The sequence below is a fragment of the Salvelinus alpinus genome, chromosome 8 (genome assembly GCF_045679555.1).
Source record: "Salvelinus alpinus chromosome 8, SLU_Salpinus.1, whole genome shotgun sequence".
Classification (NCBI taxonomy): Eukaryota; Metazoa; Chordata; class Actinopteri; order Salmoniformes; family Salmonidae; genus Salvelinus; species Salvelinus alpinus.
Window position 1 is genome coordinate 61,932,672 of NC_092093.1, and position 60,948 is coordinate 61,993,619.

The 60,948-nt window shown below is 42.9% G+C and overlaps 1 protein-coding gene across 2 annotated transcripts; it reads right to left on the minus strand.

The window, feature by feature from the left end:
- Positions 1-15,901: 15,901 nt before the first annotated feature.
- On the minus strand, positions 15,902-57,416 carry LOC139583393 (receptor activity-modifying protein 3-like). 2 transcript variants are annotated; one of them, XM_071414429.1, is made up of 5 exons: positions 57,094-57,416; positions 36,232-36,274; positions 36,049-36,078; positions 35,525-35,687; positions 15,902-17,298 (listed from the first exon to the last, which is right to left on the minus strand). In XM_071414429.1, the coding sequence occupies exons 3-5, from the start codon at positions 36,065-36,067 to the stop codon at positions 17,043-17,045; spliced, it is 438 nt and encodes a 145-aa protein (XP_071270530.1). In that variant the 5' UTR covers positions 36,068-36,078; positions 36,232-36,274; positions 57,094-57,416; the 3' UTR covers positions 15,902-17,042. The 2 variants fall into 2 exon arrangements, with proteins under 2 accessions (XP_071270530.1, XP_071270529.1); XM_071414428.1 differs by lacking the exon at positions 36,232-36,274 and having other exon boundaries at positions 57,094-57,414.
- Between the last annotated feature and the right edge of the window lie 3,532 nt (positions 57,417-60,948).

The following is a 60,948-nucleotide window of genomic DNA, read 5'->3' on the forward strand; positions in this document are numbered from 1 at the left end:
TCCAACCAAAGAGAGGAGTCACAAAAAGCAGAAATATTGATAAAATAAATCACTAACCTTTGATATTCTTCATCAGATGACACTCCCGGGACAACATGTTACACAATACATGTATGTTTTGTTCGATCAAGTTCATATTTATATCCCAAAACCTCAGTTTACATTTGGCTTTGCCTCCAAAACATCCCGTGAATTTGCACAGAGCCACATCAAATCACAGAAATACTCATAATAAACATTGATAAAAGATACAAGTGTTATTCACAGATTTAAAGATATACTTCTCTTTAATGCAACCGCTGTGTCAGATTTCAAAAAAGCTTTACGGAAAAAGCAAACCATGCAATAATCTGAGTACGGCGCTCAGAGCCCAATCAAGACAAAAAGATATCCGCCATATTGTGCAGTCAACAGAAGTCAGAAATAACATTATAAACATTCCCTTACCTTTGATGATCTTCATCAGAATGCACTCCCAGGAATCCCAGTTCCACAATAAATGTTTGTTTTGTTCGATAAAGTCCATAATTTATGTCCAAATAACTCTGTTTTGTTTGCGCGTTTAGTACACAATCTAAACTCACGACGCGTGGGCAGGTCCAGGCAAAGGTTCAGACGAAAAGTCATATTACAGTCCGTAGAAACATGTCAAGCAAAGTATAGAATCAATCTTTAGGATGTTTTTAACATAAACCATCAATAATGTTCCAACCGGAGTATTCCTTTGTCTTCAGAAAAGCAAAAGGAACAGAGCTCGCTCTCACGTGAACGAGCGTCACAAGCTCAAAGCATTCTGCCAAACCTCTGACTCATTCCCCTCTCATTCGGCCCCACTTCACAGTAGAAGCATCAGACAAGGTTCTAAAGACTGTTGACATCTAGTGGAAGCCTTAGGAAGTGCAACATTACCCATATCCCACTGTATCTTCAATAAGGAATCAGTTGAAAAACCATCAACCTCAGATTTCCCACTTCCTGGTTGGATTTTTTCTCAAGATTTTGCCTGCCATATGAGTTCTGTTATACTCACAGACATCATTCAAACAGTTTTAGAAACTTCAGAGTGTTTTCTATCCAAAATCGTCTAATAATATGCATATATTAGCAACTGGGACTGAGTAGCAGGACGTTTACTCTGGGCACGCTATTCATCCAAACGTGAAAATGCTGCCCCCTATCCATAAGAAGTTAATAATAAGAGCTTTGCAATAGCCTTTTTTGACTTTCAATGATGCGCTATCTCTAATGAACCATTGAAAAGTACCAACAGAAAAGTACAAAGATCTTTTATAGCCAGGATACACCCCTCTCAACCTACATGACAAACCCCAGATCTTAGGAACAGTTCACAAAGGTTAAGATTTGTATGAAAGATATCTATAAAACATAGCAGACAGTTACTGCTGTGTCAACAGTTTTCATTGTAAAGACCCGTGTCTGGCCCTCTTACTCCAAAAGGGAACCGTCTCTCCCTGGTACTGCATAGAACAGAACCATTAGCTCATGTTCTCTGGAATGCTCTTTAGGTTTCATCACCCAAAGACATCGTAAATCTCCTCTGTCAGTGTTATCTCATAGAGGCCCATCCTCAGTAGAACACACACACACAATAGTTAACAGAATATTCTATTCTGTCGAATAAAACAACCATTATAATGCAATACAAGCATTATAATATAATCTTGCAATTTTCCACGACAGCTTCCTCAGTGATATTCCCCACGCACCTCTACTGCTTCTGTCTTTGGGGCTCCCGAGTGTCACAGTGGTCTAAGGCACTGCATCTCAGTGCAAGGGGCATCACTACAGTCCCTGGTGCAGTTCCAGGCTAGATCACATCTGGTCGTGATTGGGAGTCCCATAGAGCGGCGCACAATTGGCCCCGCGTTGTCCGGGTTTGGCTGGGGTAGGCCGTCATTGTAAATAAGAATTTGTTCTTAAACTTCTTGCCACTAGGGGGGTGCCATTTCGACATAGTCCAAATTCGTCTCCAAATTAAACTGCCTCGTACTCAATTCTTGCTCGTACAATATGCATATTATTATTACTATTGGATAGAAAACACTCTCTAGTTTCTAAAACCGTTTGAATTATGTCTGTGGGTGAAACAGAACTCGACTTAGAGCAATTTTCCTATGTGTATGTCAGAATTCAGAATTGTACTGGCTGTTCTGAGACCTGTGTATTAATTTGCCTGTCCTCTATTGGTTGAGATGCACTGCATACGCCTTCCCCTGGGTGTCAGCGAATAGGGAGACTTGAAATTGACTTTCTGCGTAGTTCCCAAAGGTTATAAATTGATTGGAATCACGATGGCCATTCTTTTGGATCTTCGCTCGGGCGCAAAGAGGAGCTTTGCGTATCGTTGTGGAAGCTCTGGTTTTAGCTCCTTAGATAATTCCGGTCATGTTTTTATTCGATATAAGCTTTAAAGACATCATAATCTTGTTATTTTGAACCGAATTATTTCAGTTTATATCAGTTTATTGCGATTTTCTGGCATTTCTTTGTGACGCACTTTCAAGAGTTGGACACTTTTCCTGTACATGCCGAACGTTAGTGGCCATTTCGACAGGACAAGAGGACATCTTTCGACCAAAAGACGATTAGACCGGAGAAAGGACACATTGCCCAAGATTCTGATGGAAGCTCAGCTAATAGTAAGAACTATTTATGCTGATAAATCGTTGTTCTGTTGAAAAATGTTAAACGCATAAGCTGCCATTTTTTGGGGGTAGCTTCGCTTTGGCGCAACTTGTATTGCGCAGTAAGGTTAATTTTAAAAATGTAATTCAGCGATTGCATTAAGAACTAATTTGTCTTTTAAATGCTGTCCACGCTGTATTTTTTAGTCAAGTTTATGATTATTTAATGATTAGACTAAGTCACTCTCCAAGATGGCGCCCGACATTTTCTGCCCAGTTTAGCTACTTTTCTCATTGTATAACCACGATTTTTGTGGCTAAATATGCACATTTTCGAACAAACTCTATATGCATTGTGTAATATGATGTTACAGGACTGTCATCTGAAGAATTCTGAGAAGGTTAGTGAAAAAATTAATATATTTTGGTGGCGATAACGTTATCGCCCCTTTTGCATTGATTCAATGCTGGGGTGATGTTAGCTCATGTGGTATGCTAATATAACGATATATTGTGTTTTCGCTGTAAAACACTTAGAAAATCTGAAATATTGTCTGGATTCACAAGATCTGTGTTTTTCAATTGCTGTACGCTGTGTATTTTTCAGAAATGTTTTAAGATGAGTAATTAGGTAATACACGTTGCTCTCTGTAGTTATTCTAGTCGCTTTGGTGAGAGTTGTGATGGTGGCTGCAATGTAGAACTGTGATTTATACCTGAAAAATGCACATTTTTCTAAAAAAACATATGCTATACCATAAATATGTTATCAGACTGTCATCTTATGAAGTTGTTTCTTGGTTAGTGGCTATATATATCTTTATTTAGTCGAATTAGTGATAGCTACTGATGGAGTAAAAAAATGGTGGAGTAAAAAAAGTGGTGTCTTTTGCTAACGTGGTTAGCTAATAGATTTACATATTGTGTCTTCCCTGTAAAACATTTTAAAAATCAGAAATTATGGCTGGATTCACAAGATGTTGGGCTTTCATTTGCTGTATGCTCTGTATTTTTCAGAAATGTTTTAGGATGAGTATTTTGGTAATTGACGTCGGTCTCTGTAATTATTCCGGCTGCTTCCAACGCTATTTCTGATTGCAGCTGCAATGTAGGACTGTGATTTATACCTGAAATATGCAAATTTTTCTAAAAAAACATATGCTATACCATAAATATGTTATCAGACTGTCATCTTATGAAGTTGTTTCTTGGTTAGTGGCTATATATATCTTTATTTAGTCGAATTAGTGATAGCTACTGATGGAGTAAAAAAATGGTGGACAAAAAAAAGTTGTGTCTTTTGCTATGGTGGTTAGCTAATAGAAATACATATGTTGTCTTCCCTGTAAAACATTAAAAAAATCGGAAATGATGGCTGGATTCACAAGATCTGTATCTTTCATTTGGTGTCTTGGACTTGTGATTTCATGAACATTTGATTATATGATATCCCTGTCGCTTTAGGCTAGGCTATGCTAGTCAGCTTTTTTTGATGGGGGGGATCCCGGATCCGGGTTTGTGACTCGTGAAAGGTTTAACTGACTTGCCTAGTTAAAAAAATAAAAAATAGCCCTACACAAGAGAAAAACTATCACGTCACAGCTGCACACATTTTGCAATAACACCTGACTACATTCATCTTTCACAGATCACAGTGCATACAAGCTACTGAACCTTCTACCACAACACCAAATATCAAATCTGCAGTGTGATCTGTTAAGGAAAGCTGTTTTCTCTGTGTCCATGCTAGTAAAAATGAACGTGGGCTTAGCTTCAGTGTGAACTCACATGCAGAAATGTGGGACAGGCTGGGTAAACAGGATGGTAACATTAGTGCTCGAAGACATTCTGCTTTTAGAAAACGCTAATTTGAATCTCGCCCCTTTTGTGGGCTACTTGGATTGAAACACCGAAAATGCAAATCTACACCACAGTTGGTCACAAGTTGGCCACATATTCCATGCAGCTACATGAAATAACTAAACTATACTAGTAACTCATGACATTAGGTCAGTTTTTCTCTCACTACCCAGTTTAATCATCACGTTATCTACAGTTGTCATAATTTTATATGCAGTTGAGTAATTTGTTTCTGAGATCTATGTAGGTATATTAAATTAAAGTAATTGCATGGCATGAGGGCAAATTTCATGTAAAGCTTGATAGTGATGAAAGCAATCCAGAGACTACAATCCAGTACTGTTGAAATGAATTGCATAAATCATTGAGAGCCTTGTCCTGGAGGAGGATTTCACACTCAATAAATTATGTAAATACTCCCACAATCACGTGAGTGTGTGTGTGTGTGTGTATAAATCACCCAGAAGGAGGAAAAGCTCCGTAACTCAAACGTCAGGACTTTTCAATCACTACACAATGCCATTAGGAACGCAATCACAAAATGAAGCAAGTCATTGCAAAATCCCCAAGAATATACCCAGCTGCCTAGCAGAGCGAGCTGTGGTAACAAACCAACCCCCCCAAAAAACGGCTCATGAATTTCATTATGAAATGAGCTCTGGAGACTTCCTGTGGACTGGCCAGTATGTCTCTGAGGATGATTTGGAGCTTTGTAAGCCATGTTAGTATCTGTAGCCTACTTATCAGTGACAGATGAAATACTACAGTCCTCCTGGGGTGCTGCAGAAGGATGGGTGAGGGTGAGTGGCTGAGAGAGGAGTGAGGGGAGGGGATGTCCTGTTTAGGTCATGTGCACTGGAGCACATTAGTGTGGGAAAGGGGAGCGCCTCAGTGGTTCGGGTGAAGGGAGAGAAAGAGACCTAGAAGCAAGGCCTCACTGTTGTGACGGAGTCTGTTGGAGGACTCAGGGAGTTTTCAATGTTATGGAGACTCCGTGGGAATAGGGAACTTAAGCACACACGCACACACATGCGTATTTTCCTGCAGTTGGCAGCTTTTGGGCTCTCTTCCTCCCTATGGTTCACTCTCTCTCTCTTTCCCTTTCTCTCTTTCTCTCTCTCTTTCTCTCTCTCTCTCCCCTTCTTTCTCTCTCATGGAACACACTTGACATTTTCATGAATCATGACTGTAACCTTTAGTAATTCATATTCTACACGTTATAAACAAGGATTGGAGGGTGGGGTGTGTGTGTGGGGGGATGTTGCTGGAGACCGGTAAACTCTCTGAGCTGAACAGTGCCGTTGGCAGACCCAGTCATAACAATGCATGTATGGGGAAGTATGGCACTCTTCGTAGTTCCTGTACCTCTTTTGGTTAAAATCATAGCCAGCCCATTTCCTTTAATTCTTTGCCTACTCTGGGAAACAATTTTATATCCTTCCTGCAGTCCAACTTTTGTGCTGCGGAGGCACTGGGAAGTCATCCTTGAGGGCATAATGCAAGACGGCTTCTCAGAATGAACTATTGTCTTTTTGTTTGTGTTTTAAACCCTTAATACAATGCGGAGCTGTTTCTTGTAGTGTAAATAATGCCCGTTGTCAATAATCACTTCTCATTGTATATCACTCCGTTTGCCATCCTGATGATCAGAGCAGAGTCGCATTGTCAACATCAATTCTCTTGCCTTTTCATACGTTTGTTTTCATTTCATAATAATGGGAAATGCTCCCAATTTTCGAAAGTGACTCTGTTTTGTCTTTCCTGATTTACACAGAGGAATATGAACTCATTCATAAGGCCTAGTTAGTATCAATGCCCATAAGGGACTGTATCAATCAACAATGTTGAGTTCTACCTTGAAATTAACCTCATTTTCAGAACAACATACTTTTAGTTATGTAGTGTATGTGGACACCTGTTTGTCGAACATCTTATTCCAAAATCATGGGAATTGGTCCCCCTTTGCTGCTATAACAGCCTACACTCTTCTGGGAAGGCTTTCCACTAGATGTTGAGACATTGCTGCAGGGACTTCCATTCAGCTACAAGAGCATTACTGAGGTCAGACACTGATGTTGGGCGATTTTGCCTGCCTCGCAGTCGGCATTCCAATTCATCCCCAAGGTTTTCTATGGGGTTGAGGTCAGCGCAATGCCAGTCCATTTAGATTTTCCAATGGGGCTATACATTTGAGTGATATTTTTTTTCTTCTCACCTGAGTAGCCTCATTTCACTGCCAAAAATAAAATGAAACCATCTAGTGTTCAGCGAAATTACAACACAATATCAAATACAGGTAGCCTAGTCAAATAATTAACATCCAATCACATTAACAGTTACTCTCTCGCTTCCACTAACGGTCCATATGTAGCCAAACGTAGCTGCTGCTCATTCCGTTTACTCGAAAATGGATGAATGGTTAAAAAAAGTAAGGCACGCGTCCATAGAGACACACAAATCAGCTCTACTGGGCTCCCGAGTGGCACAGGGGTCTAAGACACTGCATCTCAGTGCAAGAGGTGTCACTGCAGTCCCTGGTTTGAATCCAGGCTGCATCACATCTGGCCGTGATTGGTAGTCCCATAGGGCTGCTCACAATTGTCGTCGTCTGGGATAGGCCGTCATTGTAAATAAGAATTTGTTCTTAACTGACTTGCCTAGTTAAATTAAAAATAAAACATTAACTGGTAGTGCTGCTACTACCAGCAGTACTACACCTGCACCTGTCTACGACACAAGCTGTCCTGCTTCCACGAGCACATCCAATGCTAGCATCAGTAATTCTACATTTGTTGTTAGCCCAGCTAGCATGGACACTGACAGCTGTGAATCGGATGCAGCCCTTACCCGGGAAAGAACAACAGACAGGGACGTTGGACCATGGAAGAGGTGTAAATATGATGAGAACTACATTGATTTGGGGTTCCCTTATATTGGAAGTAGTGCCTTTCCTCAGCCACAGTGTGTTATATGTGCAAAAGTACTATATCACAACTCAATGAAACCTTCACTATTGCGCAAACATGCCAATTTGAAAAATAAGCCACTGGAGCGTTTTGAGTGAGAATTAAGACGACTTTCGAGTAGTAAGACGTATAAAAGCAACAGATACCATTAATAAGAAGGGGCTAGAAGTGTCTTATATGGTGAGCTACTGAGTGGCTAGGACAGGCAAACCCCATACTATTGTGGAGGACTTAATTCTTCCTGCTGCCGCGGATATGGCTGGGACAATGCTGGGGGAAAAGGACAAAAAACTATGCAGACAATGACTTCATCAAACATTACATTTAAGTCATTTAAGTCATATCCAGAGCGACTTACAAATTGGTGCATTCACCTTATGATATCCAGTGGAACAACCACTTTACAATAGTGCATCTAACTCTTTTAAGGGGGAGGGGGGGTTAGAAGGATTACTTTATCCTATCCTAGGTATTCCTTAAAGAGGTGGGGTTTCAGGTGTCTCCGGAAGGTGGTGATTGACTCCGCTGACCTGGCGTCGTAAGGGAGTTTGTTCCACCATTGGGGTGCCAGAGCAGCGAACAGTTTTGACTGGGCTGAGCGGGAACTGTACTTCCTCAGAGGTAGGGAGGCGAGCAGGCCAGAGGTGGATGAACGCAGTGCCCTTGTTTGGGTGTAGGGCCTGATCAGAGCCTGAAGGTACGGAGGTGCCGTTCCCCTCACAGCTCCGTAGGCAAGCACCATGGTCTTGTAGCGGATGCGAGCTTCAACTGGAAGCCAGTGGAGAGAGCGGAGGAGCGGGGTGACGTGAGAGAACTTGGGAAGGTTGAACACCAGACGGGCTGCGGCGTTCTGGATGAGTTGTAGGGGTTTAATAGCACAGGCAGGGAGCCCAGCCAACAGCGAGTTGCAGTAGTCCAGACGGGAGATGACAAGTGCCTGGATTAGGACCTGCGCCGCTTCCTGTGTGAGGCAGGGTCGTACTCTGCGAATGTTGTAGAGCATGAACCTACAGGAACGGGTCACCGCCTTGATGTGAGTTGAGAACGACAGGGTGTTGTCCAGGATCACGCCAAGGTTCTTAGCACTCTGGGAGGAGGACACAATGGAGTTGTCAACCGTGATGGCGAGATCATGGAACGGGCAGTCCTTCCCCGGGAGGAAGAGCAGCTCCGTCTTGCCGAGGTTCAGCTTGAGGTGGTGATCCGTCATCCACACTGATATGTCTGCCAGACATGCAGAGATGCGATTCGCCACCTGGTTATCAGAGGGGGGAAAGGAGAAGATTAATTGTGTGTCGTCTGCATAGCAATGATAGGAGAGACCATGTGAGGATATGACAGAGCCAAGTGACTTGGTGTATAGCGAGAATAGGAGAGGGCCTAGAACAGAGCCCTGGGGGACACCAGTGGTGAGAGCACGTGGTGCGGAGACAGATTCTCGCCACGCCACCTGGTAGGAGCGACCTGTCAGGTAGGACGCAATCCAAGCGTGGGCCGCGCCGGAGATGCCCAGCTCGGAGAGGGTGGAGAGGAGGATCTGATGGTTCACAGTATCAAAGGCAGCCGATAGGTCTAGAAGGATGAGAGCAGAGGAGAGAGAGTTAGCTTTAGCAGTGCAGAGCGCCTCCGTGACACAGAGAAGAGCAGTCTCAGTTGAATGACTAGTCTTGAAACCTGACTGATTTGGATCAAGAAGGTCATTCTGAGAGAGATAGCAGGAGAGCTGGCCAAGGACGGCACGTTCAAGAGTTTTGGAGAGAAAAGAAAGAAGGGATACTGGTCTGTAGTTGTTGACATCGGAGGGATCGAGTGTAGGTTTTTTCAGAAGGGGTGCAACTCTCGCTCTCTTGAAGACGGAAGGGACGTAGCCAGCGGTCAAGGATGAGTTGATGAGCGAGGTGAGGTAAGGGAGAAGGTCTCCGGAAATGGTCTGGAGAAGAGAGGAGGGGATAGGGTCAAGCGGGCAGGTTGTTGGGCGGCCGGCCGTCACAAGACGCGAGATTTCATCTGGAGAGAGAGGGGAGAAAGAGGTCAAAGCACAGGGTAGGGCAGTGTGAGCAGAACCAGCGGTGTCGTTTGACTTAGCAAACGAGGATCGGATGTCGTCGACCTTCTTTTCAAAATGGTTGACGAAGTCATCCGCAGAGAGGGAGGAGGGGGGAGGAGGGTGAGGAGGATTCAGGAGGGAGGAGAAGGTGGCAAAGAGCTTCCTAGAGTTAGAGGCAGATGCTTGGAATTTAGAGTGGTAGAAAGTGGCTTTAGCAGCAGAGACAGAAGAGGAGAATGTAGAGAGGAGGGAGTGAAAGGATGCCAGGTCCGCAGGGAGGCGAGTTTTCCTCCATTTCCGCTCGGCTGCCCGGAGCCCTGTTCTGTGAGCTCGCAGTGAGTCGTCGAGCCACGGAGCAGGAGAGGAGGACCGAGCCGGCCTGGAGGATAGGGGACATAGAGAGTCAAAGGATGCAGAAAGGGAGGAGAGGAGGGTTGAGGAGGCAGAATCAGGAGATAGGTTGGAGAAGGTTTGAGCAGAGGGAAGAGATGATAGGATGGAAGAGGAGAGAGTAGCGGGGGAGAGAGAGCGAAGGTTGGGACGGCGCGATACCATCCGAGTAGGGGCAGTGTGGGAAGTGTTGGATGAGAGCGAGAGGGAAAAGGATACAAGGTAGTGGTCGGAGACTTGGAGGGGAGTTGCAATGAGATTAGTGGAAGAACAGCATCTAGTAAAGATGAGGTCAAGCGTATTGCCTGCCTTGTGAGTAGGGGGGGAAGGTGAGAGGGTGAGGTCAAAAGAGGAGAGGAGTGGAAAGAAGGAGGCAGAGAGGAATGAGTCAAAGGTAGACGTGGGGAGATTAAAGTCACCCAGAACTGTGAGAGGTGAGCCATCCTCAGGAAAGGAACTTATCAGGGCGTCAAGCTCATTGATGAACTCTCCAAGGGAACCTGGAGGGCGATAAATGATAAGGATGTTAAGCTTGAAAGGGCTGGTAACTGTGACAGCATGGAATTCAAAGGAGGCGATAGACAGATGGGTCAGGGGAGAAAGAGAGAATGTCCACTTGGGAGAGATGAGGATCCCAGTGCCACCACCCCGCTGACCAGAAGCTCTCGGGGTGTGCGAGAACACGTGGGCAGACGAGGAGAGAGCAGTAGGAGTAGCAGTGTTATCAGTGGTAATCCATGTTTCCGTCAGTGCCAAGAAGTCGAGGGACTGGAGGGACGCATAGGCTGAGATGAACTCTGCCTTGTTGGCCGCAGATCGGCAGTTCCAGAGGCTGCCGGAGACCTGGAACTCCACATGGGTCGTGCGCGCTGGAACCACCAGGTTAGGGTAGCGGCGGCCACGCGGTGTGAAGCGTTTGTATGGTCTGTGCAGAGAGGAGAGAAGAGGGATAGACAAACACATAGTTGACAGGCTACAGAAGAGGCTACGCTAATGCAAAGGAGATTAGAATGACAAGTGGACTACACGTCTCGAATGTTCAGAAAGTTAAGCTTACGTTGCAAAAATAAAATAAAATCTTATTGACTAAAATGATATAGTACTGCTGGCGGTGAAGTAGGCTGGCTAGCAGTGGCTGCGTTGTTGACTTTGTTTGAAAGTGTAGCTGGCTAGGTAACCTCGACAATTTCTCAAAACTACACAATTATCTTGGATACAAGGACAGCAAAGACAACTATGTAGCTAGCTAACAGTACGCTAATCAAGTCGTTCTGTTGTAATGTAAGTTGTAATGTGAGTTTCTACAGTGCTGCTATTCGGTAGAAGTTGGCTAGCTAGCAGTGTTAGCTAGCAGTGTTGACTAGGTAGGAGAACGGCAGCGCGGCGGACGAAAATAGCTGGCTAGCTAACCGAATAATTACTCTAAACTACTCTAAGCTACACAATTATCTTAGATACAAAGATAGCAAAGACAACTATGTAGCTAGCTAACACTACACTAATCAAGTCGTTCCGTTGTAATGTAATCGTTTCTGCAGTGCTGCTATTCGGTGGCTAGCTGGCTAGCTAGCAGTGTTGACTACGTTACGTTACGTTACGACGAAAATAGCTGGCTAGCGAACCTCAATAACTACACAATTATCTTTGATACAAAGACGGCTATGTAGCTAGCTAAGATCAAACAAATCAAACCGTTGTACTGTAATGAAAATGTAATGAAAATGAAATGGTAATACTACCTGGGGAGCCCAGCGGAATGCGACGAAACAACACTGTTTCACGATGCATCAGTGACATGGCAGGAGATTTTTTAAACAACGAGAGGCTCTTGCTGCCAAGGGAATGCCTGACAGCTTGAAATACGTTTTGGACATTATAGTGAAAATGGTTAACTTAGAAAAGCAGGGCCCCTGAACTCTCGTGTATTTTCTGCATTATGCAATGATATGGGCAGCGACCATGTAACGCTTTTACAACATACAGAAATACACTTGTTATCAAGGGACACGTTTTTTTTAATTGAGAGATGAGCTTAAAGTTTTATTTACTGACCATCCTTTTCACATGTCTGACTGCTTTCATGATGATGAGTTTCTCACACGACTGGCCTATCTGGGTGATGTTTTAGGATTACAGAGACTCTCTGCAACTATATTCAATGTGTGGGACAAAATTGAGGGTATGATTAAGAAGTTGGAGCTCCTCTCTGTCTGCATTAAAAAGGACAACACACAGGTCTTTCCATCATTGTATGATTTTTGTGTGCAAATGAACTCAAGCTTACGGACAATGTCAAATGTGATATAGCGAAGCACCTGAGTGAGGTGGGTGCGCAATTACGCAGGTACTTTCCCGAAACGGACGATAAAAACAACTAGATTCGTTATCCCTTTCATGCCCTGCCGCCAGTCCGATATCTGAACATGAGAGCCTCATCAAAATTTCAACAAGCGGTTCTGTGAAAATTGTATTTAATCAGAAGTCACTGACAGATTTCTGGATAGTGCTGCGCTCCTGCCTTGGCAAATCACACTGTTAAGACACTGATGACCTTTTCAACCACACACCTATGTGAGAGTGGATTCTCGGCCCTCACTAGCATAAACACTAAATACAGGCACAGACTGTGTATGGAAAATGATATAAGACTGAGACTCTCTCCAATACAACCCAAAATTGAAGAATTATGTGCATCCTTTCAAGCACACCCTTCTCATTAACCTGTGGTGAGTTATTCACAATTTTTGATGAACAAATAAGGTTTTATATGTAAGATGGCTAAATAAAGAGCAAAATTCTTAATTTTTATTATCATATTATTATTTGTGCCCTGGTCCTATAAGAGCTCTTTGTCACTTCCCAAAAAACTCACACTCATTCTTGTTGAATAAATGTATCGTGTAGTGTGTGTGTGGCAGGCTTACAATGATGGCAAAAAACAACATTTGAGAGTGCGTTGACCCTGGTGCCCTGGTGTTTGAAGGGGTACGGGACAATAAAAAGTTTGGGAACCAGTGGTCTAGAATGTCATTGTACGCTGTAGCGTTAAGATTTCCCTTCACTGGAACTAAGGGGTCTAGCCAGAACCATGAAAAACAGCCCCAGAACATTATTCCTCCTCCTCCAAACTTTACCATTGGCACTATGCATTGGGGCAGGTAGTGTTCTCCTGGCATCCGCCAAACTCAGATTCGTCTGTCGGACTGCCAGACGGTGAAGCGTGATTCACCACTCCAGAGAACACATTTCCACTGTTCCAGAGTCCAATGGCTTTACACCACTCCAGCCGATGCTTGGCATTGCACATGGTGATCTTAGGCTTATGTGCGGCTACTCGGCCATGGCAACCCATTTCATGAAGCTCCCGACGAACAGTTCTTGTACTGACGTTGCTTCCAGAGATAGTTTGGAACTGAGTATTGAGTGTTGCAACCGAGGAGAGATGATTTTTACGGGCTTCAGCACTCGGCATTCTCGTTCTGTGAGCTTGTGTGGCCTGCCACTTTACAGCTGAGCCGTTGTTGCTCCTAGACGTTTTCACTTCACAACAGCACTTACGGCACTTACTGGCTCTAGCAGGGCAAAAATTTGACGAACTGACTTGTTGGAAAGGTGGCATCTTATGACGGTGCCACGGTGAATGTCAGTGAGCTCTTCAGTAAGACCATTCTACTGCCAATGTTTGTCTATGTAGATTGCATGGCTGTGTGCTCGATTGTATACATCTGTCAGCAACGGTTTTGGCTGAAATAGCCAAATCCACTCATTTGAAGGGATGTCTACATACTTTTGTATATACAGTGTACATTAGCCTTATTCTAAAATGGATTAAATAAAAAAAAGTTATTCAACCATAACCATTCAACCATAACTCATAATGACAAAGCAAAAATAGTTTTTTTTTTTTTTTTGGCGAATTTAGTAAAAATAAAAAGTATACCTTTTGCTATGAGACTCGAAATGGAGCTCAGGTGCATCCTGTTTCCATTGATCATCATTGAGATGTTTCTAAAACTTGATTGGAGTCCACCTGTGGTAAATTCAATTGATTGGATATGATATTGAAAGGCACACACCTGTAAGATCCCACAGTTGACAGTGGATACCAGAGCAAAAACTAAGTAAATAGGTCAAAGCAATTGTTTGTAGAGCTCGGAGACAGGATTGTGTTGAGGCACAGATCTGGAGATGGGTAACAAACAATTTCTGCAGGATTGAAGGTCCCCAAGAACACAGTGGCCTCTATCATTCTTAAATGGAAGAAATTTGGAATCACCAAGACTCTTCCTAAACTGAACAATCGGGGGAGAAGGGCCTTGGTCAGGGAGGTGACCAAGAACCCGATGGTCACTCTGACAGGGCTCGAGAGTTCCAACAATCTCTGCAGCCCTCCACCAATCTGGCCTTTATGGTAGTGGCTGGACGGAAGCCACTCCTCAGTAAAAGGCACATGACAGCCCGCTTGGAGTTTGCCAAAAGGCACCTAAAGACTCTCCGACTATGAGTGTGACGACCCTCCCACTCTGTCTGCCGTATTCTCTCTTTGTTCTTGTTTCCTTATTAGGATGCCGGTGGGCGGAGTTGGGAGGGTCGTCAGCTTCATGGGAAACACCTGGGCCCACTGTCATAGGATAAATGCACCACTTCCCCATTCATGGAGGAGACTCTCTCCATGCAGACACCTTGATAGATTTTGTTGTGTTTCGTGGTGCTTTTTGGTTGTTTGCTTTGGCACCTTTCAACACCCTGCATTATCACATTCATGCATGCTAAACACTCACTTACACTACTGATTACTGATTACACACACCATTGTATATTGTACTTAGTTACTTTATTTAATAAATATATATTTTGTTACTCCTTATCTCCACGTGGTCTCCCTTTTGTTACGGGCTTTGAGCCGGTTCGTGACATGAGAAACAAGGTTCTCTGGTCTGATGAAACCAAGATTGACCTCTTTGGCCTGAACGGCAAACGTCACATGTGGAGGAAACCTGGCATCATCCCTACGGTGAAGCATGGGGGTGGCAGCATCATGCTCAGGGGATGTTTTTCAGCAGCAGGGACTGGGAGACTGTTCAGGATTGAGGCAAAGATGAACAGAGCAAAGTACAGAGAGATCCTTCATGAAAACCAGCTCAGAGCTCTCAGGACCTCAGACTGGGGCGAATGTTCACCTTCCAACAGGACAACGACCCTAAGCACACAGCCAAGACAATGCAGGAGTGGCTTAGCTACAAGTTTCTGAATGTCCTTGAGTGGCAAAGCCAGAGCCTGGACTTGAACCCGATCTAACATCTCTGGAGAGACCTGAAAATAGCTTTGGGCTCCCAAGTGGCACAGCGGTCTAAGGAACTGCATCACTCGATGCTGTAATCGCTGCCAAAGGTGCTTCAGCAAAGTACTAAGTAAAGGGTCTGAATACGTATGTAAATGTAATATTTCATGTTTATTTATTTTATTTTTTTGAAAAAAAAATCTAAAAACCTGTTTTTTCTTTGTCATTATGGGGATTGTGTGTAGATTGATGAGGGGAAAAAAATATTTATATAACTTTAGAATAAGCCCTGCCTAACCCGGACGACACTAGGCCAATTGTGCGTCTCCCCATGGACCTCCTGGTCACGGCCGGCTACAACAGAGCCTGGGCTCGAACCCAGAGCGCAGTGCCTTAGACCACTGCGCCACCCGGGAGGCCCCTAGTGTCTGAAAACTTTCTGACGGCACTGTATAGTGTAGTTTTAAGTGTAATTGATCGTGTTTAACTATGTTTACACTTGAAATGTCAAAACAATATTATTTTGTTATGGCCTCTAGAACCCTTACTAATACATTTTCAGAGTTGCATTTGAGTTTTGCTTCGAACCAGTAAAGACATGTACTACATCTCAAAGATGAATGCAATTTGTAGAAGTAGGAATTCTTTTGAAAGGCAGAGGGCAGAAAGAGGCAGAACATTTCACCATGGACATGTTGATTAATAACCAAAGCAGGGACTAAGTCATTTAATTAAAACATTAAATAGCAGTACAGTAAATAATCCAATAGCTCCTCAATACCAAAAGTTTACTTCTGTCAAAATGAAATTATCTCAGAATGAGTACCTAATCTTGACAGTGATTTACGTTCCTACCTCCCACACCTCCCCGGAACGATTAAACAGCAGAATTAAATACAAATTAGCGTGAGCAGAATTCCTGCAGATGTTACACCAAATAAGCAGTGCAATCAGTGATAACAACTTCTGCGCTATTGCCACGACAACGCAGAGACATGAGTAATAATGAAGGTAGATTCAGTATGTGCTCGCCGGCGCCCCACAAACACTGCAAGAGAACAACTGCTCTATTATAAGGTACACATATAGGGCTTGTTCACACTCAATGGCCAAGTTCACACTCAATTCCCTATATCACGAACATGTATGAACATAAAAAATATGCTTTTTTTGTCTGAATTTAAGCTTTGGGTTAGGCATAAGGTTAGGGATGTGGTTAAGGTTTGGGCAAAATTAAATCAGGGTTAGGGTAAAATCCTTTTTTCTTTTTTTTTTATCCGTCTGTGCAGCTTGACCCGATAGTGACAGCACATAAGAACAGGTGAGGAAGTGTGAAGAAGAAACAGTACTGTACAGAAAGCATGGCGGCGATGCGGGACCAAAATGTAGTTTCTATACAGTAGACGGCACTGGTACAGAAAAGTACTATACATATTCAGGTCTCAGTTTGTCCATGTTCTCCTATTGAGAAGACTTCTTCATGAGAATATATTTAAAAGTTTAACCATGTCTTATAAATTATGATATTTAAGCAGTCCCTGGGCCTCAGTCCCATTTCATACAAAGGATCTACAATCCTAAATGTCTCGTATGTGTCTTGGGTCCGTGGGTACAGTATATCTATCAAAAGGCCTTGGAGTTTGGATGCATCTCCTTCAAAGGCGTTAAGTGGCTTCTTTTAATCCCTTCAATCCACCATAATCCTGAAATGACACAATGAACAAACAAAAGTTCCCTCCGTAGGTTCCCTACCTGTCTTCCCTAACCCAATTCCTCATCTAGGGTTCAATAAAGACGTTTATGGGTCTCTGGACATGCTGGACAGTCACATGGGAACCAAACCAACCAACATCCTAAGCCAGGATGTCGCTGCGCTTGCTGCACCACACCACCAGCGCGATCATGGCCAGGGTGAGAAAGACAGGGATGAGGATGAGGATGGTGAGTGTGTCGTCCGGCGGGTCCACCAGGATCACCCTCTCCAGGGTGCAGTTGGAGAAGAAGTGCTTGTGGATCCGGATGATGTAGCTCTCCACCAGAGGGTTGGGCCAGTAGCAGTTGATGCGCTCGGCGTTGGTCTCCGTGCACAGCGAGAAAAGGTGGTACTCACTGCAGAGAGAGCAGAGGAACACAAAGGGTTAAAAAAACTGGGCATACAGGCTTTTGTTCCAGCCTTGATCTAACAGCCTATGAGCAGCTGATCAGTAGATTCAGGTGTGTTAAGGCAGGGCTGGAACCAAAGCTTGCCCTCCCAGTAGCTCTCCAGGAGGGTGGTTGGCCAATCCCTGGTCCAAAGGGCAGAGGACCACAAACTGTTTAGTCGATCAGAGGGCAGAGGAACACAAAGTGATTAGCCAATCAGAAGGCAGGGTGAGGGGAATCTGGGGCCAGGGATTAGACTGAAAATCATGTTCTCTGTATCTCAACATTTATTCTCTATTTCAGGGGATAAGAAGAGTTAATGGGTCTATTTAGCAGTATAGCTGTTACCATACGCTCAGCTACTTAGGTAGGATGTGTCTAAACTGAGAAATAGGGAGGGTTTATCCCTCAAATTCTTACTCTGCAAAAAAAGTTCCATCTCTCTCTATAGATAGATAGATAGAGGCTAAAGTCCTGCATCTTGTTTCATAATACTCTATCAGAGACTGGTTTTTGGTCTCACGTGATCGTTACATCAATCTAGTCAACAGACAAATAGGCTGGTCCCACTTTAAATGAACAACAACATATAGAGCATTCATAAAGCCTTCATAAGCACTACTTAGATACATGAGACATAGTCCACTACGTCATATACCCATAAGTATGTCCTCCTTTATAGAGTATGACACAAGCCAATAGATGATTTGTGAAGAATCTATGTAGTGCTTATGAAGCCTTTAAGAATATGTTATAAAGCCCTTGTAACTTTCTGTTTGTTTTTAAATGGGACAAATGTGTTTATTTCACTGTGGAAAATGATGGAGTAGCCAAATCAAATCAAATCAAATTTATTAGTCACATACACATGGTTAGCAGATGTTAATGCGAGTGTAGCGAAATGCTTGTGCTTCTAGTTCCGACAATGCAGTAATAACAACAAGTAATCTAACCTAACAATTCCGCAACTACTACCTTATACACGCAAGTGTAAAGGGATAAAGAATATGTACATAAAGATATATGAATGAGTGATGGTACAGACGGCATAGGCAAGGTGCAGTAGATGGTATAGAGTACGGTATATACCTATGAGATGAGTACTGTAGGGTATGTAAACATAAAGTGGCATAGTTTAAAGTGGCTAGTGGTCCATGTATTACATAAGATGGCAAGATGCAGTAGATGATATAGAGTACAGTATATACATATACATAAGAGATGTGTAATGTAGGGTATGTAAACATTATATTAGGTGGCATTGTTTAAAGTGGCTGGTGGTACATTTTTACATAATTTCCATCAATTCCCATTTTTAAGGTGGCTGGAGCTGAGTCAGTTTGTTGGCAGCGGCCGCTAAATGTTAGTGGTGGCTGTTTAACAGTCTGATGGCCTTGAGATAGAAGCTGTTTTTCAGTCTCTCGGTCCCTGCTTGGATGCACCTGTACTGACCTCGCCTTCTGGATGATAGCGGGGTGAACAGGTAGTGGCTTGGGTGGTTGTTGTCCTTGATGATCTTTATGGCCTTCCTGTGACATCGGGTGGTGTAGGTGTCCTGGAGGGCAGGTAGTTTGCCCCGGGTGATGCGTTCTGCCGACCTCACTACCCTCTGGAGAGCCTTACGGTTGTGTGCGGAGCAGTTGCCGTACCAGGCGGTGATACAGCCCGACAGGATGCTCTCGATTGTGCATCTGTAGAAGTTTGTGAGTGCTTTTGGTGACAAGCCGAATTTCTTCAGCCTCCTGAGGTTGAAGAGGCGCTGCTGCGCCTTCTTCACAACGCTGTCTGTGTGGGTGGACCAATTCAGTTTGTCCGTGATGTGTACACCGAGGAACTTAAAACTTTCCACCTTCTCCACTACTGACCCGTCGATGTGGATAGGGGGGAGCTCCCTCTGCTGTTTCCTGAAGTCCACAATCATCTCCTTTGTTTTGTTGACGTTGAGTGTGAGGTTATTTTCCTGACACCACACTCCGAGGGCCCCAGCCATATGCCTAGGAAACTAATGACACAGACCCTGTGGCCAGATGTGTGTGTCCTCCTCATTGTTTACTTCATTAGCTACTAGTTGTACCCAGACTGCCTCATTAGGGTCAATTTCTGTGTGTCTTACAAAGTGCACTAAAAGCAACCCATTAGAACATAAACATGACACAAATGAGCTGCACTTTCAAGGCTTGGTATAGTACACGTTTAGGAGCTAAATGGGTGATTAGAGCCGAGATAATAGCCATCTAGGTGGCATGGGGTCCCAGCCATGATGTTCACCTAGCAAAACAGATCATATCAGCCCCTGTTCGATGAAACTAGTCAAGACAAATGGTTTGTTCTATATTTATCTTCAGTTTCCCCTCCAATGCCTTTCACACTAGCGGTGTGGTTTGACGTCAGCCAATCCCCGTCATTGCTTTCAGACGACCTCCACCTAAGTGCTGCAAATCGAATGAGCCTCGATCAAGCGGATAAATTGTGTCTCCATATGGACATAAGCTACCTGATTGCCGAGATAAGGGAGGCTGCTGTAAAGTCAATGGATTGGTTGTATGGTAACTCTGGAATAGCTTTTTGGCTTGGATATTATTGTAAAAAAACTATGGTAAAACACAGACAGAAAAGTTGACCACAGACTGAAAAATGATGGAATATATCAAATTAGGATTTATGTTTACCAAGAATTTGAGGCTGTGTGCTGTGTTGTCTTTTATCATTTAAAACTGCAAAATCTTTCCTATCATTAGAAGGACCAATGAATTCTTGTTAAAGCTGATATTGACTCTTTCGTAACATTTTTATTTGTATTTATTTAACCTTTATTTACGTAGACAAGTCAGTTAAGAACAAATTCTTATTTACAATGACAGCCTACCCCAGCCAAACTCTAACCCGGACGACGCTGGGCCAATTGTGCGCCGCCCTATGATACTCCCAATCACGGCCGGTTGTGATACAGCCTGGAATTGAACCAGGGTCTGTAGTGAAGCCTCTAGCACTGAAATGCAGTGCCTTAGACTGCTGCGCCACTCGGGAGCCCGACAAGGGTCACATTTTGAAAGAATGTCGTTTTTCCATCCACAAAGAGCATTCAAGAGGCAACTCATTAAGGAATGGATCAAAATGTACAGGATGGTTACCTGGAGGAAAATGGGGAAGTTTCATGCTTTTTGAATTTCAGTCTATTCCAGGGGAGGGAATAGACTGAAATCAATTTGTAATTGATTACATTTCTATATTTCTCAGAATTTGTTGCTTATTAGGCTATATATCAATGTGTGCCTGATGTGTACCCCATCTCTAATTCTCAGCTGAGCACGTAATATCAAGTGTGCCTATAGGCTATTTAGTGTGGTCTCAATCAAATGATCCATAGCCTATAGGCTATAAGCTATGAAGTGCATGATCAGAGAAGCACAGCGCAAAGTTATATTTCTAAGATAGGCTATAGTGTAGGTTATAGTCAACTATGTTCTGTTCAGAAACTAAAAAGGTTCCGATTATATAAAGTGATCTACAACAGTATTTCCAGCAGCCCTTTACATTTGGTGTAAGAGAAGACCTGAGGAGACGGTTATTCAGATTCAGATGTATTCCTCCTGTAAGGAAAGCGAACAAGTTCCATGCTTCCTACTCGCAGTGCCAGAACAAAACCAACCCTCAATGCCAACATTACATGTCAAATTCACTGCCAAACATTGCCTGGACAAATATTCTTGAAAGAATTACCTTAAAGCCTTTTGGGTCAGTTTAAATTAGCAGTGGCTTTTGAAATACATCTGAACCGTGGAGCACAGTCTCCCCTGGCCACATAGAATACTTTCAGGTTGTCACACCGTGATCTGTTTCACCTGTCCTTATGATTGTCTCCACCCCCCTCCAGGTGTCGCCCATCTTCCCCATTATCCCCTGTGTATTTATACCTGTGTTCTCTATTTGTCCGTTGCCAGTTCATCTTGTTTGTCAAGTCAACCAGCGGTTTTCTCAGCTCCCGCTTTTTCCCAGTCTCGCTTTTCTCGCCCCCCTGATTTTGACCCTTGCCTGTCCTGTCTCTGAGGCCGCCTGCCGTCCTGTACCTTTACCCCACCTCTGAATTACTGACCTCTGCCTGACCTAACCCTGCCTGCCATCCTGTAACCTTGCCCCTATACTCTGGATTATCGACCCCTGCCTGCCATGACCTGCATTGACCTGTTGTAGCCTGCCTTGACCTGTTGTTGCCTGCCCTGTTGCTATAATAAACATTGTTACTTCGACAGTCTGCATCTGGGTCTTACCTTCATCCCTGATACAGGGTAAGTTAAAAATATTGGAAAGTGAAGATATTCTTTTTTTAAATTATTTTAAATTATTTATTACAAAAAAACACAAGGAAGGGGTAACATTAAAGTATTAGAACATGAAAGACAAACAATACAGCATCAAGACACTACAAGACACACAAATCAAATCAAATCAAATTTTATTAGTCACATACACATGGTTAGCAGATGTTAATGCGAGTGTAGCGAAATGCTTGTGCTTCTAGTTCCGACAATGCAGTAATAACCAACAAGTAATCTAACCTAACAATTCCACAACTACTACCTTATACACACACAAGTGTAAAGGGATAAAGAATATGTACAGTGGGGAGAACAAGTATTTGATACACTGCCGATTTTGCAGGTTTTCCTACTTACAAAGCATGTAGAGGTCTGTAATTTTTATCATAGGTACACTTCAACTGTGAGAGACGGAATCTAAAACAAAAATCCAGAAAATCACATTGTATGATTTTTAAGTAATTAATTTGCATTTTATTGCAAGACATAAGTATTTGATCACCTTCCAACCAGTAAGAATTCCGGCTCTCACAGACCTGTTAGTTTTTCTTTAAGAAGCCCTCCTGTTCTCCACTCATTACCTGTATTAACTGCACCTGTTTGAACTCGTTACCTGTATAAAAGACACCTGTCCACACACTCAATCAAACAGACTCCAACCTCTCCACAATGGCCAAGACCAGAGAGCTGTGTAAGGACATCAGGGATAAATTGTAGACCTGCACAAGGCTGGGATGGGCTACAGGACAATAGGCAAGCAGCTTGGTGAGAAGGCAACAACTGTTGGCGCAATTATTAGAAAATGGAAGAAGTTCAAGATGACTGTCAATCATCCTCGGTCTGGGGCTCCATGCAAGATCTCACCTCGTGGGGCATCAATGATCATGAGGAAGGTGAGGGATCAGCCCAGAACTACACGGCAGGACCTGGTCAATGACCTGAAGAGAGCTGGGACCACAGTCTCAAAGAAAACCATTAGTAACACACTATGCCGTCATGGATTAAAATACTGCAGCGCACGCAAGGTCCCCCTGCTCAAGCCAGGGCATGTCCAGGCCCGTCTGAAGTTTGCCAATGACCATCTGGATGATCCAGAGGAAGAATGGGAGAAGGTCATGTGGTCTGATGAGAAAAAAATTGAGCTTTTTGGTCTAAACTCCACTCGACGTGTTTGGAGGAAGAAGAAGGATGAGTACAACCCCAAGAACACCATCCCAACCGTGAAGCATGGAGGTGGAAACATCATTCTTTGGGGATGCTTTTCTGCAAAGGGGACAGGACGACTGCACCGTATTGAGGGGAGGATGGATGGGGCCATGTATCGCGAGATCTTGGCCAACAACCTCCTTCCCTCAGTAAGAGCATTGAAGATGGGTCGTGGCTGGGTCTTCCAGCATGACAACGACCCGAAACACACAGCCAGGGAAACTAAGGAGTGGCTCCGTAAGAAGCATCTCAAGGTCCTGGAGTGGCCTAGCCAGTCTCCAGACCTGAACCCAATAGAAAATCTTTGGAGGGCGCTGAAAGTCCGTATTGCCCAGCGACAGCCCCGAAACCTGAAGGATCTGGAGAAGGTCTGTATGGAGGAGTGGGACAAAATCCCTGCTGCAGTGTGTGCAAACCTGGTCAAGAACTCCAGGAAACGTATGATCTCTGTAATTGCAAACAAAGGTTTCTGTACCAAATATTAAGTTCTGCTTTTCTGATGTATCAAATACTTATGTCATGCAATAAAATGCAAATTAATTACTTAAAAATCATACAATGTGATTTTCTGGATTTTTGTTTTAGATTCCGTCTCTCACAGTTGAAGTGTACCTATGATAAATATTACAGACCTCTACATGCTTTGTAAGTAGGAAAACCTGCAAAATCGGCAGTGTATCAAATACTTGTTCTCCCCACTGTACATAAAGATATATGAATGAGTGGTGGTACAGAACGGCATAGGCAAGATGCAGTAGATGGTATAGAGTACGGTATATACATATGAGATGAGTACTGTAGGGTATGTAAACATAAAGTGGCATAGTTTAAAGTGGCTAGTGGTACATGTATTACATAAAGATGGCAAGATGCAGTAGATGATATAGAGTACAGTATATACAGTGGGGAGAACAAGTATTTGATACACTGCCGATTTTGCAGGTTTTCCTACTTACAAAGCATGTAGAGGTCTGTCATTTTTATCATAGGTACACTTCAACTGTGAGAGACGGAATCTAAAACAAAAATCCAGAAAATCACATTGTATGATTTTTAAGTAATTAATTTGCATTTTATTGCATGACATAAGTATTTGATACATCAGAAAAGCAGAACTTAATATTTGGTACAGAAACCTTTGTTTGCAATTACAGAGATCATACGTTTCCTGTAGTTCTTGACTAGGTTTGCACACACTGCAGCAGGGATTTTGGCCCACTCCTCCCTACAGATCTTCTCCAGATCCTTCAGGTTTCGGGGCTGTCGCTGGGCAATACGGACTTTCAGCTCCCTCCAAAGATTTTCTATTGGGTTCAGGTCTGGAGACTGGCTAGGCCACTCCAGGACCTTGAGATGCTTCTTACGGAGCCACTCCTTAGTTGCCATGGCTGTGTGTTTCGTGTCGTTGTCATGCTGGAAGACCCAGCCACGACCCATCTTCAATGCTCTTACTGAGGGAAGGAGGTTGTTGGCCAAGATCTCGCGATACATGGCCCCATCCATCCTCCCCTCAATACGGTGCAGTCGTCCTGTCCCCTTTGCAGAAAAGCATCCCCAAAGAATGATGTTTCCACCTCCATGCTTCACGGTTGGGATGGTGTTCTTGAGGTTGTACTCATACTTCTTCTTCCTCCAAACACGGCGAGTGGAGTTAGACCAAAAAGCTCTATTTTTGTCTCATCAGACCACATGACCTTCTCCCATTCCTCCTCTGGATCATCCAGATGGTCATTGGCAAACTTCAGACAGGCCTGGACATGCACTGGCTTAAGCAGGGGGACCTTGCGTGCGCTGCAGGATTTTAATCCATGACGGCGTAGTGTGTTACTAATGGTTTTCTTTGAGACTGTGGTCCCAGCTCTCTTCAGGTCATTGACCAGGTCCTGCCGTGTAGTTCTGGGCTGATCCCTCACCTTCCTCATGATCATTGATGCCCCACGAGGTGAAATCTTGCATGGAGCCCCAGACCGAGGGTGATTGACCGTCATCTTGAACTTCTTCCATTTTCTAATAATTGCGCCAACAGTTGTTTCCTTCTCACCAAGCTGCTTGCCTATTGTCCTGTAGCCCATCCCAGCCTTGTGCAGGTCTACAATTTTATCCCTGATGTCCTTACACAGCTCTCTGGTCTTGGCCATTGTGGAGAGGTTGGAATCTGTTTGATTGAGTGTGTGGACAGGTGTCTTTTATACAGGTAACGAGTTCAAACAGGTGCAGTTAATACAGGTAATGAGTGGAGAACAGGAGGGCTTCTTAAAGAAAAACTAACAGGTCTGTGAGAGCCGGAATTCTTACTGGTTGGTAGGTGATCAAATACTTATGTCATGCAATAAAATGCAAATTAATTATTTAAAAATCATACAATGTGATTTTCTGGATTTTTGTTTTAGATTCCGTCTCTCACAGTTGAAGTGTACCTATGATAAAAATTACAGACCTCTACATGCTTTGTAAGTAGGAAAACCTGCAAAATCGGCAGTGTATCAAATACTTGTTCTCCCCACTGTACATATGAGATGGGTAATGTAGGGTATGTAAACATTATATTAAGTGGCATTGTTTAAAGTGGCTAGTGGTACATTTTTACATAATTTCCATCAATTCCCATTTTTAAAGTGGCTGGAGTTGAGTCAGTATGTTGGCAGCGGCCGCTAAATGTTAGTGGTGGCTGTTTAACAGTCTGATGGCCTTGAGATAGAAGCTGTTTTTCAGTCTCTCGGTCCCTGCTTTGATGCACCTGTACTGACCTCGCCTTCTGGATGATAGCGGGGTGAACAGGCAGTGGCTTGGGTGGTTGTTGTCCTTGATGATCTTTATGGCCTTCCTGTGACATCGGGTGGTGTAGGTGTCCTGGAGGGCAGGTAGTTTGCCCCCGGTGATGCGTTCTGCAGACCTCACTACCCTCTGGAGAACCTTACGGTTGTGGGCGGAGCAGTTGCCGTACCAGGCGGTGATACAGCCCGACAGGATGCTCTCGATTGTGCATCTGTAGAAGTTTGTGAGTGCTTTTGGTGACAAGCCGAATTTCTTCAGCCTCCTGAGGTTGAAGAGGCGCTGCTGCGCCTTCTTCACGACGCTGTCTGTGTGGGTGGACCAATTCAGTTTGTCCGTGATGTGTACACCGAGGAACTTAAAACTTTCCACCTTCTCCACTACTGACCCGTCGATGTGGATAGGGGGGTGCTCCCTCTGCTGTTTCCTGAAGTCCACAATCATCTCCTTTGTTTTGTTGACGTTGAGTGTGAGGTTATTTTCCTGACACCACGCTCCGAGGGCCCTCACCTCCTCCCTGTAGGCCGTCTCGTCGTTGTTGGTAATCAAGCCTACCACTGTAGTGTCATCCGCAAACTTGATGATTGAGTTGGAGGCGTGCATGGCCACGCAGTCGTGGGTGAACAGGGAGTACAGGAGAGGGCTCAGAACGCACCCTTGTGGGGCCCCAGTGTTGAGGATCAGCGGGGTGGAGATGTTGTTACCTACCCTCACCACCTGGGGGCGGCCCGTCAGGAAGTCCAGGACCCAGTTGCACAGGGCGGGGTCGAGACCCAGGGTCTCGAGCTTGATGACGAGTTTGGAGGGTACTATGGTGTTAAATGCTGAGCTGTAATCGATGAACAGCATTCTCACATGGGTATTCCTCTTGTCCAGATGGGTTAGGGCAGTGTGCAGTGTGGTTGCGATTGCGTCGTCTGTGGACCTATTGGGTCGGTAAGCAAATTGGAGTGGGTCTAGGGTGTCCGGTAGGGTGGAGGTGATATGGTCCTTGACTAGTCTCTCAAAGCACTTCATGATGACGGAAGTGAGTGCTACGGGGCGGTAGTCGTTTAGCTCAGTTACCTTAGCTTTCTTGGGAACAGGAACAATGGTGGCCCTCTTGAAGCATGTGGGAACAGCAGACTGGGATAAGGATTGATTGAATATGTCCGTAAACACACCAGCCAGCTGGTCTGCGCATGCTCTGAGGACGCGGCTGGGAATGCCGTCTGGGCCTGCAGCCTTGCGAGGGTTAACACGTTTAAATGTTTTACTCACCTCGGCTGCAGTGAAGGAGAGCCCGCAGGTTTTGGTAGGGGGCCGTGTCAGTGGCACTGTATTGTCCTCAAAGCGGGCAAAAAAGTTGTTTAGCCTGTCTGGGAGCAAGACATCCTGGTCCGCGACGGGGCTGGTTTTCTTTTTGTAATCCGTGATTGACTGTAGACCCTGCCACATACCTCTTGTGTCTGAGCTGTTGAATTGCGACTCGATTTTGTCTCTGTACTGGGACTTAGCCTGTTTGATTGCCTTGCGGAGAGAATAGCTACACTGTTTGTATTCGGTCATGCTTCCGGTCACCTTGCCCTGGTTAAAAGCAGTGGTTCGCGCTTTCAGTTTCACGCGAATGCTGCCGTCAATCCACGGTTTCTGGTTTGGGAATGTTTTAATCGTTGCTGTGGGTACGACATCGTCAATGCACTTCCTAATGAACTCGCTCACCGAATCAGCATATTCGTCAATATTGTTGTTGGACGCAATGCGGAACATATTCCAATCCGCGTGATCGAAGCAGTCTTGAAGCGTGGAATCAGATTGGTCGGACCAGCGTTGAACAGACCTGAGCGCGGGAGCTTGTTGTTTTAGTTTCTGTTTGTAGGCTGGAATCAACAAAATGGAGTCGTGGTCAGCTTTTCCGAAAGGGGGGCGGGGGAGGGCCTTATATGCGTCGCGGAAATTAGTATAACAATGATCTAGGGTTTTTCCAGCCCTGGTAGCACAATCGATATGCTGATAGAATTTAGGGAGTTTTGTTTTTAGATTAGCCTTGTTAAAATCCCCAGCTACGATGAATGCAGCCTCAGGGTGTGTGGTTTCCAGTTTACAAAGAGTCAGATAAAGTTCGTTCAGGGCCATCGATGTGTCTGCTTGGGGGGGAATATATACGGCTGTGATTATGATCGAGGAGAATTCCCTTGGTAGATAATGCGGTCGACATTTGATTGTGAGGAGTTCTAGATCAGGTGAACAGAATGACTTGAGTTCCTGTGTGTTGTTATGATGATCACACCACGTCTCGTTAATCATAAGGCATACCCCCCCGCCCCTCTTCTTACCAGAAAGATGTTTGTTTCTGTCGGCGCGATGCATGAAGAAACCAGCTGGCTGCACCGACTCCGTTAGCGTCTCTTGAGTTAGCCATGTTTCCGTGAAGCAGAGCACGTTGCAATCCCTGATGTCTCTCTGGAATGCTACCCGTGCTCGGATTTCATCAACCTTATTGTCAAGAGACTGGACATTGGCGAGTAGTATGCTAGGGAGTGGAGCGCGATGTGCCCGTCTCCGAAGCCTGACCAGGAGACCGCCTCGTTTGCCCCTTTTACGGCGTCGCACAGGGTCGCCGGCTGGGATCAGATCCATTGTATTGGGTGGAAGGCAAAACACTGGATCCGTTTCGGGAAAGTCATATTCCTGGTAGGAACGATGATGAGTTGACGTTAATCGTATATTCAGTAGTTCCTCCCGACTGTATGTAATGAAACCTAAGATTACCTGGGGTACCGATGTAAGAAATAACACATAAAAAAACAAAATACTGCATATTTTCCAAGGAACGCGAAGCGAGGCGGCCATCTCTTTTCGGCGCCGGATGTAAAAAAACAGAGCCATCCTTATGTGTGAGGGTGCGTGTGCATGATAGTGATATAAAATATATGTCATAGTTTCCTTTTCATGATCACAATCTTGTGAAACCCGAACCCTCCAAGATCCCCCCACAGTGGTTCTTAACCTGGGTTCGATCGAACCCCAGGGGTTCGGTGTTTCAGTCTCAGGGGTTCGGCGGAGGTCAAGACACACATCCGACTCATATGATTCGTGATGACACGCCCCGCTTGGCCATCATTGGCTGCAGGTGATCACGCTACATCGCTTGGCCTATCTGTGCTGCAGGGAATTTGGTGCGCTCAGTAGTCGACTTGTGACTGTCGTGATGGTACGTCTTGTGATTTCTTTCTTAATATTTTAATCCCTTCATACTTACTATGTCGAGCAAAAAAAGAAAGTGGTCGGACGAATATGTACAATATGGATTCACATGTATAACGGAACGTGATGGGAGTCAGCGTCCTAACTGCATGATTTGCAATGCCAAGTTGAGCAATTCTAGTCTAGCACCGGCAAAACTAAGAGAACGCTTCCTTAAGCTGCATGGAGATGGAAAATACAAGAACACAACGCTCGCTGAATTCAAGGTGAAGAGAGCCAGATTCGATGAAAAGGCTACTCTGCCTGTTCTCGGCTTTGTACCCATCAACAAACTGATCCTCATAGCATCGTACGAAGTTGCTTACCTGATCGCAAAGCAGGGCAAACCACACACCATTGGTGAAACACTCATAAAACCAGCTGTGTTGAAGATGGCGAATATCATGCTGGGAAAAGAGGCTGAAGTTAAGTTATCCCAAATTCCTCTTTCAAATGACACCATCAGCGACAGAATAGAGGACATGAGCAAAGACATCTTGGCTCAAGTAGTTGCAGATCTGATTTCAAGCCCGGCAAAATTCAGCCTTCAACTCGACGAGACCACAGACGTTTCCAATCTAAGCCAGCTTGCTGTATTCGTGCGCTATGTGAAATACGACGTGATAAAGGAAGATTTTTTATTTTGTAAGCCTCTTACAACAACAACTAAGGCAGCCGATGTGAAGAAACTTGTGGATGACTTCTTCAAAGACAACAATCTTTCGTGGGATATGGTTTCTGCAGTTTGTTCGGACGGAGCTCCAGTCATGCTGGGAAGAAAGTCTGGTTTTGGTGCGCTAGTGAAAGCCGATGCACCACACATCATTGTTATGCATTGTATTCTGCACAGGCATGCGTTGGCAACAAAAACCTTGCCTCCAAAACTGGCAGAAGTATTAAAAATTGTAGTGGAATGCGTGGACTATGTGCGAACTAGTGCTGTGAGGCACCGCATCTTCAGTGAGCTGTGTAAAGAAATGGGCTCTGAATTCGAGGTACTTCTGTACCATTCTAACGTTCGGTGGTTATCCCGGGGACAGGTGCTGAATCGTGTTTTTGCCGTGCGTGTAGAATTAGCCCTGTTTTTGCAAGAGCACCAACATTGTCATGCAGATTGCTTCAAAAATTCTGAGTTCATTCTCATTTTAGCGTACATGGCTGATATCTTCGCAGCTCTCAATCATCTCAATCAAAAGATGCAGAGCGGTGGAGTCAACATCATCGAAGCGGAGGAAAACCTGAAGGCTTTTCAAAAAAAGCTACCGTTATGGAAACGACGAACAGAGAACGATAACTTCGCAAACTTTCCCCTGCTGGACGACTGTGTAAGTAAGATCGAAGATGTATCTGGAATCGGAGACATTTCTGTACCCGCGGAACTGAAGCAAGCAATTGCCACGCACTTAGATGAGCTTGCAAAGTCTCTCGACGGATACTTCCCTACAAGAGAGTCATATCCAGCATGGGTGAGACAGCCGTTAACATTTAGTGTTGAGACAACACAATGATGAATACCTTGATGAAATCATTGAAATTCAGCAGAGCCAGGTTCAACAGCAACTCTTCAGAACAACAACGCTTTCAACGTTTTGGTGTCAACAAATGGTAACGTCCCCTGTTATTGCTAAGAAAGCTCTGGAGATTTTCATACCGTTTGTTACAACATATCTTTGCGAGCAATCCTTTTCGAGGATGCTGGACATAAAAACGAAGAAAAGGAACAGACTTTGTTGCGAAAATGACATGAGAGTGGCACTTGCCAAGGTGAAGCCGCGCATTTCTGAACTGGTCTCTGAAAGGCAACAGCAGAAGTCACACTGATTTGCAGTAAATATTCATTATTATGTTTTTGTTTTTGTGTGAAAATCATGTTTTGATGATTTTGTTCTTTGAACACACGGTGTTGATGTTGATGCACGGTTCATTTTGTGCACCAGTAAAATATATACCTATGTTTTGAATTTGAAAAAATCATATTTTATTTTTCCAATTAAGAAGGGTTCGGTGAATGCGCATATGAAACTGGTGGGGTTCAGTACCTCCAACAAGGTTAAGAACCACTGCATTAAAGTATTAGAACATGAAAGACAAACAATACAGCATCAAGACACTATCAAACATGTATCAGTCTTTCCGCAACAGAGCCATCCTTATGTGTGAGGGTGCGTGTGCATGATAGTGATATAAAATATATGTCATAGTTTCCTTTTCATGATCACAATCTTGTGAAACCCGAACCCTCCAAGATCCCCCCACAGTCCCCCCCGAAGAAAAAATATAAAAAATACAATTAATTCCATTCCCCACCCCCAAGAACCCGCCAATGCACCAACAACCAAGAGAATGAACTAAAGAGAAAAAAGGAAAAGACAGAGGAAAACAGCAAACAACAATGCAATTGTTTTTTTACAAATAATAATACATTTAAAACAAAGGACATCAAGGACAACTGAAATCATAACAGCGATGCCTACTGTATATGTTTGTGTGAATGTCTGGCACTATTACATGTATGTGTGTGTTCTTGTATGTGTTTATTTGAATGAGAGTGTGTGTATATGCATGTGTACAAACACCTGCAAGTGAAGATATTCTTTGCTGAAGCCATATAATATCCTCTTTATAAGGTCTAGAAAGATGCTTCAGAAATCGAATCGAAGTCTTTATGCATGTTCTTCTGTAGAAAGCCTTGATAAAGCGTTTGTTTCAAATGAGACCCTGTTTTGAAGTGTTGAGTCCAGCTTGTAAAAAACATGACATAATTATGTCTGATTGTGTAGTCAATCAGGTTGTCAGAAGAATCTATGCTGCTGAAAGATTTATCATAGTCTGCATTTGCCCTTAAACGTTAAAAAGAAAATACACACAAAAAAACGACATGTTTAAAGAGGAATACTTGTTGGAGGAGAGGACACACTTTATCACTCACATTTTAGATGGATTATTGCAAGATTGTTTTGGATTATGGTTGTTTAGGCCAATGTTATATCCCAGGAGATCAACCTGGGGCATGGGGGGAAAAACTGATCTCTTCAAGTGATACATTTATTTTATTTCCAACTCCTCTCCCCATCTGTCCTCTCTGACTGGTTATGTACTGAGTTCATTAAATGTTTTACTAAATCACACAGACAGTAAATTCTCATTGTGTTTGCAAATGGCTGCCGGGATGCCATTTAAGGCCACTCTAACATGCACTGATGACCTTGGAGCATCTGTTAGTTGGAAGACAGACCAGGCCTGCTGATGATAATGTCCCTGTGTTAATATTCATTAGGAGGGGATGGCACCGTACCTGGCAATGGCATTCAGTCTCTGTGGGTGTTCTGCAGTTGGTCCTGGCCTGCTCAGCGGTCCCATTTGCTTGACTGTGTACCCGTGGTTCAGATTTGCTCATTTGAATTAATATAGCTGGCCATACATTTTAGAGAGCGTTCACTCTAACATGTAATGACGCCTCACTGACACGGCCACATGCTTTGTTTCTCTCAGGGCGGAACCACTGGCGTTTAGTCATGGATGCCAAGGGACCCCAAGCTTTCCCTTCAATTTGCAAGAGGCTGAATGTATCTCACCGGAGAAAGCATCCGAGCGAGCAAAACAGCGCCCCTCTGTCTCTGTATGTGTAGGCCATATATCTGATGCTGTCTGGTCAAAAAGAGTATAACATTGTTGCCACCTGTAGCATTGAATGCAATGGAAACCAGCGAGAATTTGACCTCACAAAGTATAAAATTAGCCAATTAGCATTGAGCTCAACTGTGAATGGTCCTGGCGCACCAAAAAACAGTGTCAAAAGTCATTGACAGAAACAACTTGAATTGTTGCCTCTCATTGTGTTGTTGTCCTCCGGTGACTAGCTAGCTAAAATTGGCCCTTTCCTAAATTACCCATGGATGGAGATAGGGATTTGGACTTGTGGTTTTACTTAATTCTCCGTACTGGCCAATGATTAACGATGATTCTGATCCAACCATGAATTCATACATTGTACCCCTGGCCTGAGAGGATGGAAGTTCAAATGTAGCTAGATGTAGAAGGCTAACATTAACAAGCTGGCTCATTGTTCCCCATGAAAGCAAGTTAGGCTAGCAAGCAAGCATTTTAGCCAGGTAGCCTAGGACAACAAAAAATAAAAGAGTGTACTGTATGACAGTCATAGGACGTTTTGTCAACATGAGAGGGTGGCATTGGATTTCTCTACAAGTAGCGTAAGTCAACATGTTTTTTCTACTTGCATGAATGCACACGCACGCACACACACACACAGAAATCAGAACCATGGACAGCCACATCATATTTAGCTTACGTTGATTGGACAATTAAAAAAAAATATATCTTTTAGTTTTCACCATATTAGACTGAGCATAGGTGATGTTGAGATGGTGCTGGAATAGTGGAGGCAGCTCCTGTTTTCTTTGAGACTTGAGGTAACTGGCCGTGGTGCTAAATCAATAGTTGTTTAGTAGTCCGACAATGTCGGAAACATTAACTTGCTTGACAATGCTGTAGGTCATGCAACTGTTATATGCAATATCCTTTGTGGACTTCACCGACAGGTTGCTCTCCGGTTTTGTAATGAAACAAAGGTGAGGTTTAAGTTGTTCTACCACTGTGTCTTCTTATTGTCTCAGCCTTAGGCCTACATATCAAGGTTGCAAGGCATATGAATCAACAGGTTATAGAGCAAACGACGCCAATATCACAATACATAGGATGTAATATGGCTTTTGGGGGGGGGGGGCTTAATTTTTTTTATCCACGCACCACTACTGCACGGAACATAAACGAGGACCACTGTTTACATCAATCCAGAATCACAGATTATTGTGAAATAGACACATAAAGACAGTAGGTTACTTAAGACAGAAACGATACGAGGGAGGTTGGTGGACGAGGATGAATAGATGGATGGGCATATAACATAGCAACCCAAAGATTGCATGCTCGAATCTCATCACTGATAACTTTAGCATTTAGCAACTTTGCAACTACTTCCTACTTTTTAGCTACTTTGTAACTACTTAGCATGTTAGCTAACCCTTCCCCTAACCCTAACCAAAACCTTAACCCTTTACCTCCTTAGCTAGCATGTTAGCTAACCCTAACTTTCACCCCTAAACCTAACCTTAACCCCTAACTTGATAGTGTGTTGGTTTACATAAAGGTCCTTCACTTTCTCCCTTTTTCAATGTCTGTGTCTCTCTCGCTCTCTTTCATCAGAGTGCCACAGGCTCCCTGGAGATGTCCATGAGAATACATATCTCATGAATAACATATTAACAAATACTGTAAACATCATTCTCAAATGCTCCTCATGAAAAAGCTGGTATGTATGGTAATGACTGTCTCACGAAGAGAGAAATTTCTTGACAATATGAGCTACTGGACAATATTATAAGAGGTATTGTACTAGGTACAATATACGTGTATTCTTCCTAGAATTCCTTATCTAAAGCTTCAAGTGTATCATGTTGTATTCTTTACAAAAAAAGCACAGTGTAAACTTAGCATCAAATAAAGCTTGTGCCCTATTGAAATAAACCGAATGGAACTTTCAATGGCTGGTTGTTACAAAAGGCCTTATGGTTCAACTTCTGTCGAAACCCTGTCTGTGGAAGACGGGGTTTACATGTATGTTTTCCTTACATCCAATATTTGTAAATATCTTGTCTGACTACAACATGGAATGTTGATCTCCCGATCGGGACTCCCCACGGAGAAGTAATAGAGAAAGTGAATTTCCCCAGAAACCATGTGTGAGATGCCCACAAAGTGACTCGCAATGTTTTGATGGGCTAAAGAACAATGTCCATGAACACATTCATTCTAGGAACGGAGCAGGCTTCGCTGACACTAGGGGAAAGAGGGAAGGGTTCTTAGAAATGGCCGTTTCATCCCTATTACATTCTGTCATTCATGCTGAATTCTATTGAGGCTTAATCGAATCAAATAGGGGAAAAATCAATGTCAGGCCTCTGAATCCCCAGCACAATTATTTACATAACACTGACATTTACAGAGGGACATTTTTCTAGTGTTGATTTGCCTGTGTATGTGTGTTTGCGTGTGTGTGAATGGTTGAAGGGTGTTAGAGAACCATGCTGGGTCAGCCAGCAGGCGCAGGTGCCGCTCATTGGCCAGGGGGGAATTAACACTGAGCAGGTCCAGCCAGGCAAATGGCCCGCTGGATCTACTGTGCCAACAGGCATCTTGATTCCAATCGCCTGTTCACACACAAACAGCCAGATAGTGGGTGCAGAATCATGGCATGTTTTATTACATTTGTTACTAGACTACCTACACTGCAATACAGTATTCTTTGATTCCTCCTACAGTGTGTTTTAATTGTTCTATTTAAAAGAATACTTTTAACAATTTATGTTCTGAACTTCCCCAAAATGTTGTACAACAATGTTAGTGCATTTCATCCTTTTATTGGAAATGTGTTATATTTTGGCTTCAAGTTCCAAATCTTAGACTGCATCCAAAAGCTAAAAGTTTACAAACTGGTGTAGTGGGATTACACAGGTTTTGCTTGCCGGAAGTAATCCTACCTCGGCATTCTGACATGGATTAACATAACAGTTGTACTGAGTGCCCTTAAGAGCTGGGTCAGTGCATTGATAGACAGACTCTTTGGCTTGTTCTGATAAGATTGAAAAGGCTTTTACCTGATGAAGTGTGTTAAGTTGCACCAGTTCTGGGGATCCACGTGGTCCATCTTTCGCTTGAATTCCTCCCCACACACCTCCATCTCCCACAGTAGCTGGGTCTCGTTGCACAGAGACACACTAGGCCTTCGTGGTATAGACTCAACATTGATATTCTCTGTGGCTGCAGGACATAAAAAGGTCCAAATTAGAAGAAAAAAAACACGACCTTTAATGTTCCACAGTAGTATTAGGGGTGTCTTCATTCGGGAAAGCAACAGGAAAAAGTACTATAACTGAAAATGGGGTGTTTCTTAATGGGTGCTTAATGAACATACTGTAACTGAATATATTGTTATTACAAATAGTGGCTATAACTTCTGGCACAGGGTAAGTCAGAAGTAAGGAATGTACATTTGATCAATTTTGCCTATTATTATTGGCACAAGGTTAAAAATTACTTATTGCAAAAAGTAGAGCATTTGTAAGCCGTGCTGCACAGTGTTTCATGTCTTCAGAAGGAGATGTAAGCTAAACTTCCTTACCTGACAATCCTCTTGTCATCCAAGAGTTCACTGTCAAAGACAAAATCACACAGAAACATGAAACAGAGTTACTAGTCATGACAAGTCTCAGTGAACTTGATTACATTTAGAACCATCATTAAACGCTGTTGACAAAACACAACTGAAACCTACAGTACGTGGAACTTTTAACATAAAACTTACCATTTTGACCAGGTGGCCATTCAATTTACAATTCCAACACATCCTGGCAACAAAAAAATAAATGAATCCTCAGTTCATGTAACAGTGGTTTGAGCATGGTTGACTAAATGATGCTTAGAATAACAGTCATTAAAGAGTTTTCTGGTACAAATGCCAAGCTGTCAGATGTTGTTGCTGCTGGGTTATTATAATGTTGAAGCTGAGGAGAGGGCAATAGCCCTTTTCACATTATCGTGTCGACCTGAACCAAACCGTGCCGGCAAAGATATTTACTTTCACATTGTCGTCTTCAGCAAGATTCCAGCAACTAACGTGGATGCGTAACCAAGGACAGCTCAGCACAGTTCGGTTTGCTCTGCTTGGTTTCGGCTCAGTATTGTGAAAAGCTCTTAACTATATATACAGTACCAGTCAAAGTTTGGACACACCTACTCATTCAAGGTTTTTCTTTATTTTTACTATTTTCTACATTGTAGAATAATAGTGCAGACATCAACACTATGAAATAGCACATATGGAATCATGTAGTAACCAAAAAAGTGTTAAACCAATCTAAATACAGTTGAAGTGGGAAGTTTACATACACTTCTGAGTAGGTGTGTCCAAACGTTTGACGAGTACTGTGTGTGTGTGGGTATGTATGTATGTATGTATGTATGTATGTATGTATGTATGTATGTATGTATGTATGTATGTATGTATGTATGTATGTATGTATGTATGTATGTATGTATGTATGTATGTATGTATGTATGTATGTATGTATGTGTGTGTGTATATATATATATAGTTGATGTCGGAAGTTTACATACACTTAAGTTGGAGTCATTTAAACTCGTTTTTCAACCTCTCCACAAATTTCTTGTTAACAAACTATAGTTTTGGCAAGTCAGTTAGGACATCTACTTTGTGCATGACACAAGTAATCTTTCCAACAATTGTTTACAGACAGATTATTTCACGTCCTCTGGTCTGAAGAAACAAAAATAGAACTCTTTGGCCATAATGACCATTGTTATGCTTGGAGAAAAAATAGGGAGGCTTGCAAGCCAAAGAACACCATCCAAACCGTGATGCACGGGGGTGGCAGCATCATGTTGTGGGGGTGCTTTGCTGCAGGAGGGACTGGTGAACTTCACAAAATAGATGGCAGGAAAATTACGTGGATATATTGAAGCAACATCTCAAGACATCAGTCAGGAAGTTAAAGCTTGGTCACAAATGGGTCTTCAAATGGACAATGACCCCAAGCATACTTCCAAAGTTGTGGCAAAATGGCCTAAGGACAACAAAGTAAAGGTATGGAGTGGCCATCACAAAGCCCTGACCTCAATCATATAGAAAATGTGTGGGCAGAACTGATAAAGCTTGTGCGAGCAAGGAGGCCTACAAACCTGACTCAGTTACACCAGCTCTGTCAGGAGGAATGGGCCAAAATTCACCCAACTTATTGTGGGAAGCTTGTGGAAGGCTACCCAAAACATTTGACCCAAGTTAAACATTTTAAAGGCCATGCTACCAAATACTAATTGAGTGTATGTACACTTCTGACCCACTGGGAATGTGATTAAATAAATAAAAGCTGAAATAAATCATTCTCTCTACTATTATTCTGACATTTCACATTCTTAAAATAAAGTGCTGATCCTAACTGACCTAAGGCAGGGCATTTTTACTAGGATTAAATGTCAGGAATTGTGAAAAACTGAGTTTAAATGTATTTGGCTAAGGTGTATGTAAACTTCCGACTTCAACTGTATGTCTTGATGATCTTTTCAAGAAATTTAAGAGAGGTCAGAGCGACAGGTCTGTAATCATTTGATGCAGATGGATGAGAGGTTTTTGGGACAGGTACAACAGCAGATTTTTTCCATAAAGATGGACTTTCCGATGCACCCAGGGACCGCTGAAAGACAGAGCAGAAGACACCCCTCAGCTGAGTGGAACAGTGTTTCAAGACACGACCACTTATGTTATCAGGCCCCGGGCACTTTCATGCTCCTTTGCTTTTGAACACTTGTTGTACGACTTCCTCATCGATGACAAGCGCACTCTTGGTTGCCATGACATCCTCTTCCAGACGAGCCAGGGCAGCGGGGGCGACCCCTGTTTCAAAGCGGGTGAAGAACTTGTTTAGTTCATTGGCTGTAGAGGCACACCCTCTCATCCAGGCAGGGATCAATACCTTGCCTCCTTTTTCAATGGGGAGTTTGCCATATTCTTAATTCTCAATCAGGCAGACTGAGTCTCCCTGTGACATTATCTGTTGCACCTTGTCCTTTTACTGGAATCTCGACCTTCTTATCTCTTTGTTCACCTCTCTCTGTACATCTTTTCTTTCGAGTCGATTCCCGGAGGCAAACACTTGTTTCTTCTTATTAAGCACCACTTTCAATTCTTTGGTCACCCATGGTTTGTTGTTAGGAAATATCTTACTTTTTTGGGGGGGAGATCACCAAATCAACACAGAATTCAATATAGCCAGGTATTACATTAGTCAACTCGTTCAGGTCAGCTGATGATTCTTCAAATACACCCCAGGTGGTACAGTCAAAGCATCCCTGATCAATACTGTCATTGTCCCACACCTGTATTTGTTTTTCCACCACCTTCTCCCTTTTGAGTAACTGTCTATAAGTTGGTCGTAGAAGACCAGTATTATGAACTTATCCAGCCAGTGGAGGTCTGGCCAAGGATGAATACGCTTTGGGGACCGAGCCGTAACACAAGTCAATGATCTTATGTTTTCCTTGTTAGACAAGTCACATACTGGGTGTAAGTCCTCAAATTGCGCTTAAGAGTACAGCCATTGAAATCCCCCATGATGAATTTGGGCGCATCGGGGAAAATCACATCAAGCTCTTGAGTGAGGTTAAACATTGAATGAGGTTAAAAATGATATCAGCTGCATTGACACTGTTTGCTCTTGGATGGATATAAACAACTGTCAGAAAAAGCATGGTGAATTCACGGGGGAGGTAGAAGGGGCGTAGTGACACTCACAGTAGCTCTGTATCAGGAGTGCAGATTGTTTTCCTGACAATCGTAGTTTTACACCATCTATCATTTATCAGAACCCAGACTGCCTCCGTGCTCCTTACCAGTAGCTTCACTCTCTCTGTCGATATGAGTGATGGTGAATACGTTAGGGTTGACTTCAGAGTCGGGCACCGCTTCCGACAGCCAAGTTTCAGAAAAGGCCATCACACAGACCTCCCTGTATTCATATAGATACTGTGAGTTTGCCCACAATTCGTCAATTTTTACCTTAAGCGATTGGACATTGGAGAGCAGGATAGTTGGAAGCGGAATCTTTGTTTTGTTCCTTCTCAACCTCTGCCGCACACCGCCTTTCCTGCCCCTTTTCCTCTTCCTACTTAATAGTCCTTCACCCAGGTTGTTTTGTCTCACGATCTCTGCAAGTATGTCCCCTTTGATCTGTTCTCCCGAATGTGAGTTATTACATTGTAAGAGTTTCTGCTGTTGTGGATGTGTGGTGCCGCCGACTTTCTCATAGATTCGCATCCTGTTTTAGGTACAAGCAAAGGGAATCCAAGTAGGAGAATAATCCACTGTACGCACTTCATGTCGCTCTACCGTAGCCTAATCGGTAGTCCGATGCAACATAAAACCTTATTAAAGTACTAAAAGCAAAGCAACAAAAACGGACGAGTTTAAACAAAGAACAAAGAACAAACAAACGCTGCAGGGCACCATAGGACAGGATAGGACAGGATATGATAGGACAGGATAGGATAGGACAGGATAGGATAGGATAGGACAAGATAGGACAGGATAGGATAGAATAGGATAGGACAGGATAGGATAGGATAGGATAGGACAGGACAGGATAGGATAGGACAGGATAGGATAGGATAAGACAGGATAGGACAGGATAGGATAGGACCAGATAGGATAGGATAGGATCGGATAGGATAGGACAGGATAGGATTGGACAGTACAGGATAGGATAGGACATGATAGGATAGGACAGGATAGGACAGGATAGGATAGGATAGGACTGGATAGGACCAGATAGGATAGGACAGGATAGGATAGGATAGGACAAGACAGGATAGGACAGGATAGGACAGGATGGGATAGGATAGGACAGGACAGGATAGGATAGGATATGATAGGACAGGATAAGACAGGATAGGATAGGATATGTTAGGACCGGATAGGATAGGACAGGATATGATAGGACAGGATAGGAGGTGGAACTTTTCTCTGAGCTTTTAGTGCAGTGTTTCTCAAACCTCTCCTTGGGGAGCCCCAGATGTTTCACAATTCTGTTGTAACCCTGAACTAGCACACATGATTAAACTAGACAAGGGCTTGATGATTAGCTGACAAGTTTAATTAGGTGACAGAGTGGAAATCCACAACCCTTTGCATCATAACACAACATACTCCAGAAGCGCCTTCTGGTTGTGGGGAGATGGTACTTGTAGGTCTCAGGAAGACCGTAGCGTTTCCCTTAGCCATCCTCTACACTAGCTCTGGGAATAGATCAAATACATGTGGCGGGAATCCCTGAGGAGAGGTTTGAGAAATGCTGCTTAGCGGGCATACTCTACCACAGCACAGCACTGAGAGACAGAGAGGGAGGCAAGTTGCTATGGCGCAGCGTGAAACCCCCAGTCCGACTCCATGCAGTGTCTGTTGTTTGGCGCTGGTGCTGGCACTGCCAAGTGTGGGACACACATAATCAATCTTCCATCCTCCTCCCTGACCCAGCTGCTTGTTTGCTTCAATAAGCCTGTGTAGCAATCCTGTTAAGTGGGACAGCTGTCCAAAACTGGTGCACCACTGAAGTACCTACTAGAGAATACACACGTAAACACACACACTCACACTCTCGCTCATTCATTTCGTTTTCACCTCAGTCTTTCCTTGTCTCACTCTCCCACCATTATCTCCCTATTATAACTACAGTACCTCAATGATACCAAGCAGAAAAATGTTTGTCCTTGTTTTTTTTCCTTCAAGTGCCAGTCTTAAGCCCCAATTCAAACAATCACAGATAAAGGTAAACCGCACTGCACGTTCACTTAGAATATCTATGTTGTACCAGAGCTGCTAAGCACATTAAAACAGGTATCTTCGTAGACTTTGTCATTGTTCTATATTGAATCGTTACCACAAATGTCCTTAAGAAACAGTCTAAGCATTCTGAGTGAACACACAGTTTTGATTTTTCCTTCATATGTGATTACAAAAACCATCCTGTTCAGTTCAGTCTCAACCAGGGGATAACTGTTGTTGAGCAGCCAAGTTAAATTTAGCAATTTCTTCCTGCAGGATATGTGTTCAAAGCATAGAGGTCTGTGATTGCTACGCCTGATAACTTCAAACAGTAGCAGGGCATGACGCGAATACAGGGTTGCGTCACATTTGTTTTTAATGCCAAGCCTTCAATGTTACACCCCCTTCAATGTTACACACTGCCAAACCTTTAATACTATTTGCAATCCCAGCCTGGCATCAACGCCATGCTAAATATACTTTAGGTATTTCTGAGCACCTCTATCATGGTCTAATCCGCAACAGTCTAGAAATCCAAAGGCTGCATTTTCGTTGTCGCGTCGGGGATAACTGTTGCATTATAGCTAACCTTCCCTAACCATTATTCTAAACATTACCCAATTCACCTAACCTGCTACATAAAGTCATCTAACCATTTGTCGTTTTAGTTCTTCTAACATTTGTCGTTAGTTTCCCAAACCTCCACCGTAAATTATCCCCTTAATTCTCCTGCAAGAGTCAACCTGGTCTCAGATAAATACGTGCACTACTATACGTCCACCAATAAGGCCTCCAAAATGTATGACAAATTATTTCATCCAATTCGTATGCTATTGTACAACCAGGTAAGGCGTATCATATACTTTTCTCTCTGCTACCGCATGGCAAGTTGTACCGATGGACCAAGTCTGGAATCAACAGGACCCTGAACAGCTTCTACCCCCAAGCCATAAGACAGTTAAATAGCTTGAAGGTTCCCGGACTAACTATTTAGCAATCTGCAGTGACCGTTTTTGCACTCATCACATACGCTGCTGGTACTGTTTATTATACCTAGTTAGAGTGCCTTTATAAAGTATTCATACCCCTTGACTTATTCCACATTTTGTTGTTACAGCCTGAATTCAAAATGGATTAAATATAGTTTTTTTCTCACCCATCTATGCACAATACCTCATAATGATAAGGTGAAAACATGTTTTAAGAAAATGTTGCACATTTATTGAATATTAAGTACAGAAATATAAATATTGACACCCCTGAGTCAGTAATTTGTAGAAGCACTTTTGGCAGTGATTACAGCTGTGAGTCTTTCTCGGTAGGTCTAAGAGCTTTCCACACCTGAATTTTGCAACGTTTGCCCATTATACTTTTCAAAATTCTTTAAGCTCTGTCAAATTGGTTGTTGAGCATTACTAGACAAACATTTTCAGGTCTTGCCATAGATTGTCAAGTAGATTTAAGTCAAAACTGTAACTCGGCCACTCAGGAATATTCACTGTCTTCTTGGTAAGCAACTCCAGTGTAGATTTGGCCTTGTGTTTTAGGTTATTGTCCTTCTGAAAGGTGAATTAATCTCCCAGTGTCTGATGGAAAGCTGAACCCTGTTTTCCTCTAGGATTTTGCCTGTGCTTAGCTCCATCCAGTTTAATTTTTATGCTGAAAAACTCCCCAGTCCGTAACGATTATAAGCATACCCATAACATGATGCAGCTACCAGTATGCTTGAAAATATGGAGAGTGATACTCAGCAATGTGTTGTATTGGATTTGCCCCAAACATAACACTTTGTATTCAGAACAAAAAGGGAATTGCTTTGCCACATTTTTTTGCAGTATTGCTTTAGTGCCTTATTGCAAACCGGATGCATGTTTTTAAAATATTTTATTCTGTACAGGTTTCCTTCTTTTCACTCTGTCAATTAGGTTAGTATTGGAGTATCTGCAATGTTGTTGATCCACCCTCAGTTTTCTCCTATCACAGCCATTAAACTCTGTAACTGTTTTAAAGTCACCATTGACCTCATGGTGAAATCACTGAGTGGTTTCCTTCTTCTCTGACAACTGAGTTAGGAAGGACGCCTGTATCTTTGTAGTGGCTGGGTGTATTAATACACCATTCAAAGTGTAAGTAATAACTTTACCATGGTCAAAGGGATATTCAATGTATGCTTTTTATTTTTACCCATCTACCAACAGGTGCCCTTTGCAAGACATTGGAAAACCTCCATGGTCTTTGTGGTTTAATCTGTGTTAGAAATTCAGTGCTTGACTGAGGGACCTTACAGATAATTGTATGTGTGGAGTACAGAGATGAGGTAGTCATTCAAAAGTCATACTAAACACTATTATTAACTTCTGACTTGTTAAGCAAATCTTTACTCCTGAACTCATTTAGTCTTGCCATAACAAAGGGGTTAAATACTTATTGACAAGACATTTCAGCTTTCAATGTTTAATTCATTTGCAAACATTTCAAAAACATAATTCCACTTTGACATTATGGGATATTGTGTCTAAATTGGATCCATTTTAAATTCAAGCTGTAACACAACAAAATGTGGAAGAAGTCAAGGGGTGTGAATGCTTTCTGAAGGCACTGCATACAGTATGTACATATCTACAGTACCTCAATTACCTTGTACCCCTGCACATCAACTCGGTACTGGTAAATCGTGTATATAGATAGCCAAGTTATCATTACTCATTGTGCATTTATTACTTATTTATTACTACTTTATTATTATTACTTTTCTATTATTTCTCTATTTTCTTTCTTTCTGCATTGTTGGAAAGGGCCTGTAAGTAAACATTTAACTGTCAGTTTATGAAGTTTGTTACAAATAACATTTGATTTGAAATTTGATTTGATACTATACGTCCTCTAATTCGTGTGATATTGTACGACCACTATTCCATTCATAATGTAGCCTAACGTAACATAACATATCATACTAATGGAGTGTATAGATTTATGTACAGAATAATACAAATTGCCCATGAGACCATGTTGGCATCTAAAAACAAAAGGGCACTCGGCATCCCTTATACGCACACAGTGCTCCCCCCACCATTGTATAGGTGGCACACGGCTCTCTTTCCCCCTACCTGAAAGAGTTTCAATTGACAGATTTGGTTTCCAATTGGTCTGGAAATTGCTTTGGGGGGCCTTTGCACCTCGCCTGAAATGTCTGGAAGGGAAACACGAACGACACTCAATGTCATGGAAACCACTGTATCCCTAAAGGTTGGGAAAGCGAGACCCTCCGAATTGATGTGCTATTTCACTCTTTCCCTCCTGTGTCACACTTCAGTGATGGTTTTGCAAAGATACACCAGGACCAAAATACAATCCAACAGTGAATCCAGTACGAGGTAGCTCTGAGTACACACCGTGAAAATGAAATCTCTCTGATAAACCTACACTGCCACACTGAATCGTTGACGGGCTGTTCTTGTGGAAAGTAGAAAAACAGTCTTACGGTGCCACTTTAAACCAACAAGTTATAAAGTCTTTATAGAGCATTCATAAGCACTTCATGACCACTAAATAGATGTTTCACATTAGGACAAGTCATACTACATAAAGGGTGAAATAGAAGGTCTGGAAGGGAAACACGAATGACACTCAATATCATGGAAACCACTGTATCCCTAATACGTCTAGTGTTTACCAAATGTGGCATAAACCTTTTACTACTTTGGCAGCCTTCATCTTTACTGTAGCCTTGTATCCTCTCACTTGGCAATAGGATGACATGGTTTATGAGAAGCAGCAACTAGAAAGCTGAAGTCTCACACTAAATAATAGGCGTCTCTTGATATTCATGGTTTACATTTCCACAGCAGTCACAGGGCCAAATACATCCATTAATGGAGAAATTCAGCTTTTATAAGCCTCCAGCTAGCAAGCCTTGTCTGTCTCTCTTCCACACTACAAGGATATCAGAAAGCTGAGAAATTCATTTGCATCCTGTCTCGAAAGAAAATAAACATTATTCTAGGGCAGGAAAAACTAAAATAGATATATAAAAGAAGATGCTGTTTTCAAATTGTAGAGACAGTATCGTAATTAGTTTCTTCCTAGCAACCACATAATCCATTTACAGTAGCAGCAGTCTAAGAGAAGCCATAAAAGCCACACCTCCAAGACCTAAAACATGCCAGGTTCAAATAATAAAAATAGAATACAGCATTATGCCAAGTGCAGGGCCATCAAGCATAACACTTCCCATTAGGTTTCATCTTCATGGGGACATTGTTGAGACTCTGAAGTCTTGTCAACACCTCCCCGCACCTCACCCCTCCATGTGCCTAATATAGTCCTGTGGTTGAAACACTTAAGACCTTGAAGGTAGAGAATGTCGACTAAAGCAGGAAATACAAAGGCTTCACCTTGTCGCATTGCCATGTTCCTGAATTGCAAACTTGTCTGGCATATACATATTCATATTATTTACACAGATATCCACTTAAAGCTGAGTGTACGAGTGTGATGAAGTGGGGTGAAAAATGTAGCTACTGCAAAAATTGAGTACATACTGTAGTGGGGCTTAGGCAGACTAACTGTTTGAGCTTCAGATCATCTTTATGTGAAGTAATATGATGTAATGGGTCTGTGTTCGGGAAAATGGGAGGCAAGGAAAGAACAGATACTGTAGATTCTAGCACATTCATGTTGACTGACAAACCAGAAGGGTTCCCATTAGAAATACCTCATAATATTTGCCTGCCTTGTTACAAATAATACACTATACATCTAGAAAAACAGTAATGGGCACATTTCAGATGGAGGAGGGGTTGTGACATGACATGACGTCATTATGGTATGTTTGTCTACATCCTTCTTGATTAGCTTCCTTGTTATAAGCCGAGGAACATTAAATTGGAGACATTTCTCAGAGACCATGACCAGGCTTAATTAAAAGTGCTAATTTCTCAAATGTGATAGTTCTAATCTCCCAGCCATTTCCTTGAGGCTGCTTGAGGTTAACACAGGGCCAGACCCCGAATGTAATCAGAAAAGTACCAGTCTGTCCTCTGCCATCTACTCTATCTGTAGGGGTCAAGACGTCATTCTTCGCTGGGCCCTGGAGTCGAGGACACTTACTGACCCTGCCAAGTACAGCTCCGGCTGTTAAAAAAAAAGAAGGACAACACCACTGCTCCCCCTTCCCTTGGCCGTATGGCTGTCTGTCTGCATAGAGGAAGGCTCTTTGGCTCCATCTCAACTCACTGTATGCTTCTGTTGGTGCTTAACGACATCACTGCTAATGTTGACCTATCGCTTTTCTATTACTCTGAAGTTGAGCTGGAGAATTCTGCATTTGTTTTTGCTCAAGCTCTGCGGCTGATTACTTGAGAAAAACAAAAAATCGAATGATCAATGAAGACAAATTGTCTACTGGGATACATGGGGAGATGTCATAGCGAGAAAGAGAGAGAGAGAGTGTGTGAGAAAGAGAGACATATACTGTAGACCTATTTTCTTAAGATAGATGTGGGTGTATAGTAGGACTACATGGTTATAATCTTAACTCTTTAACAATGAAATGAAGTCCATTTCAAACGGGAGCCTTTATTTAAACAGATATCATATTAGAGTACAGATGGTCCAGGTATATAATAATTAAGGGGTACGTCTAGCGATTTATTTTGGTTGATAATATTGACATTGCGGCCCTCAAAGCCTTCATCCAAAACATAGAAGCCATTACTGCAGGAATAACTGAAATAGTCTGCTCTCAACATTGCTATTGTCCAAATATCTGTCATTAACTGTGATTTTATAAATTGACTCTCACCACAAGGGCAGAAATAAGCACGTCACAGCGACAATTGGAGGATGTAAGTGTGATACTAACGACTGGCCAAGGTTCCCCAAGGTTCTTCTACTATCTATTTGAAGCTTGTCTGTCACTTCTTAAAGTACAAACCGCTTCCTGCTAAGGCTGTGCTCTAAAGGTTAAAAAGGCAGTCATCTAGTACTGGCCATGTTGGGATAGATAGAGAAACTCTATATAGCTGTGTTTACACAGGCAGCCCAATTCTGATCTTTTGACGAATTATTGTCAAAAGATCTGATCTAATTGGTCAAAATACCAGTTATTAATGGCAAAAAGTCTGAATTGGGCTGCTTGTGTAAATGCACCCTTTGTGGACCAGGATTGGAATCTCTTGCAATCCATATATCAATCATTACTGAGAATGAGGGGGGATCTGATGGGAAAACAAACAAATGGCACTAGCTTGCGTTTGGGATATCTGATACCTATCAGATTTTTTCCAGAATATGTAAGCAAGTTCCAATTTTCTTCTCATGTGGTTCTCAATCCTGATACAATCCTGAAGTGTTTTTTTGCGTGGCTATTTTAGAGGCTATATCAGTGTGATCAAGCAAATCTGATAAGGGTCACATGTAAAACTGCGTGTGGACAGTGGCTGCGTTTACACAGGCAGCCCAATTCTGATATTTTGCCCAATATTTCAATACATTTTATTTCTGTTATGTACTTAGCTTTCTGCTGCCTTACTAAGCTGAATACTTTGGATAAAAGTGTCTGCTAAAGTGTCATACATTATTATTATTATTATCATCATCATGAGGTTGATGCATTTTTCAAGTCTAAAATTTCAAAGTAGAAATTACAAACTTCAGAAGTCTTTTTTAAAACTCAAATACACTACAGTTCTCCTGCAGCAAGGTGATCAAATGAAGATCCTACATCTGTATGTAGACACTGGTATTGTGACACTGGTATTGTGCTGGAGATAATGAAAATGAGATTGAAAAGTGGTGGAGTTGCCCTTTAAGTACTGTTCTGTGTCTAAAGTCACATACTTTAAAAAGCAATACATTTTTCATTGTCACGCTATTGTGTATAGAGCCCTAATGGGGAGTATAAAAAAAGAATAAGCTACCAGAGTGGTGTAGCAATGTCACCAGGCCTGTCTTATTTATTGCACTTGGGAGAATGAGGGCTGGATCCCGTTATTTAGTCTGTCAAGGGAACGTTGAAATTACCTCTGCTAAGATTTCTTTTAATTGCGGGTTATTTGCCGCATAACTAGATTAGAACAAACTGGTCTCTGTTACAACCAGGTATAGATGCTTTTCCCATGGTGAGATCAAGACATCATGGTAAATACATATTTAGTTTTTTATCCTTATACAAGGAGTATATAACCTGACCTTGAAGTCTTAAAAGACATCATAAAGACATCATTGCAACCAGTTTTGCCCACTGATTAGATACTAAACCCATTGCTGCAAAAGATTATATAACTAATTCAAGACGAACAGTAAAAAAAAATCTCCAACAGGCAATGTGATCATCATCTTCTTAGATGATCTACACCTAAATCAGGCTTTGATCAAAGCACTTTGATTATTTTTCTCAGACACGACTAATCCCTTCGACAACATAATTCATATTTCAATAAGGCCATTACACTATGGAGGAAGACAGGCATCAGCCCAAATAGAAAATGTACCTCTGAGCATGGTGGGCGTGATCTTTGAAGTCAACTCAATCAAATTTACTGAATTGAAACTGGGCAGACGTAACCACATGTAATGACTTAACATCAAATTCCTTTGAAGGCCCCCAGTCATTCGCCTAAAACTCAGTCACCTAAATAATGAACAAAATTACATTTAAAAAAAAAAGAATTCTTAATTGCTAACTGCTAATACATACATTTCATTCCATTTATCTCAGAAGCTCTGAAATATTTGCCCACCTTGTGCCCGACTTCAGCTTACACTGAGGGGATGAAACACTAAGTGGACCAATGGACAAAAGCTCAAGATTACATTGATGTTGTGGTGATTTGGCACATTCTCAATCCGAGGTCTGAGGGGAAGGTTCCATGTGGGATTGTGACACTGGCCCTGGGGGATTGGACAAAAAAAAGGAGGGGAAAAGGAGGGGAAAAGGCGACTGAGGAAAAGCGGACAAGGCTCTCTGCACTTGGCAAACAAAAGCAGGAAGGGGTTGTCATGGGTGGCCAAGATGAAGAGAGACAGAAATAAATGCTGCATAGCCTGGGGAAAGAGAGAACCTGAATTAAATCATGTGAGGGACGCTCACTCCATGGAGGGACTTTCCAAAGAGGCTATAGCATTAACCCATTCCAACAGTTCGGAGAGGAAAGTTACTGTGGGGAGTGTGGACAACGGGACACGTGTAAACAGATGTCTCAATCTAAATCTGACAAAATCTTTTAGGTGTTTTTTCTCTGTTTTAGCTTAAAGACATGTTTTTATTCACATAATGATCATTTCCCTCTAACATCTACATGTCTAGGTTGGAAGTGTTCTGAGAATGTTCCATTTGTCAAAGTTGCTTGAACGTGATGAGGATGTTTCTGGAACATGATACCGGACAATCACTGCTGAAGATATAATGGGTATGTGTCATCACTAGGATCAGTCAATATTACCAATACAGACGGTTAGTTACAGATAACGAATCTTAAGATGACGACATGGTGAATTGGCTGGAGCTGAAGCATCTGAGCCATTTAACCAAGGCCTTTGAAATGTAAACTCATTCCAACACGCGGGAAAGAAGAAAAAAAACTGTGTGGAAAAGTCACTGAGGCATTTAGTTGATTGTCCCTGCTGTTCACAACTTCAAGCCAACTATTTAATTCATGAAAAAAATGAAAGAATATCCTCCAGCCTCTTTCTGCCTTCAGTTCTCTCAAAACACATCATATTTAGGACAGATATTTTTACAAACACTGGCATTGCATGGCAGTCTATTAGCACATGATCTTCAGTAAGTTGATTAATACATTTAATACCATTGGTATTCTAGCAGTTGCATTAAATCCAGCAACAAGGGGCCGAAAGTCAAAAGAAACTACTAATAATTAAAACAGTTTAGCTTGGCAAGGCTATGGTTTCCATGAGAACCAGCATCAATATACACTCATTGGGCAGTTTATTAGGTACGCCACCCCGTTCACAAAAATGGTTTGCTCCTACAGACAGTGAGTCACTTGGCCGTGGCTTGCTATATAAAGCAGGCAGACAGGCATCAAAAGATTCAGTTACTGTTCGATTGAACGTTAAAATGGGCAAAACGATTGACCTAAGCGACTTTGAGCGTGGTATGATTGTCGGTGCCAGGCGCGTCGGTTCCAGTATCTCAGAATCGGCCGGCCATCCCATCAGCGGCAGTTCTGTGGGCAAAAACAGCTCATGATGAGAGGTCAAAGGAGAATGGCAAGAATGGTGCAAGCGAACAGGCAGACCACAAACAGCGCAGTACAACAATGGTGTGCAGAGCAACATCTCGGAACGCACAACTCGTCGGTTTTTGTCACGGATGGGCTATTGCAGCAGAAGACCACACCAGGTTCCACTCCTATCAGCTAGAAACAAGAAGCGAATCCATGGCCCCACCTGCCTGGAGTCAACGGTACAGGTTGGTGGTGGTGCTGTAATGGTGTGGGGAATGTTTTCCTGGCACACGTTAGGTCCCTTGATACCAACTGAGCAACGTTTCCATGCCCCAAAGAATTCAGTCTGTTCTGGAGGCCAAGGGGATCCGACCCGGTACTAGATGGGTGTACCTATCAACCATTTTATGAGGTCACATACGACGGTGGCTTTAAAAAGAATACCAAACACCCCATACAAAAGCGAAGTTATCACTACTTTGTGAGCACAAATCAAAATCAAAATACTAAAAAATAATAATAATAATCTTACATGACTTACTTTGTATTGTTGGTAACTATGAGGGAGTAACTTCTGCACAAACCTTGTACTAAGGGTAGACTCAGCTATATGAAATCATCACACACAACAGCATGACTTTAAGTGCACAAGGCGAGACCCAAATGCAGACACAGGAGGTAAATGGTAGAGCACCAATATTTATTATAACAAAGGGAGTAGGCAAAGGCAGGTCGGGGACAGGCGAGAGTTCATAAACCAGGTCAGAGTCCAAACAGTACCAAATGATAGGCAGTCTCAAGATCAGGCCAGGCAGGGGTCAGAAACCAGATCCAAGTCCAAAACAGTACAAGGGGATAGGCAGGCTGGTAGTCAGAACAGGCAGAGTGGTCAGGCAGGCGGGTTCGGAACCAGGACAGGCAAGGGTCAAAACCAGGAGGACTAGAAACAAACGGAGACTGGGAAAGATAGGCACAAGGAAAAACGCTGGTTGACTTGGCAAACAAGACGAAATGGCACAGAGAGACAGGAAACACAGGGATATATACACCGGGGATAATAAGCGACACCTGGAGGGGGTGGAGACAATCACAAGGACAGGTGAACCAGATCAGGGTGTGACCGACTTCCTGCTTACAAACATCAACAACAGCCCTTGAGGTATGCCTAGCATTGCCTACATTAAGAAGGCAGCAATCCTGGTTATTTGAATGTTGTTCTTGGTTTCTGTGATCAGGAAGTCATCCCACTGTCAATGATGACGTCATATTGCTGAGTGCCTACCTATCGTCAACACAGCACTTCTGCTTTCATACTTACTTTTCGCAATGCATCTGGGATAAGTTCAGAAGAGGGGAGAGTCAGGGATAAAGCTTCACTGACTGTGAAAAGCATTCATTCACACCAGTTTCATAGGATTTGTTATTAGGGTACTGTCAAATTAAAGTTGCTAGGATTTCTTGTTAAATTAAGGTTTAATTTAGATTTTTTCCCCCAATCTTATTTATAAGACATTCAATTCCAGAAACATATTATTATTTATTATTTTGTTCTACCTTGTTATTTTTTGGTTTACGTTGTTATTGATTAGGGCAATGTGGGGAGCTTGTAATAAAGGAATTTCACTGTACTTGTGCACGTGACATTAAAACTTGAACTTGAAACTAGGAAATCACAGCACAGGAGTTAAGTAATAGAAAGTTACGATTCTGTCAACCGTGCTCATTTGCCAAATCTGTCTCAGTGCCAATTACCCTTGCCAATGCAGGAGGGCGACCCACTGCCAAAGATGAGCGTTACCATGCAGGAGGGCGACCCACTGCCAAAGATGAGCATTGCCATGCAGGAGAGCGACCCACTGCCAAAGATGACCTTTGCCATGCAGGAGAGCAGCCCACTGCCAAAGAGGACTTTTGCGATACAGGAGAGCAGCCCACTGCCAAATATGAGCGTTGCCATACAGAAGGGAAGCCCACTGCCAAAGTGGCTCTGTGACCTGCTGTGTGTAGGCAGAGAAACAGAGAGAAGTGTGTGTGTGTGCGTGTGTGTGTGTGAGAGAGAGTGAGAGACAGAGAGATAACGTGAGAGAAGAGTTTGAAATCAGGCAGAGAAAACACTGCATGCCTTTCCATAGGAACTCAACGTTCAGCTTGCATGAAAACGTACTCAGCACAGCCTATTTAAGTACTTAAAACCCATATTGAGGTGTGAAAGATGGCACTGAGGGTTCACCTCAGTTTCAAATCACACTGACAGTACTCTTCCAGACGCCCACACAATCCAAGAGAGCATACCCCACTACCACATTACACAGACACACTCCATTTAAACAAAACCTGTATTTATTCCTGGCCTACATATTCAAACTACTGTATCAGTAACCATACAACAATAATGCTAAACATGTCTGCTTATTGAGAGATATGAGAACAGTATGTGTTCCTTGCTTATTTTCAGGAGTGTGAGAGGAAAGCCACGGCTGAGCTGATACGCACACACACACAGGCAGGCAGGCAGGTAGGTAGGCAAAAACACACACACACAGCACTCTGCTTTCTACACTATCCTTGGCTGATCTACAACACTGTTCAAACTCTGCCCTCTTGCAGTGACAGTGGGAAGCCAAGCCAGAGGCCTGGGTTCCTACTCTGCCCTCTTGCTGTGACAGTGGGAAGCCAAGCCAGAGGCCTGGGTTCCAACTGGGGGTTTCACTCATCAGCACTATTACATTATCGGAGGCGGTGACCCAATAACAGTCCACGATCTCAACACTATTACATTATCGGAGGCAGTGACCCAGTAACAGAGCACGATATTGATTGAGTGCCTACTCAAGATGGAAGACACTGCTCATGCAATAGAGAAGCCATTTTGAAAACCTGGACAACCTGCATAACTGAGATTTAGGTAGAGTACGTTGACAATGTGGTACTTTGCCTCAGTACAGGCATGAGTCTATATACAGCTCCAGCTGGGGACTTCGTAACTTTCCAGGGGCCAAGTTCATGAGCCCACGGAGTGTATGAAAATGTTACGAGCTCATTGAAAGATTAATACAGCTTTGTACAGGATTTTCACAGCTGTTGAGAGGGCAGCTAAAAGAAGAGGCCTTTTAGTGAATCCACATAAGGAAACTTACAAGAGTTTTGAAACATATACAGTAACTACTAGGAAGTCTTTATTACCACTGGTCTGGCTGCTAGTACCAACCAAATGTAGACGTATAGCAGTAGAATTGTATTACAGAGATGTTTTTGAGCATAAAATGCATTATTTTTACAGCACTACACTGGAAGCAGCTGTGGCTGATGAGCCCAAGGCATTTTCCTTGGTTATGGAATTCCGATGCCTCTTTCTAACCATTATTATCTGCTAATTCAAGTAGACAGACCTTACTCAGCAGAGCAGTGGTGCTTGTGCTTCAGCTCTGATCTAATTACATCATCTTCCTAAAATACATTTTACAACAAATAAATCATAGTCCCCCTGTGCTCCAGACAGTTTTTGAGGATATTATGTGTGCATGGAAGACGTCCCATTTGGGTTGTAAATCTCAGAACCTTTGCATTTTCCACTGGCCATTGGCTATTTTTGTCACGTCCTGACCTTAGTATTCTATGTTTTCTGTATTATCTTGGTCAGGTCAGGGTGTGACGAGGGTGGGTATGCTTGTTTTGTATTGTCTAGGGTTTTTGTATGTCTAGGTGTATTTGTAAGTCTAGGCATATGTAGGTCTATGGTGGCCTGAATTGGTTCCCAATCAGAGGCAGCTGTTTATCGTTGTCTCTGATTGGGGATCATATTTAGGTTGCCATTTTCCCTTGGGTATTCGTGGGTTCTTATCTATGTGTAGTTGCCTGTCAGCACTCGTTGTATATAGCTTCATGTTCGTTTTGTTATTTTGTTTAGTTTTGTTCAGTGTTTATTCTTCATTAAAATAAGTATGTACGCATACCACGCTGCGCCTTGGTCTCATCAATACGACGAACGTGACAGAAGAACCCACCAAAAAAGGACCAAGCAGCGTGAAAAGGAGGAACAGCGCTTTGTGGAAAAATAGACCTGGGACGAAATACTGGACGGTAAAGGATCCTGGACGTGGGAGGAGATTTTGGCAGGAGAGGATCGCCTACCATGGAGGCAGGTGAAAACAGCGCAGGAGGAACGGCGAAGATATGAGGGGACACGGCTAGCACGGAGACCTGAGAGGCAGACCCAATTTAAAAAAAATTGGGGGGCACTTGAGGAGATTGGCTGAATCAGCTTGGAGACCTGAGCCAACTCTTCGTGCTTACTATGGGGAGCGTGTGACTGGTCAGGCACCGTGTTATGCAGAGATGCGCACGGTGTCTCCAGTTCGCATTCTTAGCCCGGTGCGCTCTATTCCAGCTCCTCGCAGTTGCCGGGCTAGAATGGGCCTCCAGCCAGGACGGAAGGTGCCGGCTCAGTGCTCCTGGTCTCCAGTACACCTTCTTGGACCAGGATATCCTGCTCTGCGTACTGTGTCTAAGGTGCGTCTGCATAGCCCAGTGCGTCCTGTGTTAGCGCCCCGCACTTGACGGGCTCAAGTAAGCATCCAGCCAGGACGCATTGTGTCAGCTCTACACTGCAGATCTCCAGTGCGCCTCCACAGTCCAGTACGTCCTGTGCCTCCTCTCCGCACTAGTCCTGAGGTGCGTGTCCCCAGCCCGGTACCACCAGTTCCGGCACCACGCACCAGGCCTCCAGTGTGCCTCCAGAGTCCAGTACGTCCTGTTCCCCTCTCCGCACTAGCCCTGAGGTGCGTGTCCCCAGCCCGGTACCACCAGTTCCGGCACCACGCACCAGGCCTCCAGTGTGCCTCCAGAGTCCAGTATGTCCTGTTCCCCCTCTCCGCACTAGCCCTGAGGTGCGTGTCCTCAGCCCGGTACCACCAGTTCCGGCACCACGCATCAGGCTTCCAGTGCGCTTCTACAGTCCAGAGCTTCCGGCGACAGTACCCAGTCCAGAGTTTCCGGCGACAGTACCCAGTCCAGAGTTTCCGGCGACAGTACCCAGTCCAGAGTTTCCGGCGACAGTACCCAGTCCAGAGCGTCTGGCGACAGTACCCAGTCCAGAGCGTCTGGCGACAGTACCCAGTCCAGAGCGTCTGGCGACAGTACCCAGTCCAGAGCGTCCGGCGACGTTTCACAGTCCGGCACCTCCAACGACGGGCCCCAGTCCGGAACCTCCAACGACGGGCCCCAGTCCGGTGGTACTGTCACGCCCTGGCCTTAGTATTCTCTGTTTTCTGTATTATTCTGGCCAGGTCAGGGTGTGACGAGGGTGGGTATGCTTGTTTTGTATTGTCTAGGGTTTTTGTATGTCTAGGTGTATTTGTAAGTCTAGGCATATGTAGGTCTATGGTGGCCTGAATTGGTTCCCAATCAGAGGCAGCTGTTTATCGTTGTCTCTGATTGGGGATCATATTTAGGTTGCCATTTTCCCTTGGGTATTCGTGGGTTCTTGTCTATGTGTAGTTGCCTGTCAGCACTCGTTGTATATAGTTTCATGTTCGTTTTGTTATTTTGTTTAGTTTTGCTCAGTGTTTATTCTTCATTAAAATAAGTATGTACGCATACCACGCTGCGCCTTGGTCTCATCAATACGACGAACGTGACAATTTTGCTGTACACATAGCCTACATGGCAGTTATCCAGGAGAGTTCTGGACAGTTTTGGGGACTTTAGTATATCCCTGATCCATAATCTTTGGGCCTCAGCTCTCAATCTAATCTCTTGGGTATTCTGAGATGGGTTCCTGTCTCCTCCTGATGAGAGAACCAGAAATCCTCCCTAAAGAGAAATCACCTTGGGTCCGGGACAATAAAGTCAGATTTTTCATTGCACTTTCTATAGGGTCCAAGTCCATGTAGACGATATGTTACCAAAAATAAACATGAACTTGGGATAAGTGAAGATATCATTTCGCAAAGAACATACAATTTTTTTATGATTGCATATCATTATAGACAATCATAACGCTGAATACCCCCTTACAATGACAGGTAGGCCGTCATTGTAAATAAGAATTTGTTCTTAACTGACTTGCCTAGTTAAAGGTTAAATAAAACATAAAAGTAAATACATTTAATTTCAATGGACATCCAATGTCATCATCCCTTAAAGACCCATGTTTTCATTAATTTACCTGAAAAGCATACTGGTATGGAGATTCTTACATTGTTTAATGAATTCTTATGGTATTTTACCATACAGTCTTTTACATAGACATCAGGGTCAAGAGACAGTGGTGTTAATTTGGCGATTGTCAAATATATTATGAAATCATATCAAATTGTGGAAGTCATTGATCAAGATGGATTTGATTTCATATTTTTTATTAGCCTTTTTAAAGATGATAGGCCATGCAACTTAAATATCTTATTGGCTATGGAATGAACACTGAAAGCAGTTTTGAAGCAAAAGGATCTGAGAATTATTGAGAGTGTTATTAATATGTTGTTATGCATTCTTTCTGTCATTTTTTCGATTATAAGATTCAATTTCAGACAGTGGCAACACAAAAATAGCTATTAAATCATTAAGAAATAATATATTTGAATAATCTAGAAAACTATCCAATCGACTACTAATAGCCTATACAATAAAACACTAGAATACTCACCCAAAATTCCAACCACTAAAAGTTTAAACACAGCCAACGCATTTGTATCCATCACGTTGAGAATAACAATCCCCCACACGATTCGGATTCTTTCAATGAAATCTCAACTGGGTGATAAATGTCTGTGGCAAACCATAATTATCCAAATTCAATGAAAGCACGCGCGCGCGCAACTTCTTTCATAGTTCATGAGTCAAATTTAGAACTCCGCAATACCTCCTCAAATCAGGCCCTGAACCTCCACATGAGATGCGCGTCCTCGGTGCTCTTGCCTCACGGTCCTTGTGCAAGCTTGCCTGCACATCTCGTTGCTAAAATGACTTCTGCGCTCTAGCATCCTATCAGAGGGAGGGAGAAAGGAGGGGAGATAGATCGTCCCCTTCGTCTCCGTTCCTATCTCCTTCCATATGCAGGAAACCATTATGAAATGGACAATTTAATATGAATGATAACGATTTTATTGAATGACACGTGCATATTAAAGGTCCAGTGCAGTCGTTTTTTATCAAAATATCAAATAATATCTGGGTAACAATTAAGTACCTTACTGTGATTGTTTTCTATTCAAATTGTCAAAAATAACCAATTTCTCAAGCAAGAATTGTGCTAGTCAGGAAGTAGGGAGGGGAAGACTGAAAACTTGCTGTTATTGGCAGAGAGGTTTGGAACTCTCTTTCTTATTGTTCTCTTAACTAATTGACTACCAGGTGATGTCACCAGGCAGGCCAATACTCCATCCCACCCAAACAGGCTGAAATTTCAATATTTTTGAATGGTTTAATATTCCTATACATGTCCATAAATTGTAACAAAGAATGAAATACTTGTTTATTAATAGGCCTATTATGTAAGCCTACTCTAGGCTATAAATATGCCTAGATTTTTCATGAAAGTTATTATAAAGTGTTACCACCTACCTAAAACATGACAGAGGAAAAGTGGGCAAGCCACAAGTAGGATTGATACAAATATAAATTGATGATGCTGTTTGTGATTTTAGGCCTAGCAAAATTGTATTCAATCTAGGCCATTTTCTACATTATTATCCAAACATTTTAACCTGTCAAATGCTGCAATTAAAAGAAATGCGTGCAAAATAAAATCCATATTTGGAATATCCTAAAAAGTACTCTGAACGGTATCAAATTGTATAAATTTTATATATTCCTTTTCATGCAGATGCTTTATTTGACTCATGGATTCCTTTCTGGAAGAAAAACAACCCGAGCGCCATCTTGAGGATTTACTGAGAATGTCAATGCAGCCAAATGAAAGCGGAAATAAATAGGCAAAATAATTGTTTCTCAGGGGACGTATAACGAAGACGAGCCATCGGTTTGGCGGGCCAAATTGAACGTCGCAACTAAATATTTATGACAGTTAGAATAACATTGAAGATGAGATTCCGAGCAAAAATGTATGATGTTGGTTGCCTTAATCATTTCACACGTAAGTAATTTGTAATGTTGCTCTTGTATGTGGTTGTTTTTGTGTAGCTAGCTAGATAGTTAAACGGTTAATCCACCCCCAAAAATATGGTTCGGTTCGGCACCGGGGTAAAGTTCGTTTTATATTGGATATTCGGATTTCTCTCTTCAATAGCAAAACAGGGAAAGGGGAATACCTAGTCGGTTGTACAACACGTATGTATATTCTGAATCAGAGGAGGATGGAAAACAATTCACACCTTGTCTGTGTGAATTTCAATTTTTTTTCAATCTTCAATTTGTTTTAAAATAAAAATTGTGGATTGTTCTCCATCCTCAGCTGATTCAGAATATACCTTTGTTTTTCTATTGATTCTACGGAATATCCCATTTAAAACTAAAGAGCACAAGCTTTTTTTTTGACTTTCTCAGATCATCAATAGCCTATAGTCGCATCATGCAGGCCATATACACTATATATACAAACGTATTTGGACACCCCTTCAAATTAGTCGATTCGGCTATTTCGGGCCACACCCGTTTCTGACAGGTATATAAAATCAAGCACACAGCCATGCAATCTCCATTGACAAACATTGGCAGTAGAATGGCCTTACTGAAGAGCTCAGTGACTTTCAACATGGCACTGTCATAGGATGCCACCTTTCCAACAAGTCAGTTCATAAAATTTCAGCCCTACTAGAGCTGCCGGAACTGTAGCGGAGAGGAAAACAGCATCAGGCAAGTATAACATGATCTAATCGTAACAAACAGCTAGACACATAGACTGACTGAGCAGAGATTACAATCTAGCAGTGTGGAAGTGGCAGGGCTGAGTATTTGTAGAGGTCTTGATTATGGAACAGGTTGCAGCTGGTGGGGATCTGCTCTGACTCCAGCACACCTGTCTCCATCTACACAATCACACACACACACAGAGAGAGAGGCAGAGGGAGAGCGTACTGGGGGAGTGGCGGCAGGTCAAGGAGACATAGGATGAGCAGTAGAGGGCGTTGCAGGAGCAGATGTGACACTTATAAGGATACAGTATATTGTCTGCTAAATGAACAAACTTATGGCATGGCGCATAGCCAGATAACATACAGAAGGCCAACTCATATTCTGTTCCTCTGAAGTACATGTTCTTCATATCATGTTTCTTTAGACCTGCCTAAAATAAATAATGGATTTATTGTGATGTTGTATATTCAATTGATTTATTAGACTTTTGTAAATGTAGATGTTCCAAAGGAGCGCATCAGAGGTTTGTATGCGGCTTGTATACCTGGAGCCTGGAGATGCTAAACGTGTTTATGTTAATTAATGTTCAATTATTGTGAGCCGGCAGGCTTTTGCATGACAATAACCTGCTGACAAAATTTCATAACCGCAACAGCCCTATCCAGACACATCAAAGATACAGACGTCCTTCTGAACTGAGCTGCAGGAGAGGAATGAAACTGCTCAGAGATGTTACCATGAGGCCATTGGTGATTTTAAAACAGTTACAGAGTTCAATGGATGAATGATGAATGTGCAGGTAGAGATACTAGGGTGCAAAGGAGCAAAAAATAAATAAATAACTGTATAGGGATGAGGTAGTTGGATGGGCTATTTACAGATGGGCTATGTTCAGGTGCAGTGATTTGTGAGCTGCTCTGACAGCTGGTGCTTAAAGTTAGTGAGGGAGATATTTATTTTATTTTTTATTTCACCTTTATTTAACCAGGTAGGCAAGTTGAGAACACGTTCTCATTTACAATTGCGACCTGGCCAAGATAAAGCAAAGCAGTTCGACACATACAACAACACATAGTTACACATGGAGTAAAACAAACATACAGTCAATAATACAGTGAAAAATAAGTCTATATACAATGTGAGCAAGTGAGTTGAGATAAGGGAGGTGAAGGCAAACAAAATATATAAATAAATAAAAATATAAAAAAGGCCATGGTGGCGAAGTAAATACAATATAGCAAGTAAAAACACTGGAATGGTTGGTTTGCAGTGGAAGAATGTGCAAAGTAGAGATAGAAATAATGGGGTGCAAAGGAGCAAAATAAATAAATAAATACAGTAGGTAAAGAGGTAGTTGTTTGGGCTAAATTATAGATGGGCTATGTACAGGTGCAGTAATCTATGAGCTGCTCTGACAGCTGGTGCTTAAAGCTAGTGAGGGAGATAAGTGTTTCCAGTTTCAGAGATTTTTGTAGTTCGTTCCAGTCATTGGCAGCAGAGAACTGGAAGGAGAGGCGGCCAAAGGAAGAATTGGTTTTGGGGGTGACCAGAGAGATATACCTGCTGGAGCGCGTGCTACAGGTAGGTGCTGCTATGGTGACCAGCGAGCTGAGATAAGGGGGGACTTTACCTAGCAGGGTCTTGTAGATGACCTGGAGCCAGTGGGTTTGGCGACGAGTATGAAGCG

What these genes read in the sequence shown, in the direction of transcription:
- LOC139583393 (XM_071414428.1), bottom strand. Translation starts at nt 57,145, where the DNA reads ATGGATACAAATGCGTTGGCTGTGTTTAAACTTTTAGTGGTTGGAATT. An exon ending in TTTAGTGGTTGGAATTTTGG is followed by an intron (nt 36,079 to 57,093) that starts GTGAGTATTCTA and finishes TGTCTTTGACAG; the next exon opens with TGAACTCTTGGATGACAAGA. An exon ending in GATGACAAGAGGATTGTCAG is followed by an intron (nt 35,688 to 36,048) that starts GTAAGGAAGTTT and finishes TATGTCCTGCAG; the next exon opens with CCACAGAGAATATCAATGTT.